This window comes from Sander lucioperca, chromosome 23, assembly GCF_008315115.2.
Source record: "Sander lucioperca isolate FBNREF2018 chromosome 23, SLUC_FBN_1.2, whole genome shotgun sequence".
Classification (NCBI taxonomy): Eukaryota; Metazoa; Chordata; class Actinopteri; order Perciformes; family Percidae; genus Sander; species Sander lucioperca.
Window position 1 is genome coordinate 13963609 of NC_050195.1, and position 72089 is coordinate 14035697.

Here is a 72089-nt window from a genome sequence, read left to right on the forward strand (position 1 = left end):
TAATTAAAACAAAAATAAAAATGATTAAAAACTGAATATCAGTGTATCGCTGTATTTCATTACACATCTTCTAATAGCCTACTCAATACATAAGCTACAATGGTGTATGAAATATTGAATATATTCGTGTCATTGACGCTTTTATTTTGAAAATCCTTTACAATTAGCGCTTCCTGTTACTGTCTGACTTGACCGCGCAGGTCTGAGCTGCAACATCAACAGCAGCCTTGAGCATAGTAGCGCTGCTGCAGCCGGATCTCGCGGACAGAAAGCGGCGGCCGTATTTGTGTCAGCGAGCCGTCAGATAAAGCACCTTTCTGGCTCTCATTTGATTCCTTCTCGCTTTACCTGAAGGGAGGGGACCGCTCGAAAAGGAATACCAAACCCAGGAAGGAGGTGACATGCCCTTTACCGCTTGGTGCAGTCAGTGCGCTGATCGCTGTCAGACGTGGACGAGGTAAAGACCCGGAATGGTGCATTTAAATTGTTCTTTTTAACGCGGAGGAAACCTGTCCCGGTTTTCAATCTGTTTTAGGATTATTTTCCGTGGGGTAATAACGACATTACATGCCCGATCGCAGAGCCGGAGCGACGGGAAAAATGCATTACAGCGGGTGTTTGGCTGCAGGTGGATGGCCAACCTGACGGTCCCATCCGCCGCGTTCCTCCCGTTCAGCCGCCGCCGCCGCCGCGGCAGCAGCAGCAGATCTGGCGTCATCCAGAGCTGTTTAAAGAAACTGAAAACAGAGAGAACTAGATAAAGACAAAAAAACGAGCCATGCTTCCAGGGGTCGGCGTGTTCGGCACCAGCCTGACCACCAGGGTGATCATCCCGCTGTTGAAGAACGAAGGCTTCGCCGTTAAAGCGCTGTGGGGCCGGACACAGGAGGAGGCGGAGGAGCTGGCCAAGGAGATGAACGTACCGTTTTACACCAACCGGATCGACGACGTGCTGCTGCATCAGGATGTGGATCTGGTTTGCATCAACCTGCCGCCGCCTCTGACGCGGCAGATCGCAGTCAAAACGCTGGGTGAGTCCTGCAGCTGCTGGGCGGGCGGGATGGATGGATGCTGCGGCCCTGGTGTGGTGTGGCTGGGGTGGATGGTTCAATGGTGGTTGGCGAGGTGACAAGCAGTACACCGGGCAACTCGCATGTCAACTTTGTGGGTTTATTGTCCTGCAGTGGAGCGGACTAAAAGTCCCCAGTGAGGTTGGAGTTTAGATCATAGGTGCATGGGGCTGGAGGTGAAGGCACATTGATGCCATGAGCAGCATCCCATATGTTTCTTAACATCACCCCTCCTGTACTGATGAAGCTGCCCTCTTGGCTGACTTATGTGAGGCTGCTGCTGTTGGCCTCAGGATTGCAGCTACAGTGCTCTTGAGCAAGGCCCTGCCCTGGACTTAGGGCTGGGCAATATATCGATATTGTATCATAGTGTGATTTGAGACTAGATATCGTCTTAGATTTTGGATATCGTAATTACGATCGTAATAGATACTCCAAAAGTAGGGCCTTGCTTACCCAACGTAATACTGTAAGTGTTGTCTTTTCCTGGTTTTAAATGCTACATGACAGTAAAGTGATGTCATTTTCTGACTGTTCTAGCTTTCTATTATTTGCCTTTACCCACTTATTCATTATGTCCACATTATTGATGACTATTTATCTTAAATCTAATTGTGAGGATATATTGTTAAAGCACCATTTGTCAACCTACAATATCGTCACAATGTAGACATCGAGGTATTTGTTTACCAATATCCTGATATTTGATTTTCTCCATATCGCCCAGCTCTACCTGGACTCGTCTTCAGGTGCAGCAGTGTGTGCAGTAACGCTAACTGTCGAGTAGAGGCAAGAATGTCCCTTCGACTTTATTGTGTGTATTTTTATTGTCATTCTGCGGCTTTTTTTAGATGTTATTGATGCTGTGCTTTGTACACTGGGAAATGGGAAAGTCGGTAAAAGTCGGTCACTGGTGACTATTGTTGGTCTTCTAGCCCACTGATATTTAGGCACCCGCCATCTCCTTCTGTATTGTATGTCTATGTTGTTTTCAAGATTGCCTTGCTGTAATTGCCCACATGGGACAAAATAAAGTTGAAAGTTGAATTTATAATTCCCTCCCTTGAGCACAGAATTTAAATATTGTGACCTTCTCTGACAGGTTAGGCTACAGTTTCTCTCTCAGCACATCAAACATGTCCTGCCTGTGTGATGTTAATGTATTGTATCAAAAGAGGCCTGCTTGTCTTCATTGTATTGCTAAGGAAACAAGCCCACAGCAAAACTGGATGTGGGTTTAGGGGACTCCCCCGTTAAACAAAGCCCTTGGTTAAATGCTAAACTTAACCTGTGTTAGTGAAACTGGCAGACACAGAAGATGCCTGAATGCAAGAAAAGAGAGACGCACAAAGAGTGGTTGTTCTAGTTTAAATCTGGAGCAATGCAGCTTATTTTGGAGATCCCATTCGGGAGCTGTTGAGCTGCTGTGAAAGAACGGAGGCAAGGACTACTGAGCTGTACTCCACACAGGCTTTATTTACCCCACAGTTTGGCAGCAGAGCTCAGCTGGCAGTAAGCTTGAATAGGTCAGGTTTGTGGCTGAAAAACAAATGGGTCTAAAGATACTTAGCATCCAGAGAGTAACTGGGTGAAACACATTGGATCTTAGCTATAAACCAGTTTTCTGGGGGAGGACAGCAGGGCTGCAAGTAGTGATGGTCTTCATTATTGATTCAGCTGAGAATTTTTATATAATATAATATGTACCACTATGTGTATATATACATAAATGTATATAATACATTTATAAAACACAATTTCCCAGAGCCCAAAGTGACATCAACCAACTGTCTAAAAACCAAAATGAGCCATTGTAGTTGTTCTGGAGCTTTCAATCATAACACATGATCTTCATCACTAGATAGAAAAACAAATGGGAATTTGATCTGCAATCTGGGGTTGGGCATGGGAGAGGGAAGAGCTGCGGGAGTCTGAGCTGCAGAGGGACTCTTATGGAATAGGTCTTGTGACTGGACTCGGCTGATGTGTGCTCCTTTTGACCTTAGCTGAATTTCATGGTTGGTCATCCGACTTTTTGATGCGTAGCACGGGATGTTTTTGAATGTCATAAATTGCAAGTTTTCATCTTAATAAGCATGCAGAGTTTGAATTAAAAGGGCCACATCCATCTGCAGGCATAACTAGTAGGGCTGTGCAATTAATCAACATTTTAATCGTGATTATGCTTTCTGTTCCTAACTATCACAAAAACAGAGTAATCGAGAAAAACGATTCGCACATTACATTTTGCAAGTTAACTCTTATTTTGTCTTGTGTTCTGAATGAGAAAAGCAAGTTCCTAGGGAAAAGTATGAAGGGAAATTTCACAGTTCAAAGTGTTTTCACTGTTGATTTGTTCAACTTTTACGCTGGTTTTTAGATTCAATAATTGCAACATCTTTCCAAAAGTCAATGAGTAATCGTGTTAAATAATTGTGATTTCAATATTGACCAAAATATTTGTGATTATGATTTTTCCCATAATAGAGCAGCACTACTAACAAGTTGAATTGGGTGTGTTTCTAAAGGGCTTCCGCATATTGCCGTGGTTGAAAAAGTGTCCATAAAGTAGCCTGTGACTCCCAATGTAAACGTGTAACTTCTGCCTCGGCATCCCAGCATCAAGATAAGGCCTCTGTGGCTCCATTCACTCTGACACTGCTGCTACTGTTTGCTCGTTGGCTTCAGTAAATTCTGTGGAGTGGCAGCGTGAGCTAACAAGAGGGTCAGGCCCTGAAGTACAGTAGATGGTGTTTGTTTATACCATGACCACACTAATGTCAATATATATACACCCGCTAAATCATAGGGACTGACTAGTCCCCCCAGCATTCCTGGATGGGACAAAAACGTGCTCTGGTTTATTGTCATTTCTTTAAACCAATCACAAGATCATGGGTAGTGCTAAGCACGGAGCACGGAGCCACGGTGCCTCTGCTAAATAGTCTCAGGAAGGAACTTGTTTTGGTGGAACATGTGTACGTTCAAAAGTAGTTTTAGTCGTGCAACAGAAAACTCAGATTGGACAGATAGTCTAGCTAGCTGTCTGGATTTACCCTGCAGAGATCTGAGGAGCAGTTAACCATAGTCCTCACAAATCCACCAGAGGTTAGAACGCCAACACAGAGACAGAGGAAGGTGACAGACATCAGGCCAAAAATGAGTGAAATCCAGCGGAATTTCCTTCGGCAACGGAGCAATACCAGAAGTGGAATGTCCAGGATATAGACTAGTCTCCACCTAAGCTGAATGAATGTAACATCAGTCCTGAGAATCAAAACTTACTAAAAGACTTCTCTCAGATCTGATGATTGTAGTCGGTCCCCAGTGGACTTCTTTAGCACATTTTGTCTTTAAACTTGCATGTTTTTTATTCATTATCTTCTCTAGCCTTTCTAATGTTTTAGACACAGATATGATAATAATAATAATGGTCCAAAATAATGTGAAATTGCATATTTCTTCCATTGAAAAAAATGTACATTTTCTTGAGGGAGGAACCCCCCCCCCCCAGTAAGCAACCAAAGTCTTCCACAAACCTAGGGAAAAAACTGGCATGTGTCAATCTTTGTAAAGTCCAAATGTAACCCTGTATGAAAGTTGCACAAGCCAGCTGATCCTGAGCCAGAATCACTAATCATGTCCCAGTGAACTTGACTCAACCTGTACACCAGCCGCCGCAAACCAGTCAATGACCATTCTTTCTCTCCTTCCTCTCAGCTCATTTCCTCATGGCTCCATTGTGCGAGCGCCGCTTGTTCCTTTCCCAACCTCCTCTCCTCCCCAGCCAAGTCTGGTATCCAATCCTATTCATGTTCTGTTGGATTACAAACATAAAAACAGTGTTTGCAAATTCTGTTGAACCTGGTTTCAATTATCATACAAAAAGTCAAAATTGGAGTCCACTGTGTACGTATTGGTGAGGCTACTTTACTGGCCGATATCGTTGTCAGTATTTATATTATAATATGTTGGGTAATCATTTATGATTATTTTTCAATATGGATAGGCCTCGTTTATTTTTGATTGATCTATTAATTATTGTACCTATAAAGTGACAAATGCTGCTCAAGTTGACATCTTTGTCTGACCAACAGAAAACTCAAAAAGAAAAGTTCATTTTCAATGATATCAAACTGAGGAAAGCATCAAATCATCACATTGTAGAAGCTGAAATCAGACAAAGTTTGACATTTCTGCTTAGCCTAATAAATGACCTTAAAGCTTTAGTGCGTAACTTTTTGATATTAATGAACGTCCGTTACATTCAAGCCATTGCCAAATGAGTTGCTACAAAGCTAATTCAGACTATCAGCTCCACACAACTCTCTCTGGATTTCTCAGTATGACTATGTTCAGAAACTGGTGTCGTCCGGCAACTTTCGTGCGCAGAAACTCGAGTGAACATAATTATCTTTTTTTCATTTTTTAATCGTCCGTGTCCTCCTTGGCTACTAGTAACTGTACTAGTAAGTGGAGGAGGGGTGGGGGCTGTGCGCGATCATGGAAGGCTTGTATCATGTGGACGCGCCGACAGTTTTGTTGTCATTACTTTGAATTCCTCATGGGGGAGACAGAAACTATGCACTATAGACCTTTTGCACGTGACGCTCCACTCGCGCGAATTATGAACGCCATGACGGACGGCGGAAGAGCTATGCTGTAGACGGACGGCAAGCTAAACGCGTACGTTTTCGTTCGTGTTTGTGTTCTCACATTCACAAGCATGCAGAGTAATTCTCACCAACACAAGCATGTGTATATATTGCCTTTCTGTTTTAAATGAGTGATAAATAAAATTATCTTCAACCACCTAGCTAGCTGCCGTGCTAACCAGCTGTCCTGCTAACAGGACCAACCCGATGATGACCCACATAACTAGCTAACATCGGTTATTCACTGACCTAGCTACATATCCAAAAAAGAAAGCCGTTCCCTTGATTATTTAACTTAACACACATACAAAAAAATATTGGTTAAATTAAAGATGACATGGCACGGAAACTTGCTTCAAAAAGGCCAAAAAAAACGAGTTAAATGCGGGTCTGTGGAGCTCCTACCCCGGCTAGCTGATGAGCTAGCTTTGGACTGCTAGCTAGCTGCTGCCCATCGCGACCGACCATGTCCTCTAAAAATATGGGCTACGTGTTATATAAATCTTTACTTAAGTAAAGAATAGATGTTAATACAAAATAAACCCTAGATTGATGTCTTATCTTTGCCCTTATGAGGTACCTCCCCCCGCTGTTAGCGTAGCATCGCGTACCTGTAACCCAACCAGCTACAAAGAACTGGTTAGCATCCAGACTTTTAAAAGCTTTGAGATCAGCACCAGTATATGGGGATACCCCATTTACCACATAGTGGTACAGATCATGTGGACTGAAGTCGGGCAGACTCGGTGATTTAATGAGGTCCGTGAAAACAGAGGGAGAAAGAATTAAGGGTCGGTATCCAATACTGCTATCTCCAACTTCTCCAAATACTGCTCTTTGTGAGCACCTACCAGATGCCCTACCTCGACCGATAACGGCAAGACAACTTGTTGTTCAATAGAAGAAGCCATAAGTGTGTTATGTATTTCAAACTGATTGAAACTATGAAACTTTCCACTCGTCTACTACTGTTTAGCCTGTGCTTCCGCCATCCGTCATGGCATCGTGGTCACGTGTTTGCAAAGGGTCTATAGCTTAAACGACTCAGCGATTCAGCGGTATAAAGATGTATGTTTTGATGCGCTTTACTTTGGACCTTGTAAGAATTCAGGAGCACCTGTACATCTCACTTGGGGGTCTGGTGTTAGGCTACAATTATTTATTTACTTTTAAACGTACACCCATTCCACCAAAACGAGTTCCTTCCCGAGGCTATTTTGCAGAGGCACCGTTGTTCCGTCCGGCGCTTAGCACCAAGACGATTGTGATTAGTTTGAAGAAATGCCAATAAACCAGAGCACGTTTTTCTCCCATCCCATAATGCTGTGTGGACTAGCCAGACCTTCCGCCACAGCGCTGTGGAGGAGGTTCTGGCAATGCGAGACTACTTCGAGGCTAACTCTTTTCACTTTACCCGACAATTGGGAAGCAAGACACTTTGCTGGGTCTTGATGAGCTGCAGCATTTATTCATGGACAAACTGAAACCATATAGTACATTTACTACCACAACTTTACCATTAATTTGTTCTCTGCTCCGATCGCAAACACCTATCTGCTCTGATCCACCGTCTTTCTCTAGCTGGCTCGGCCACACACTCACTACGTACGCACTATGCATTGAGCTAGTATTTAAAGGAGCAACGCTGCTCTTACAAAAATCTTATATGAGAACATGTGGATTGCACTTAAACCCAGTCTTGGCCATTTTCACACAGTATTACTGCTAGCCTTAAACTTGGCGTGTTATTTTACAAGTTGTTGTTTTTTTCATCTGCTCTCATTCATATATATGTCACGTTGAGCGTAGAGTGTAAGCCCATAGGGCCAGGTGTTTCCGACCCTGTTGTTGGTTAGATTGTGTAGCAATGAAAAACCAAACAATTATTTTTTTTGCTTTTGCGATTTGACAATCTTGTTCTATTATATTGCAATGTTAGTTTGAATTAGATTAATCTTTCAGCCCTTGCAAAGATGTTTGCTAATATATTTGATATACCAAACATACTGTATATTTGTCATTGTATTTAAATGTGTTCCTTTAAGGGTCCCACTTCTGATAAGATAAATAAACTGTTATAAAGTGAAACAAGCATTGTAAGAAAGCTGAAAACAGGGCTGTTAGTCTGAGCTCATGAATATTTAAATTGTTGATGTTTTGGAGATACATGGTTTTCACACGACAACAACAGTGTTACATATTTTCTACCTTTGAAGAGATACTAACATAGTACTTTTAAGATTTCTGCATACCCTCTCAATTACAGTGTTATAAAAGTCCAATAAAACCATTATATAGAAAGTAGACACATAAGAAATAAAAATCATCCAAATGAGTGTCAGCTGAAATGACCAGTGAAATTATCCCCATAAGACGTCAGTCAAAATTTCAGTATATTGCATCACCACAATGCATGACACGTCCAGGAAAGTTTCACGCCCTGAGAGGCCAGTGAGAATGCAAAACTAACTTCCTCTTCTGTCAGGGTGTGTGAGCTGATAGTAATCTGCCTTTGGCTGGCTTATTGCTTACCCCATGAGCTAAGTTGATAAGTGTGATCAGCCTTCTTCAACAGAGGAATGTGAACTCTGGCTTTGAAAACAGTTTTGTGTTATTTTCTGTCTTAAAGGTCTCATATTATGCTCGTTTTAGGGTTCATAGTTATATTTTGGGTTTCTACTAGAACAAGTTTAAATGCTTTAATGTTAAAAAAAAACAATTTATTTTTCTCATACTGTCTGTGTATTCACCCTCTGTCTGAAACGCTCTGTTTTAGCGCCTATCTTTTTAAGCCCCCCTCCCAAAAAACCCAGTGTCTCTGCACCATCATTGCAGCCGGGGATGACTGTAACGGCACTGTAGCGTCACTTTCCACCTATATATATATATAGTATACTTGTGACATCACAACTGTACGGAAGTCCTGATGGCACAGTTTCTGAATACGGGCTGTGTGCATTTCTCTGTGGATTAAGCATTTTGATACTTTCACAGTATTAATATACAGTAGTACCTCGACCTGATTTATTATTTTAAAAAAAGACATAGGTCGGGCGCCCAGATAGCTCAGTTGATAGAGCGGGCGCCCATATATAGAGGTTTACTCCTCGACGCAGCGGGCCAGGGTTTGACTCCGACCTGCGGCCCTTTCATGTCATTCTCCCTCTCTCTCTCCACTTTCACATCTTCAGCTGTCCTGTCAAATAAAGGCCTAAAATGCCCCAATTTTCTTTTTTTTTCAAAGACATGGAAATCTCACCTTTTACAATATGGCACCTTTAATTTGTCTTTTAGCCCATTTTAATGTTACACTAAATATATATATATCCTGCCTTGAAGTCAATTATATTTATATTTTGCAAGTGAAATGCAAATGTCTCAGGTAATTTGGAATGTCCTTGTATTTGTATTATATCAACAACTCTAACAGAAAAGGTAACCTAAAAATCATTGCCCATAATATTAGTGGATCAAAATGTGTTATTTGGTTTGTCTCTAGACCATATGATGCCCTATCCTTACTAAGCACTTCGAGGCAGTAATGTTGTTGGACACAGAGGGGTGGAATCTGGTCGGCCACCCCTGTTGCCCCCCCCCCTACCAGAGTCAGAAGGGGATATTAGTTGGTATATAAGTATTATGGATGGACTATTGAGCAGGCCTACTGGTTAGAAGCCCATGGGCCCTGGAACAGAACCTCTGAATGAATGACTTTTAACATTTGTTGTTGGAGAGTCAATTAAATGGCTTCAAAGAGCAAGCAGGCAAAACAAGATGCGAAATGACGGAATAGAGACATAAAATGACTAAAAAGAGATGTCAAATGACTAAAGTAAGTTCAGATGGCTAAAAAAGAGTCTAAACCACTAAAACTTGATGCAGAACTGCTAAAAAGAGATGTCGCTTAAACTGACTAAAAGCAGACATGTAGTATGAAATGCCTACTTTAACCATATTGACTTGAGCAATGAGGAAAAGTGGAAAAACACTGATACAACATGCTCCACAGGTTGTTCAGGTTTGATCAGACTAGGCTTGTCCCCTCAATCCAGCAAACCAGTCAGTCTTGTTGGGCCGCATCTCTCCTTCCATATGGATTTCTCACTTTCTTTTCCTCCTTTCTCTTTCTCACTACAATGGCATTCCTGAGGCATCTGATGTCAACTCAGGCTTTCTTGGTGTGTTGGGAAGGCAGGGAACTTCACACTGTGCATGCACACACGCACGCACACACACACACACACACACACACACACACACACACACACACACACACACACACACAAAGACAGACTTGTGTGAGGCTGAAGGATTTCTTGGCCACCAGCTTGTGAAAGTATGATTTCTTAAACCAGAGGATTTTGAAGGATGAAGGATTCTTTGGTCTGTTTTTTTTTTTTCAGATCCATTCGAATACATTAGCATTTCCAATATACTGCAGCCTGAGGAATTCAGACACTGTCTGTGTCAGAGCCTTAAGATACATTTTAGTATGGCCGATTGTAAGTTTCTCAGTAGAATTAGTTATTATCTATATTTAATGTCGCTTGAAGCAGTAGCTCTTTAATGTTTCAGAGCTGTAGTTTATTCATGGGATCAATGCTTGTAAAAATATGAAAAATGGGAAGGCTGGTACCCCAGTTTTTTTTTGTCTTTTAGGTTTAGAGTACAGTTTTTGTTTTAGGCATCATTCTAATGTCTGTTATAAAGGTTCTCAGGTGTTAACATATCCAAAGTATCCTGCTTTAATGCTACAATAAGTGGACAGGACTTTATGAACTCGCAACTAGAACATAAAATAACTCCAGATCCATTATATAGCTTTATACAGAGCTTTCAACCACACCTTCTGGTCTTCCTCAGCAGATGAAGTTTTCTTTGTCTGCTGAGGAAGACCATGAGATATGTCTGAAAGTTCTGGGCTGTAACTAATAGTTCCTTATTGATTAATCAGGGGATTATTTTCTCAATTAACATTTGATGTATTAAATCTTAGAAAATAGTAAAAATATTCAGTTTAGTAGCACATATGACGAAAAAAACAAGCAAATCATCACAATTGAGAAACTATATTAGGGAGTGTAAGTTGATTAAAAGAATTAGTCAGTTGTCAAATTAGTTGCAGATTATTTTCAGTAGATGAACTAATTGACTGATTGTTTCAGCTTTTTATTTTTGTTGACATCACTTTTTAAGATTGTGGTACGTTTTCATCCTGCTGTGTGTGAGTGGGGCAGCAACTTGTGTGCCGGCCAGATGCTGAGAGGCAGTCTGAGAGCTGAACTGAAAACGTTACACAAGCAAGAGTTTCATTTGCACTTTCTGTCCCTTTGTGCAGTTTAGGTTTGACAGTGGGAGGAGGAAGTGGTGGGAGAGGTTCCCCGCAGCACGGTGTGACCTCTGGGGGGGTTCTACAGCGATGAGCAACAGGCATGGAAGTGTATCTTTTTTTAGCAGTTAACGGCACTTCATGACGTTTATGTAAAATCCCCTTCATCACGTTGCTCCGTTATTTATCACATTGGGAAAAGGAACAAATTCTGTCATCACATCAAGTAGAAATGTAACCTCACACACTCACAGGGAAATCCAAACAGCTGCTGAAAGGCCTCCCCAAACCGTTTTAAAGTATATCCAAAATGAATAGTATCTCTCTCTCTCATGTCAGTGATAGAAACTATCAGGTATCAGGTCTGAGCCACTCGCCCCTACCGACCGGACTGTGCTGCTGTCTAAGAATAGCATCTAATACTCATCCCGCTCCAATAATATTTTGAAGCAAAGTAGATGGGCAGTTTGGGTAATTACCCAGCCTCCATTACTCATGCAAGGGCTGGGCATATGGCCATATCTTCTATGCCGATATACAGTACGTCATTTCATATCTCGATGACGATATGTATCACAATATGACATGTCATTTAATAAATAAATAGATCTAGTCTAGATGCAATAACCAACGTGGTAAAGCATGTTTTTGTATACTCCAGTGTGAATTAAATATTTGACAATGAAAGGTAATGAGTATTTTCTCATTTTATTAAGAACTTTAGTGCAAAATGAAAATAACATAAGATCAGAATGTAAAGTGTCATCCAAATGACAAACATTGCCGTATGCCAGTTAGGCCGCTGGTTTTTTCGACATTGCGATAGAAACTATATAGACAATAAATATATACGACAGACATCATTTTGACCAGATACTGTCATATTGCCCAGCCCCACTTCATACATTTTCACATGTACTCTTAAAGCTAACAGCTAAAAAGTCAGATATTTTCCTGAGGAGTCAGTGGAGACCAAAACAGAGCTAAAATCCGTGTGGATATTGGCCTTACACTTGACAACGAGCAGATAGAAACATGACTTTGAATGCTAATGCAGTCTGCTGGATGTGTACATATGCAACTGTTTGCTGACATTTTCACCATAACAAATTTATGAAAGTCCTGCATTGAAAATTTTACTTAAGTAAAAGTATGTTAGTATCATCAGGAAAATGTAATTAAAGTAGTACTCAATGCAGAACAATCCTCCCGTTGTAGAAAGTGTAAAGGATCCAAACAGTTGTGTGTTTAATGGTCTGATCATCTCAGCTGGACTTGTAGCCGTTATATAGCATTTTACCGTCACATGTCCACATTGGGTGGACAGCGAGTGCTTAGCAAATTCTAGGTGTTATAGGTTTCGGTCTTGGATGAATGTATATATTTTTTAAACAGAAAAACAAATGAATACACTGAGAGGAAAGGACTGTGCACCCCAGCAGTGAGCAGGATTGAATGATTCAGTAATCAGTCATTTCATTTCAAACCTTTATTTAAAACTCGGGGCCCATTGAGGGAGACCTTCATTTTTAACGGGGCCGAGTGCACAGCATGCATTTCAGCAAGTAGACAATAACATTTAAAATAACACCGATAAAAAATGTAAACATTCAGGTAAAGCAGACACAATAAGTAGGCCTGTAACAATTATTATATAATTGTCAATTGTTTTACATAATCGCCATTTTGTTTTTATTGGTATCCAGAGCATTACAGAAAAACAATAACCATTAAAACCACCTTGCATCCTTCCCAACACCACTACCCTCTCAAAAGCAAGGCAGCAAATACACAAGTCAGGGATGTATTCACAAAGACACACAGAGACAAGCAATAGAATCCACATTAGTACGATCACAAAAGATCTGGCCAACCTCCAGGTTATTACCCGTCACATTTCTCATGGATTTCACATACAAAAAAGAAAGCAAACAAACAAACAAAACGCTTGACTGTCTTTTGATAACTTGTGCATAATCTTCAATAAAAGGGCTGTCTATTACCACAAACAGAACTATATGCATTATAGAACTGGGAGGAATGTGTGTACTTGAATTAAATGCATATAGTATACATTATATAAAGTCTACTCTTCTGGGAGCAATATATACGGTCCACTTAAACCATAAGCTGGCAAAATCTTCTTGCCGAAGTTTGAGATAATATGTCAATCTCTCCATTTTGTATATGTCATAAACTATGTCTATCCAGTCATCGATCAAAGGAGCCTGTTGCTTCAGCCATTTACGGGTTATGGCCTTTCTCCTTGCAGCTAGTAAGATTGACATAAGCTTCTTGTCTTTAGCATTTATCACTTTTGGAAAGTTACCCAGGTATAGAATGTTGAATCTGAAGGGAATAGTAATTCGGAGAACCTCCAGTAAAACATGGTGGTCACTTGTCCAGTAAGGGAGCCATTTCTTTGTTTAACCGTAATTAATTGCTAACATTAACTAAGGTCTTAAAGTGCTCATATTATGCTTTTTGGCTTTTTCCCTTTCCTTTATTGTGTTATATATCTTTTGTTGTGCATGTTATAGGTTTACAAAGTGAAAAAGCCCAAAGTCCACCCCAAAGGGACTTACCATCTCCAACAGAAAACACTGTTCACAAACTGCTCCAAACAGCTCTATTGTAGTCCAGCCTTTACTTCAGAGACAAACGTGGTCACTTTGGAACACACCTTATAATGCTCGCCTAGCTGCTAGCATGACACGCTCTCATACGCTGCTTCTGATTGGCTAGTAGTCCTTACCTAGGTACTGTCAGGGCACGCCCTCATACTCTGCTTCTGACTGGCTAGTAGTCCTTACCTAGGTACTGTCAGGGCACGCCCTCATACTCTGCTTCTGACTGGCTAGTAGTCCTTACCTAGCTACTGTCAGGTCACGCCCTCATACTCTGCTTCTGACTGGCTAGTAGTCCTTACCTAGCTACTGAGCATGTGCGACTCCCAACAAAGATGGAACAGAAGTGAGATGTCTCACTCTGTAGCTAAAACAGAGAACTCAACACACAGGGTGAAAAGAGGAGCTGCAGCAATGAGCAGTACAACAAAAATATGGTGTTTTTTGAAAATTAAACCATGTAAACCTATTCTGATATAACCTCTAAATACAATTATGAACCTGAAAATGAACATAATATGAACACTTTAAGGCCTATGAATAAAGATGCGTTGTTTACTTCATAGGCTGTGTATTTGTGTTACTACATTATCTTGGTCACATGACCTATATATACTGATATATAACAAAAGAAGTATCCTGGAATTCATTCAAAACTTAATTTGTTTAAAAAAGTAATACATTAATAAATGTAAATTTAATAATTGAAAGAGACAGTTTCATATTGTTAATCGCAATTATTTCTGAGAAAATTAATTGTACAGCAAAATTTTGAATCGTTACAGCTCTAACAATAAGATACATAGAAGTCATTTATCAAAGCCTTAAATTGACTGATAGATGGGGGGAGACCAATTTGTAGTTGCTTTGTGCGGTATTCCCGATTGTGGAGCAGCACAAATAGTATGTGTTTATACCAAGTATTAGGGATTTATTCAGGTGTCTCATCATCCAGATGAGAGCTAGTCTGAGTGAGAGTAAGCAGCATATGACGTCTGCATGGGTTTTGTTATCGACATGCACTGAATGGCAGCGATGGTTGATCCACACTCTGATGAGCACTCAGACACCTGCTCTGACGGGCCACCCAAAGGCAAAGAGCTATTTATAACCTGACTGCAAAGGGCACGCAGGCGTTGTCATAAATACATGTTCCAACCACCGATGCTCTTATGCAACTGCACTTCTGACCGGTGATGAGCTCTCTGACAGCCCACTCAACTTTTTTTAAAAGGGCTAGTAGACCCAAAATGTGCAGACTGACAAATTAAAGGGACATTCCCCGTTTTTTCTCCTCACTCTCTGGGTAACAAAATATAGAATATAATGCTCCAGCTGTTTTTTTTTACATATATTTGTGGAGACAGCGTCTAAGCTTGAAGCCTCTGGGTGGCCGTTTGTCATGACAGCAGATATTCAGTCTTTCTTGACTTGCAGCATGCTAAATCAGGCTCTTTTTCTGCCATTTCTAACTTACGGAAAAGCAATTATTTTTCCCACCTATCAAGCACAGACGCCTTAGAATCTACTGACAATTAAGTCAATTAAGTCATTCATCCAACTTAATGTAACCAGGCTTGAAAAGACTTTCTAGACCAGACAGAAAGGCTGCATCAATTCCATTTTCTTTAGTGTGACTTCCCTTGTAATCATCACACTGATTGATTAGGGTCTTTGGGTCGAGCTGTGTTTCCAAGCAGGTTTGGAGAAAAAAATCAACAGCGCCCTAAGACGGAGTCAGCCAAGAGAACGTCACCGATAGAGCGGTACGCTGCCATTCCCAGGCCTTTTTTCTATGTGTCGCCGCTTGTTTTTTTTACCACCAGTTTCCCACTGGTTCACGTTCATGTTCTCCTGGACGTCCATTAGTATGCTAATGACAGTGTGTGTTGTGTGTGTGTGTTGTGTGTGTGTGTGTGTGTGTGTGTGTGTGTGTGTGAATCAGCGTGCAAGAGAGATGGAAGGGCCGAAGAGACGACGAGGAGAAGCGAGAAAGAAGAGATGCAAGTTCCTGTGAAATTAGCTTTGTGTGTCAGATGAATGGCTGAATGGAGGAGGCTCTTTCAGCCCGCCGCCACGCTGCGCTGACAAGTGAGCATTCCTGAAGAAAACAGGGGAAAGTAGAAGACCTCCCCATCCCGCCCCTTCAAAGTGATGCTTTTCTTCTGCATGAACCCATAAGGAACTGCTGTGTGGCGGTGAACTTGGGATGCAGACTTTGGATGAGGAATCACATTGTATTATTAAATCCAAGGGCAAGCGAGAGGGCAAACTTTTGATGTGGAATTATTTCCAATAAATAAAAAGGATAGAATCGGACGCAGGCTTTCAATAATGAATGATTCTGCATTATTACACTGGAGTCTTTATGAGATTTTTTTTTCTTTGTTATTAAATTTGAGCAGAGGAAAGACTGCTTGGGGTCCTTAAGGCTTTTTTTCTTTGCAACTTTTCTTTATATTCAAAGTGGACAGTGGAGAGCTGACAGGAAATGAGGGGAGAGAGAGAAAGGATATCATGTAACAAAAGACCTGAACAAAAGACTTGAACTGGGGACGTTGGGATTTCATGGACAGTGTCTTAAACCTCTAGGCCATCAGGGTTCTCTGCGGAGGGCTTGACATAATAATTCATTTTCAGTCTAATCTAATTTTGTCCATGACGTCTGAACATGAACCCTAACCCACTTAGATTGCAGTTATCACCAGGGTCAATATGGTGGAAATCCGTTTCAGAATAATAATTAGAAAATGAAAAACCAACATACTGTGACTTGTCACAGGTGATGGTCTACCACAAGCCACAACAGCTTCAGTGCTACTGGTCATAGTTTGCTTTCACACCTGCCTCGTTTGGTCCGTTTTAAACGACCCCTGGAGCGTTTGGTCAGATAGTCCGGTTGGTTTGGGCCGGTGTGACAGCTCATCCGAAGTCTTGTGCCGATCAAACAAACAAACTCTGATCCACTTAAAAACGGGGGTCTCGGTTCGCTTCCAAGTGAGCTAGAGTTTGGTTCACTTCAGGTGAGAACGCGATCCAACCCAGATACAGGAAGTGAACCAAAAACAGAGCATTTACTAGCCTGCAGTTTCAACCTTTCACACCATTTACAGACTTATATATTAGGGGTGGGAATCACCAGAGGCTTCACAATACGATATTATTGCGATTTTAAACATATTGCAATATTCTGCGATATATTGCAATTTATTACCTTTTTTCCAACATTTTTTTTCCCAATTTTAAATGATGTCCCCAAAAGGAAACTTTGTCAACATCTGTTTTATCTAAAAAGATACATTTCTCTGTTTTGTTCATCTCACTTCAATTATATTGCTGCAAAATGGGATTGTCAAGCAGACAAACTGACCAACACATATATAATGAAAGATTGATACTTGGCGTCTGTGTATCGACACGGTATTGCCACGGAACATATCGCGATACTATGCTGTATCGATTTTTTCCCCCACCCCTATTACATATGATTTAAGGTATGATAACTTTCAGATCCATAAACTGTTCTGAGCACACATCGCTTGTCATCTGTATGACATCATCATCTCTTTCTCTCCTTCACTCGCTGTCTGTCAGCTGCTCACATTGTTTGCCTTCTTCTACAATATTAGAGACACTAAAGCAGAACCATAAAACCCAAGATGTTATAAATTTGGTGTTGCTCCATTATTTCTGAGGTCAGAACAGTGTTTACAGTGTTTGGTGCACTTAAAAAAGTGCAGTATGAAAGCAAAGCAAACCAAATGAAAAATGCAACAATTTTGCAACTTCACCCTCGAATCACCACCGAACTATATGTGTGAAAGCACCCATAGATTCAAGCCTGTGAAACCCTACTACAGCGATGAACAGCATTGTTCCTAAAGATATTCCATCATTATGTGTTGGGTAACACTGAAATCAGACTGTGACACAACTGCTGTTTTATTCTGTGTAGTGTGAACGAGAAGCGATGCAGCAGCTGGAAAACCTCACAATGTCCCGATGAACTAGCACGTCAGATTGTTTTTGCCTTACTCTTCCTAGTTTGATATTCCGGGACGTTGACCCATTATACAAAGGAGCACATTGGGCTCTTCTGTGCACAACTGTTAACTAGCAAAGCATTTTTTCTTTCAGTGACGCTGTAACCAGGACTGTCACCCTCAGGTCAGGACCATTATACTGAGTTTAAAGGGTAACTACGTTTTTTTTCAACCTAGACCCTATTTTCCTATGTTTTTGTGTGCAAGTGACTGATGGGAAAACCTTGAAATTAGTCCAGTATTTAGCGAGAACGCTGTGACCAGCAGCCGTGTTCACTTAAAGTGCTGTTTTTGCCACACATAAGTGTCTGACAACATTATGGAAAGGATCCCAACAGAGATAGACCTTTTTTTAAAGAGTAAAACCCTCTTTGTTTAACCAGAAACTGCTTCGAGATCGCTATCGCTAAACCCACCAGACCCTATTTAAATAAACGATACTTTTAGCGTGTATAGAACCACCATATTTTCACATGTAAATCAGTAAACTATGTGTTTATTTCAACCAAACCAGAGTGAGGATTGTTGGAAAAGTGGAAATACGAACTAAAACGGCTTTTTATAGCTTTATTTTGTGTCTGAATTTCAAGGAAGTTTCTGTTTAAAAAAAGGATCTTACTCTTTAACAGAAAGGTCGACCTCCTTAGAAATCCTTTCCATAATGTTGTCAGACACTTATAAAACAAAACAAGCACTTTTGTGGACGTAAATTGAAGGTGCACAATTGCACATTGACGTTAAATTGTTTCCCTGTTTTATACATATAAAGTAATTTTCAATTATCGCTAAGCCAAATGATAAACACTTATCTTTATATTTTAAGGATGAATTATTGCTCATAATAAAGACAAATGTCGAAGTCTAATACTTTGTGGTAGTAGTAGTTTTTGTTTTGGTCAGTTTGTTGCTTCATCAGTGTAACTACAACTACTATTATATCATGTTTTTACATGCAAGTTACAGGCTTAATAATTGGCAACATTAAAATACTTCACATATGAGACTTTTCAAACACACCCATTTACTCTGTGTGTGTGTGTGTGTGTGTCTGTGTCTGTGTCTGTGTGTGTGTGTGTGTGTGTGTGTGTGTGTGTGTGTGTGTGTGTAGCTGGCTGAGCTAACTGTGACATGCCAAAACAAAGATACCTGCATAATCATCTGTGGTATTGCGAAATCGGTTGTGAAATATTTCCATCTTGCACGAACACATTGAGGTAGTGTGTGTCTACCAGCATGAACTGTATTGTCCTCCTCTTCCACACACTTCTGATCATTTTCTATAATGTGTTACTGACTGGTGCACTGTGTCATGAACTTTATCTGGCTCTTTATTTTCGGTCCTGGGCTTATCCTGTGTATTCCCAAGGTGAAGCTCTTCCATTATAGGAGTTCTCAGATGTCCTTTATGTGCCAGTGTTCAGGCATAGGCCTGTCTGTGTTTCGTAATTAGCCATCTGGGACTGAGGACAAGAGGCAGCTACAGATCTGAGAGCAGGGCGGCGACGCTACTGTCTGTCAGGACCTCCGATCCAGTGGTCTTGTTCTTCTCCTGGCACTGACACTGTTACTACAGTGTGTTTTGGGCTTAATTCTTCAGATATTTGTGCTTCGTAGGATAGAATGAAAAACAAAAACATGTATCATAGGATGCGAGAATGAATTAAGCAGTCATAGTTTTGAACTGCAGATTATAAGGTCATACAACCTCAGACAAACGGCAGCAACAGGAAGTGATATTTTGGTATCCTCACCGCAGTGAAGTTTGTCTGGCTTCCTGTTGCGAGTGCTATAGGTGGAAACAGTGTGTTTGTGTGACATTAAGGATTCTTTTCAATCTGTTCCTGCTAACAAAACGTAATGTTTCAGCATTATTTTTGCTCTCCGAGTTGGAATATAATCCGCCAAATCAGAGATGGAAGGATGTAAAGATGGAGTGAGCAGTGAAGAGAGACACCCACCCTCCTCTCTACTGTAGCTCTCCATTTCTAAAATATACTCTTGGTTTCAGGTTCATGTTACTGAATGGTTCATATCTCTGTCCATCCTTCTTATTTTTGCCACAATGAGCATTCAGCTTGTTCTCATGCATGACTCAGTCATTCTGTAGCATTGGGCTAAGTATATTCCTGCTGTTTTCCACTGACTCAGCTGTCGGTTAGTCAGTCACAGGGATAGCCAATCACAAACAGCAACATGTGCATCTCCCAGTAGAAATGAATGATACCGATGTATCGGAGAGAAGAAGATAAATTATTTTCTGCAGGTGCATGAAGCAGCTAGTTAAATTATAATCTTTAGTGAATAAATGAAAAGTTCAAAATATTGAGAAATACGTGCATTTATTTTCTTTCAGAAAATGCGATTAGATGATCAACATTAATCTCATGTCTATGAGATTAGGCTGAGAGAGTGACCCCTCTCACATTACACAGTCATTTAATCCATTGGTAATATAAAAACATTGTTTAGTGCAGTTTAAGAATGGAGCTGGAGTCCGGACTTCGATTAGCTTAGCTTGGCATAAAAACTGGAGGCAGGAGGAGACAAATTAAAAGGCCTGAAGTGAAAACAGACAAACACATGAACATGTTGTATCGTGTTTGATTAATCCATACAACAACATTGTGAAAATAAATAAAAAAAGAATCGAAATTTGTGTCTTAGAGGGCGTTATGTGCTGGAACTATTTATTGATGACAGGCGGGTGAAGTGACTATGTGCGCAGCCATCAGACCCTTTCACACATGCATTGCAGCCCTGACATATCTCTGCACGATGGCTCAGTGGTTAGCACTTCTGCCTCACGGCAAGTTGGCACTGTTGAGTTCGATCCCCAGTCTGGGCAAAGTTTGTTCTTTTCGTGTGGAGTTTGCATGTTCTCCCCAGTGTTTGCTTGGGTTTCCTCCGGGCGCGCCGGTTTCCTCCCACCATAAGGACATGCATGCTAGGTAACTAGGACTTCAGTTGAAAATTAGCTGTCTGGCTAACACTGGCACATTTACAGAAATGTTGAATAATGGGCATTGTCCTAATAAAAAAAAAAAAAAATAAATAAAAAAAATAAAACCCGTACCGGACATTAAACAGACTTTAACCTACCAGCTCTCTAGTACAAAGTATGTGTAATGTCCAATTGAGCCCATGTGTGAATAGAGCAGTTCATCCTGCACACCACCACTCTCCTAAACCAAATGTACAACCATAATGTATAACCAAACAAGTATTTCTACTAAGTTAGAATGCGTCTGAAACGGACAATCTTCTTCGTGTGCTACATGTTTGAAAGGGCAACTTTGGACAATGTCCGACCTGATTCGTCGGACATTGTCTGTAGTTCATATGAGAAAACGGCTACAGTGACGTTGCAAGGTGTGGTACCATCATGCATGTACAGGCGGAGAGCCAAAAGCTGCGTTCACTGTATCTGGCAACCCACGGATACCTATGCACAACTCTTAATAAAGTCATTCTTAGTACAGGGCAGATGGATAAATTGTTGTTAGCCAAGAAATAGTTTCGGTTTCAACTTAAAACCACTTCTTTTTTTACATCTCTGTTGGAGTACATACGAAACACACAAAGTACAATGTGTTAGTAAGTGAGCTTTAGAGGAGTTAGCAATTTTTGAACTTTGGACAGGGCCAGGCTAGCTGTTTCCCCCTGCTTCCAGTCTTTATGCTAGCTAGGCTAACAACGTCCTTACTCCAGCTCCGTACTGAAAACACATGCAATTGATATACATTTTCTCATCTAACACTGGTGAAAAAAACCAAATGTTTCCCAAAATGTTAAACTATTCTTTTAACAGAGACAGTACTGTAGGTCAGTACACCTGCATCTGCCTGGTCTGTCTAGTCTCAATACAAAACTGCAGCAGAGAGCAGGAACTTTCATTTTAGCGACAGATGTGCTTAGTTTAGGAGGACTGAAATAAGAGCATGCAAACATGTACTTCAAGGAAATAAAATATAGAACCTGAGGACAACATAGTGCATATCTGACATGACTCCTCATAAATAAACAGTGCAGAAATTATAATCAGAAGCCTAGAAATGAAACAGAGGTCAGTCCTCGGTCACATGATAACTAGCGGTGAGATTAGAACATGGAAAGATGCAAAAAGATTTTGCATACAGTTAAAGACAAGGTTTACTGTATCTACTCAGCTATTCAAATCACACAGGCAGCTACAACCCTCGTGGATTTTATTCTTAGAATGACTATGTGTCATATGTCAGTGATGGCTACACACCACAGCCAGGGGCCATTCCAGGCGGGGCTATTTTTTCAGAATACAGCATAGAAAATCTGCTTAGAAATATAGGAAATATTGGATAGGATATAACAACACAATGCAATTTTGCTAAATAAAACATCACATTCATTATTAATTTCACTTGTTTTTATGTTCAGCAAGTTGACCACAGCACATCTGGATCTCTGAGGATGCTTTGAAGGGTTCACAATAAAGCAGGTCGGACTGCACCTCACAATCCTTTTCTCTTGCTGTATTTGGTTGTTTGTTTGCTGCACAGTCATTGTACAAGTGCTTTGCATTTTTTTCACCTTGTTTATCTCACACCCCAGAAGAGCCACACATAAACAAATCATTGTATTGGTGGCCTGTCTGCTGTTCGCCAGCCAAAGTGAGTTATATCCTCCAAAGCAGCCAGGAGACAGGCTGCCAAATCCAATTGTGGCAGAAACAAATGGCCAAAAAAAGCTATGAAAGGCAGTATTTCAATCGTCACTCAAAGGGCAGGAACGTGTCAATAGGTAACGGAGGTCATCTCGGTTGATTTATGTAACATCATTGTTGATCTCAGTCCCATGTTAGTGATGCAGAGCCTCGGACTGCAGGCCCTTCACACTGTTATGTGTCATATCTCAGTAGTCACATTGGAATTGGGCAGCATTCCCGGCTAAGATTGTTTATACAGACAGGAAACACTGTTTCCCCTTATGATAGCAGTGACTCCATATAAAATATTTGACAGTTTACGTGATATTCCTGTCACAGTGATGTGTGTGAAATTATGTAAAACTGACTAGGAGCTCTTTGTAAATTCAAACCTAACATAAGTGTTTATGGAGTGGAGATTTACACATTACTGAATTAAAACAGATTGCACCACACAAACTAGTTTAAAACTGAATGGAGTTTTAATGAACTGTATTAGCTGATTCTTTGTATGGACATTCGTTTCGGTACATCTGTCAGAATGCATTTGACAGGACCCCCAGTAGTAGTTCACTGCACTTTATTGCGTTGGGTTAAAAGCACAGTGATGTACAGGGCATTTATTCACTTAAGACAAAATCTGTGAACCTGTGGGAAATGAAAGCACAGACTTTAGGGCATATAATACAATCCAAAAGTTAGTAGGCTCCACAGTCTTGGATTCACCCAGGATAAAAATTATACATAATCATCAACTGAACAAATTAAATAATACATTACACAATTTTAAAATGCTTAATAATAATGTAAACCAGGAAGATTTTTATATTTGATGGAAATAACAAAATACCTGAAGTTGCTATGCATTTTGCTAATGACAGATAAGCATAATTGGATATTTCCCACTCCTTCTAAACGGCATTTATTAAAGCGTAACTCTCACCAAAATGCAACCTAGGGTCTTTTTGTGAATGTACCCGAGTCAAACTTTCGTTTAAAAGCATATTTAGGACAGAATCTCCACTTTTAAGATTTACCGTATTTCCGTTTTTTGGTCAAATGGTCTTTTGAATGGGAGTGCTAGGGGCACTTTTATGCTAGCCTCAAAATAGCTATTTTTAAACCACTAAGAAGGCTCGACACAACATGAGACACCTTAACAAAAGCATTGACAACATTGGTTGTGTACCCAGAGTTTACTAAAAAGTGAGTTTTAACAACTCACTGTAGCTGTTGTTCTTCCGGTCTCCGTCTATCGAGCCAGTCAAAAATAGTCGAGGGAGGAGAGTAAAGATGGAAAGCTCCTAAAGCTTAGTTCCATATAAATGCACAGATAATTCCTTGTTTTGTCATTAGTGAAAAACAATATTGACCTTGTAGTTGAAAAAGGAGCCTCATATAAGAATGACATTTCCTCCTATGGAGTCCGTTCATTCGCATTCGGAGATCGCCTGTTTTTGACTGGGAAAATGGCGGATAGCGTAAACAACAACTGCTAACGTGAGTTGTTAAAACCTTTCTTTTTAGTAAACTCTGTGAACACAACCAATGTTGTCAATGCTTTGGTTAAGGTGTAGAGCCCCTGGTGATACTTGGAGCAAAGTCTCATGTTGTGTCGAGCCTTCTTAGTGGTTTAAAAATAGCTATTTTGAGGATAGCATAAAAGTGACTCTAGCACTCCCATTCAAAAGACCATTTGACCGAAAAACGGAAATACGGTAAATCTTAAAAGTGGAGATTCCGTCCTAAATATGCTTTTAAACTAAAGTTTGACTCGGGTACATTCACAAAAAGACCCTAGGTTGCATCAATCAGTCAGCTACAGCAGGGGTTCTCAACCTTTTGCAAGCTGGGCCCCCCAAAAGCTGGTTCATTGCAGTTGCCCCCCCCTTCCCGGCGTCACCCCCACTACACCACCTTGCATATAGATAGATAGATAGATAGCCCTAGGCTAGGCTATTATTTTTAGGCCCACACTATTATTATTATTATTATTATTATTATTATTATGGTAGTAGCCTATTATTACTAGCTATGTTTAATTGCAGTAGCACCAGACTTCTATGTGACTTGCGGCATTATTATTATTATTATTATTATTATTATTATTATTATTATTATTATCAGTAGTGGTAGGTAGGCCTATTATCATTACTAGGCTATTGTTATAATTGGCAGTAGCACCAGACTTCTAATGTGAGCTTGCAGGCATTATTATTATTATTATTATTATTATTATTATTATTATTATTATTATGAGTAGTAGTAGGCCTATTATCATTACTAGGCTATTGCTATATAATTATATAAGGTTACATGCTTTATTGCTGTTATTATTATTATTATTATTATTATTATTATCATCAGTAGGCCTATTATCATTACTAGGCTATTGCTATAATTGGGAATTGGGAAAGCTTTTTTGCAGCTGGTGGTGCGTTGGTTGCCTTGTTGGTCCTCACTAGAAATCTCTCCATTTTGTTTGGTTTTGAAATAATTTGGATGTGGATTAGTTGTGTTTTCAATAAAGTTGAGGCTATGATGTAACGATGTGTGCGTGTGTGCAGCCTGGACACGGAGTGGTGTGTGTCTCCTCTCTGCTCTGACTGGAGGCTGGGACTGCTGCGTGAGGCTACTGAGACTGACCGCCTGTGAGGGCTTTTGGACAGGTGAGGGGCTCACGGCAGCACCCGCTGCTCGTTGAGCACATAACTGCAGAGTGATATATGCTTTCGAGTCTCCAAACACCACAAAAGTCTCCAATAACACCAGTAAAAGCCTGATGTTTATACTTGTGAGGTGGTGTGTGCGTCAAGCCGGCATGTGTGTGTGGGGAGTGTGTGGTAGAGGGAGAAGTGAGAGAGTGACGGTGATAAGCTTTAGAGCGAGTACTGACTCTAGAGTCATAGTGAGAGAAACAAAGTGTCTCCCCTGTTCTTTCTGACCACGGTGGGAGATCTGGAGCAGGAGAAGTTAATTATCTCCTTGAGTTCATGTTGTTTATGGAGAAGGAGAACCAGGAAATGAGTCGGGGAGGAAATGCAACGCTACCCAGCCACGACCAAGCGACGTGTAGTTACATTACATTACGTGATTTTTTTTTTTTTTCTTCTGATTTTTTTTTTTCCCATCCTGTAGCCTACCACTGAGCTACAGTATATATACCTTATACAGTATGTGTATGTGTCTGTACATGATATATATGTTCATGTTGCTTTCTTTATGCTTGCGCTACAGATGTTTTCTAGCTGGCGCTACAGATGTTTCCTAGCAACCAATTAGCACATTACTAAAGTCTTAACTAGCTAAGACATTTTTTAGGTTTTAAATGATGTACCCAGTCCAGCAGTGTTCAGTACGTGGGCTTTCCTCCTCCATACTGATATTTATCATCAACTATTCTGTCCTCCTATTCCCTCAATCTTCTCCTTTCCCTCTGCTCCTCTTTTTCTTCTCTTGACCTCGGTGGCAGACAGAGAGCACAAGGTGTCATCACCATGACAACAATCCAGATTCAACCAAGCATCAGTGAGCTTTCTCTCCTCCCCCCCCCTCCCTCTCTTTTTACTGAATTAAAAAGGGAAGTTCATCTGTCAGCGCCCCTTTTCAGCGCTGCACTGACAGCGCAGTGGAGCGCTATCGATGCCTCACTGGCACACAGCTGTTCAGGAGGAGCATCTTCGCCCCGTGGCGAATGTGATTCATTGAAGATGTCTCTATCCATTAGTTTGTGCCTGAAGTCACTCAGCTGCCCGTGCGCCTCAGGACAGTAATGGTTATTAATGAGAGCTTGCTGCTTTTTATTACAATGTCAGCTCATGCTACAAGTGTGTTTTCTCCCCCGTTCATGCCAGAGTTGGTTCTTGAGGATCTGCTCAACATCCTAAATCAAAATGTGGAATTCCTCTTTGTTCTTCTAGTGCTCTCTGTCAGCACATAGTATGGAGCAGTGTTGTAGTACTCGAGATCGGTCTTCTTTTTGAAGGTCTCGGGTCTCGTCTCGGAATCGAGCGCATTTTTGTCTCGGTCTTAATAAGGAGGACTCTGGATTTTATTTCAAGACCAGTCATGATCACAACTGCCTTTTGATTATTTTATCAAGGCATTTCTAATGATACACTGTAGAAAGACAAGGCCAGTAGCTTCTGTTTGGCTAATTATGGCAATAAAAGAGGTGAATGAAGAAGAATCTTATTTTGTTTTCTGTGGGTTTTTTTTATGGGAATGTGGATCTTTCAGATCAATTTGAGGACTGCCTATGGTTAGCATTTTCCACATGTTATGGTGTCATGCAGTGTGGGACTGGCACTGGTCTGCTCTTGGTCTCGACTCAGTCTCAACTAGGGCTGAAACGATTCCTCGAGTCACTGAAATACCGGTAATTCGATTACTAAAAGTCCATGATGCAAAATTCTTTGCCTCAAAGCTTCATTTAATCAATGTAACTAACGTTGTAGGGCTCACTGTGTTTCCACACAAATGATTCTTACTTTTAACGTCTGCTGTTCTCGTCCACCGCGCTGTTTTACACAACTACAGCATGCTACTCTGCAAATAGCGATGTTTTACAAACAAGCTAAACCGAAAGCTGTCGGTTTGTAGTCTAACTGTTTATTAGTTTGCTACGAATCTTGAAATTTGGTGAAAAAGATTTACATTTGGGACACCAAAAATGTACGTTTGCCAACAGAATAAGGGGCTTGGTGGCCCATGGGGCCAGTGCTTAAAAATATTAGCATCTATCCCTGTTATGGTATGCAAATGTTCCTTTTTCTAAAAAAAGGAAAACTCTCTTTTGTATATTTGCTATTGCTGTTTACTATAAAGCAAATATATTAATCGATGGAATAATCGGTAGAATACTCAATTACTAAAATAATCGATAGCTGCAGCCCTAGTCTCAACCCCTCAAATCTTGGTCTTGTCTCGGTCTAAATACACTCTGGTCTTGGTGATGACATAGTCTCGGGTTAGGTGGTCTTGACTACAACACTGGTATGGAGGTAATAAGCTTAAGAGGCAACTGAATAACGATCCCGTGCAGTGAGTCATGTGCTCAATGTGTAGATGTGTATTAGTGCTCACAGCTGCGTGTATGGAAAAAAAGAGCATAACTTTTAAGTGGCCAGTAACTGTTAACTCTCTGCTGCTCGTTAGCATTCAGAGCTTGGTCCCACCTCCTTCTTTCAGTCCTCAGCAGCCTCGCCGGACACAAAGATGCCCTTCATGGCCCCCGACAGAAGCCAACCAGAAACGAGGGGTCGAGCTCACCTCGTGTTTGTCAGAGCCTGACTTTTCCCACTGAGATCAACTGAAACAGCCCACTTTTCCTTTATTGCTTCTGGATTCAGATCCATAGAGAAGTACGATGCAGGCACAAAATACTCTACCATTATAAAGAGGGCTTTTCACACAGGAAGCGATTGTCGCGCCTCGTAATTCGTTTTCAGCGGGCAGTTTGACAGGCAACGCGACAAGCAGGTGTAATCCCGGTGAAACTGTTGCATTTGTGCTCATCACACGCACACGCCCGCCTGCTGCAAGAGTTGAATGGAGCTCAACAGTGACTGCCCACTTTTTTAACGGCTCTGGTTCCGGCTCTGGAAGTGTTTTTCCCCCGTTCAGTTGTTTCATTGACGTTTCAAAAAATGCTTATATATAGAGTTCTAAGTCCTGAACCAAGCCAACCAGCTACGAGATAAATCGTGACCATAACACATTTGATTCGGCGCAAAAAAAACATTTTGAAAATGTCAAAAAAGGCAAAGGTACAAGACTGTACAGAAACTATCAGAGACTTAAATGGCAGAAGCTCGCTCTAGCCGTTCGCGGTTTTGCGGATACTGTAAACGTTTCTATGGTAACAGCGAGATGGAGCAATCAGAGATGTTGCTGTTATGCTTAGGATTGTGGGTAGTGTAGTTTTTCTCCATAAGATCGCAGATAAAACATGTTTTTCTTAAAACAAGGTTGAGTGGGCAGTTCAGTGGGCTGGGGATCTCATCGCTGCTTTTTGGAGATGATGTGGTCCTGATGGCATCATCGGCCTGTGACCTTCAGCACTCACTGGATCGGTTCGCAGGCGAGTGTGAAGCGGCTGGGATGAGGATCAGCACCTCTAAATCTGAGGCCATGGTTCTCCGCAGGAAACCGATGGAGTGCCTTCTCCAGGTAGGGAATGAGTCCTTACCCCAAGTGAAGGAGTTCAAGTACCTTGGAGTCTTGTTCGCGAGTGAGGGGACAATGGAGCGGGAGATTGGTCGGAGAATCGGCGCAGCGGGTGCGGTATTACATTCAATTTATCGCACCGTTGTGACGAAAAGAGAGCTGAGCCAGAAGGCAAAGCTCTCAATCTACCGGTCAGTTTTCGTTCCTACCCTCACCTGTGGTCATGAAGGCTGGGTCATGACCGAAAGAACGAGATCCAGGGTACAAGTGGCCGAAATGGGTTTCCTCAGGAGAGTGGCTGGTGTCTCCCTTAGAGATAGGGTGAGAAGCTCAGTCATCCGTGAGGAGCTCGGAGTAGAGTCGCTGCTCCTTCGCGTCGAAAGGAGCCAGTTGAGGTGGTTTGGGCATCTGGTAAGGATGCCCCCTGGGCGCCTCCCTAGGGAGGTGTTCCACGCACGTCTAGCTGGGAGGAGGCCTCGGGGAAGACCCAGGACTAGGTGGAGGGATTATATCTCCAACCTGGCCTGGGAACGCCTCGGGATCCCCCAGTCGGAGCTGGTTAATGTGGCTCGGGAAAGGGAAGTTTGGGGTCCCCTGCTGGAGCTGCTACCCCCGCGACCCGACACCGGATAAGCGGACTAAGATGATGGATGGATGGAGGTTGATTTCATACAGACTTCTAGCTTCTTCAGGAGCAGAAATTTTCGTTTCCCAATCAAGTCGCTCGTGGTCTGTCTACCTCAGATGGTTTAGACATTATGGCTGATAATCTCAATCCTTATGGTGAAAATCAATGGCATTTTTACTTCCGGAACACGCTGTTGAGCTCTAAGGTGTAGAACTTTTCCCTACGAGAGTGACACGCCATGCAAATCAGTGAACAGGAGACTGATTCTTGCAGTTTGTGAGTTCACTAAAATATAAAACTGTTTCTAAACAGTTACCAGGACAGAGACAGCAGGCTTTTGCTTGTCAGAGACAACTTCTGGTAATGTCACTTTGATTAATGTCAAGTTGTCATAACCAAGACAACCCAAACAATGTCAACTTGTCATGACAAAAACCGAATGACACTTAATGACAGAAGTCATAAACGTTTATGACTTGTTTATAACGTTTATGACACGTTCATGACAGTGTCATGTCATAGTTATGACAGTGGCATGTCACGATTATGTCGATACCTTCAAGTAAAGTGTTACCATTTAGGTATCCTGGCCCTGTTTTGTTCAAGTACAGACATTCAGTGCAAAACCAACTGACTGAAGACAGCAACGGTGCCCATGGCAGTCAGATTGCACAACTCAGCACTAAATGCAGTGTGATCATAAACATACGTGTGTATATATGTTATTTATTTACTAAGTTATATTTAGTATTTTTATCTTTTTATTGTTTATCTACATACAGTAGGGCCAGACTTCCTATATTTTAAACCAATGTAAATTCAGCTTTTTATTCAGTTGTTTGACTGTGAGCATGATTTTCAATAAACTAAACTAAACTAAAAGTAACTGGAAAACATAAATGAATAATATGTGCATAGCCAACTCAGTCTTATATCTTTGTTATTCTAGTTAGTCTTGATATTGTTTATGGTCAAGAAGGACTTACCAACGTCTTTTACCCTTTGTCTCTCTTGCATCCCTGGGGGCAATGCATCACATGTCAGGTTAGTTTTAGAGTTTCAGACATTGCAAGGCTTCCTACACTTTAGCTATGCACTTTTCTTTAAATATGTTGATATGATATTGATACTCCTCGGTGCAAAATTCAATCATTTATTATTTACGACCTCCCCTCACTGCCACTATTAATATACCTTACTGTGGCCAAACTCTGTCACCAGAACATTAGGAGCAGTCGGGGCACAGTTTCTATGGGACAAAGAATCACTTACCTATATAATATTGATGAGAGCTGGCAGTCTCAGTAGGTGTTTACTGCAGCTTTCCTCAGATGTGAGCAGTCTTGTTGTGAACTGCTCACACATTTCCCGGCTCTATCACAGTAAATAGTTTGTTTTTTTTGTCGTCATCGCAGCATCAACTGCCGCAATATACACTTCGTGAAAGAAAATATCAGGAGAAAGCTGCACATTAAAATTGAACTGTCATTCTTTTTTAGTGGTGCCTTTTATATTCAATTAAATGTTCAATTTGTTTAATAAAAGAATGTTAGAAATGATTTCCTTTTATCAGTTTTAAATTCAACAAGCAATTTGTTGTATTTTAGCAGAATACTGAAAGCAGCAGAAATGCAGAACAGAGTAGAATTTAATATCTGTTTATTTAAGTAATATTGTTATCATAATGTTCAACAACGTTATCGCATATCGGATATTATATACTGGTAAGTGAAGCAAATACACCAGCCAATTTCCATATTTTACCAGCATTTGGCTGGTGGATGGTGCTAATTTTGAACCCTGCTGCATATACACATGTTCACTTTTTAACCTGCCGCAACCAATCGGTATGTAAACAAGCTGAACTGCTCCTTGAATCATCTTCATTTGGCAATTACAGAAACAAAAACAAGACCTGTTTCTGGACCGTCTTTCTGCTTGACCTGTACCTGACGAAGGCAAATAAAGGCTGTTCTGGTAGTAAAATGCAAATGGCACAGGGAGGTCTGAGATGGGTCTTTGTGTAGAGGCAGACAGCTCTCTTTGGCAGCCATGTTTTCTTTCTCTCAGTTGTGTGTGTTAAAGCTATGAGGGGAAGTGTGCAGATTAGGATGCTGTGTGTGTGCGTGTGTGTGTGTGTGTGTGTGTGTGTGTGTGTGTGTGAGATTAGAAAGGAGGGGTAGCAGTTCAGCTCAGCAGTTAATTAGACCCCGGAGGAGCTGATCCCACACAGACACACTCACATTTGCCTTTGAATGAGGTGTGTTTAAAAAGCAGCAGAATGTCAGTTTTTAGAATATTAAGTGTTTTTGTTGCTTTGAACGCTATTGTATTGGTCTCCATTTTTAGTGCAGGATGCAGTGTTTCAAATGCTGATAAACGGTCAACGGTAATGTTTCAGCCTAACTGTTAACATAACAGACATAAAACGTCACAATCTGGTTGGCTTACCACTTTGGTTACATGATTTTGTCAGCCAAACCCAAATCCAAATCCATTTATATTGCTAGATAGCACTAAAAGTAAAATAGCTTTTATGTAATTTGGATGAACTGACCCTTAAAATATACCATGTTTTCATTATCATAGTCTACACAATATTACAATAAACCCTATACTGTAGCCTGTCAGTAGCACTGTTACTAATGTTAGAAGGTTCAGTGGGTCAAAGCTACTTCAGAAGGTTGTTACTGAATCATACCTAAAATGATTATTCCCTAAAATCCATCAATAGTTTGTGGTGAAAGTGGATCTGGTAAAAAGTCACACATGAGTGTTTTGACAGCTTCTCTAGCCTCCGCTCAGCTAAGGCCACGTCCACACGTACCAAAACGATCTTTTTTTTACCCGTCTTCCCTGGATTCGTTTCGAGATTTTTTTCGTCCATACGGGGCCAGATCCAAATGACTCAACGCGCTACTTCATATTCCAGGCCTGTAGGCGGTGCTGTTTCTGCTACAGAAATTCACCAAAACACGGAGAAGAAGAGTTCCCATCATAACATGACTAGCTAGACTGACGTTCTCTTAATACAACCTTGGACTATAATAACTTGACTATAATAAAGGCCTCCGCAAGGAAACGTGTCTTTGTTTACATTATATAATGTGCTGTTGGATTGCTTTTTATTTTGCAATTCTGTCTGCCATCGGTCATGATTGCAGCGCGCTAGCTGGCTGCTAACTAGCTAACATCGGCAGTCAAACAAACATCAATGATCCAATGTTTGGATGTTTTCTTTTTGATAATCTACACAGTTTTCTTGCAGTAGTTTTCTACAATAAGCCGTGGTAAAAGTTACTATAATCCGTTCAAGGAGCTAGTTATCTAGCTTCCACTTTATTAACAGCTAGCTAACCATAGCAGCTAACGTTAACGTCTACTTTAGCGATGTTTAACCTTAGCTACATAACGTTAGCAATATATCTTGTGTAGAATCCAGGACAGGCAGAGAAGAGGGAAGTGTCAGGGAGCAGAGACAAACTATTTAGCTAGATGAAGTGAGCTGGTTTGACCATTGAGATGGGATAAGATCGCTAGCTTCACCGCAGTCGTGTATGGCCGTGTGGGACTGCGGGTGAGAGGTCGAGGGGTGTGGCGATGACATCATCGATATGATAAAAAGCCGGCTTCACCATCCAGACGGAGCCAAAAGAGAACCGTTTTCGAATTTTTTCACCCTGGGACCCGGTTTCAAAAAAGTGCGTTTTCAGGCAGTGTGTTTACTGAATTCGTGTGGACGATCGGCCCAAACGATGCTAAAAATGTGCGTTTGCACCAAAAAACGTTTCCGTGTGGATGGCCCCTAACTGTCAGCGTGTCTGTGCTGACACAGCTTTCTCAGTGCGCAATCAACATTAACATGTGCTTTTAGTGCATGCATTAGGAATCACGTGGCCAAAAGCCACTCTTTTAGATACTATTCATTTCCATAGTAGCCAGGGAGCCACTCTGGTGAAGGGGTTAATTGCAGCACTTTAACACATTTAGGAATGCTAAAATCTTTCCAACTCAATGGCATTAGCTGAAGGGGAAAGCCAGCTGAGTGAGACTAATGGTTATCATCATTCATAGTTCTGCTGTGCACTAATGGACCTGAAGCTGCAACACATGCAATACAGACCTTGAATGCAATCTGCAGTTGTTTTATTATTCCTATCAGTGTGTTAGATGTAGTCCATTTGGTTGCTTTTCTTCCGAAGCCTAAAGACTGTGTTGCACGATTACTGCTTTATGTGAACAAAAGGAAACTCACAATACCACCAAAACTCATCTGTCTCATAGCTTTCAAGTAGGGCTGAACTATTGGAGGAAAACATCTAACTGCGATTGTTCTGACAAATATTGTGATTGTGAGTTAAATGGCAAGCATTTTCTGTAAATTTCATTAGAGGCCTGTTTGTGTAGCTGACATTGTATTAGGGCATGATATGTTTGTACCAAGCATCATCACCAATTTCTCTTGTGTCTACATGAAAAAAATCCAGTTGCTTGTTGTGGTCCTCTCAGGGTTTTGTTTAACTGGTCAGTCAGTGATATACATCCAGCAAGAGACTATACGCTGATGAGAATGTATAGTTCAACATGTCTCTCTGTTCCACTCCATCCTCCCTTTGTAATTGTTTTAAGTTCAATTTAATTTGGTATAATCAGCAGAAAGATGAGCTGGCTTGTCTCTCCATGTGTCCTCTGTACTGAGGCCAGTGCATACAATGCTTTTTTACATTGTTACAACCAATGTTTTCTACTCTAACAAGTACGAGACATCATAAACTTGACATTATATCAAAACCATTAGCAATACCATACCGTATTATAACTATGATGATATAAGCTATTCCAATCCTAAATTCTAATGATTTTTTTCTTAGTATACGGTAGACACTCTATTTGTCCAGTCTTGAGAGTATTTGAGCTTCTAGTTTTATCAAGCAGACCACACAGAGCAAGCCCATTCTACAAGGATAAGTCAGTAGACTGTCTTTGAGCATTTGTGAATACCTTGTTTGATTACACCCTTACTGCGTGTGTGTGTGTGTTATGTGGGTCCATGTGATTTCCAGAGCTTTTACACCTCCACAGGATTAATAGACAAAGCTAATTAATTTTCCAGTGCTTCAGTGGTGGAGGCTGCTTTGTGATTCCTTGCTTCCTTTTGTCTGATTGCAGAGCTGCCACACACAGTATTTTACACTTGTTTAATCGTGCACACATTTCAACACACACGCGCACACACACACACACACACACACACACACACACACACACACACACACACTTGGCAAATGTGTTAGCAACAGCAAGCAGTTAGTTGCCCATTAACACATGCAGCATTTGCAGAGCAACATTAGCCTTCATATGATAAATATTGCCCAATATTTTCTCTGCTTTTAGCTCTGCTTTGGTCTCCACTAACTCTTGGAAAAATATCTGACTCTTTAGCTGCTAAATGCTCCACTTTGTTCAATAGATAGTAGCTTACTGTGTCTGTCTGCTGTTTGCTGCTGGGCAGGTGGTGTACAGTACAGTGAGCCGAAAGAACTGCTGCTTGTTGCTGCTGAAAAGAGAGTTGATGAGAGCAGTGAGAGACCAAAAAAATTGAAAGTTGCACACTGATAAACCAAATCAATTAGCTAAAAGAAGCTAAATGCTGCGGAGAGCTCGGGGGAACTTTAGATCCAGGTGATAAGTCTATGTGGCTTTGTCACATTACTTTTGATCCAATAGCCTATCGATCAGTGCAGCTTTAAAGTTACAATCTCGAAGATCTCCATTTCATTCTCTTTGGTGGCATATATGTATTTTTGGATCTCACTTTCACTAGTTTTTGAAGTTTCATTGTCCGCCATCATCGCTCTTTTCTTTGTTTGTTCCAGCATATTGACTGTTTACTCGCTATGCTAAAAAAACAAACAAACAGTATGTCGTTTCACACACAAGTGAGTTGAAGAGCTGCCCCTACCCTCTCCGCTTGGGTTTTTTCCCTCTTGCAAACAAGAGTACCGCTTTCATCAGTGGGCCATAGGCTCGATCACTTTTGTGTTACCTCATTCGGCAATAGATAGTCAATTAACAGACATTTAATTGAATGAAAATCTTCAAGATTATTACTTTAAAGTAAATCTGTGGAAACTGCTTTTTTTTTTCTAACTATGTAAGTCCAAAAACTTTATTGTATTATGTGAAACACTGAAAAACATGCAAAACACTACTTTCTTAGCTGGAACCAGAAAACAAACTGTACAAACTTGATTCATTTTCTGTTAACCAACTAATCGATAAATCAACTTGTCAGTTCAGTTCTCGATTCAACAATACTCTCTGATACTTTAGAACAGGGGTCTTCATCGTTTTTTAAGCCAAGGACCCCTTAACTAAGAGAGAGACGGAGTAGGGACCCCTTACTACATATATTGTATAAAATGAAGTTGCATATTAAACTGGGCCTACAATAACGTGTAGGGTGGCCTAAAACCTTTATACATACCTTTTTTTTTTGCATAGAATACTAAGCTATTAAAATAGCCTAATAATTGTTGGCATGATTTTAGAAATCATGTTTTGATGTTAAAATGTGGCACAATGAATCCTTAGGATGAACTGTGTCTGTGGATGGTGACCTTAGTGACTACCTTACCTATAGGCCAGTAAGCAATGGGGATTTAAATTTGCTAATAATATGTTGGATTCATGTTAAGACTTTTTACATTTTTGAAAAAACTGTTTAGACCTACAAATAATTTTGACTGCATTGACTCTGAGGACCCCCTAAGGGTCCCGGACCCCCCGTTGAAGATCCTTGCTTTAGATGTAAAGATGCTGATGTGAGCATAAAAAAAACATAAAAGAGGGGTTTAGTAAATCCATAGACTCCCTGACATCCCTGAGTGAACCTGACCACAACATGATACTATTCAGTACTGCATGTAAATCATGAATGATGTGTTGACAGTGTCTCTCAGCCTCAACACTTGAAATGATTTTCATCAGTATGTAGGAATCTAAAAAGCTCCTCCCTGACTCAGCTCCTCCTCCTGACCCTCGGCCTACAGGAGCATGTGCACGGCACAGCGTGGCAGATGGCTATCACTCCCAACCGGTTTCCCTTGCTTTTCTATTTCTGGCGTCTTTATGCGGAGAGTCTATTGTGTAGGCTGTCATGATGCAGCATCCTTGTTAATCCACCTGGTTTTCCTCTGTGGTGGTTTCCAGCTGTTGCCACTGGGCTGCTTTAAAGTTGAGATGGATTTTTACTTAATTTTAGCACGGAAGCACATTGTCTTGTATGCAGCTGTGAACATTGGTGATTTGTTTCCCAATGAAAAAAGAAGGGGAAAAGGGTTTGCCTCTATTATTGTTAAAACATTTATTTGTGTTTCTTTTAGGCCCTCAGAAACAGTCAGAGAAACTGTTTCAAGTGTCATGTCACAGTGTACCGTGTCACAGTCGCCATGGCATGTTTCTATCTTGCCGTGAGAAAATGTACAACAATAAACAAGAAGTAATTGCATGCTACGCAAGTCAGCTATGCTGTCAAGAACAAATGTGTCAGCCGCGCCCTCACTCCCACCCACCCTGACCTTCCTGCACTCCCAGCCTTTCCTTCCTCAGCATCACTGCTCCTGCACACGATCACTGGAGGTGTGAACGCACAAAATGTCATGCAATGATGACGTTCCCTCTGCCACACACACACACCTAAAGCCCTACCTTGCTCCATTCGAGGCCTTGCCTTGTGTGTGTGTGTGTGTGTTGCAGTGAATATTGGTGTTCAGTAGAATACGGCGGAGTCCAGATGATGTGTGTGGCGGCGAGCCGAGAGGAGCGTTGGACTTGGCCTTCACTCGTAACGATGCAGCTGCGCTCTCTCTCTCTCTCTCTCTCTCTCTCTCTCTCGTCTTTGTCTCTGCATGTCTCTCGCTGTCCCTGTCTCTGTTCCTTTCTCTGTAACTGTGCATTTTTCCTAAAAGAAGTGTAACCAGTTTTTCCTGCTGCTGTCTTAACAAGATGGGAAAAATGTTTAAAAATAGACATGCGTGCCTCTTAAACGCCCTAAAGAATTGGTTCATAGACATGTTGTCCATTTCTGTTCAGTTCGCATTAACTAATTATCAGTAATAATATGCTTTAATCAAAGGCGCTCAGTATAGCTTTTTCAAAGACCAATATCAGTGGTGGAATGTAACTAAGTACATTTGTACTTAAATACAAATGTTGAGGTACTTCTACTTTACTTGAGTCTTTTCTTTTCATGCCACTTTCTACTTCTACTCCGCTACATTTCAGAGAGAAATATTGTACTTTTTACTCCACTACATTCATCTGTTACAGCTTTAGTTACTAGTTACTTTACACATTAAGATTCCTGCACACAAAACACATGTAGTTTATAACATCTGATGTTTTATTCTAAAGTAAACTAGTCAACAATATAACGGCTACAAGTCCAGCTGAGATGATTAGACCATTAAACACACAACTGGTTGATCCTTTACACTTTCTACAATGGGAGGAGAGTTCTGCACTGAGTACTTTTACTTTTAATACTTTAAGTACATTTTCCTGATGATACTTTATCAAACTGGACCTACAATAACATATTGGGTGCCGTACAATACTAAGCTATTAAAATAATCATTATTTACATATTCATTTATCATTATGTTTTAATGTCAAACATACATTTGGAAGGCACAGTGAATCCATCCATAAATGTACCTGTATCTGTGGATTGCTACCATAGTGGCTACCTTACAGGCCAGTAAGTGTATCCAGAGACGGTTGTAGTTTCCTGTATCTGTGTCACGTGGGCTCCGCCATCGCCACGCCTCTTTAGAAGACTAGTGGCAGGTCCTGAGTGTATTGAATCCAATGGGATATGTGAACGTGAACACAGATTATGAGCGATTCTTTCGCCCCATAGTCACCAAAGTAAATATTGGAGCCATTCTTCACAAGCCACATATCTCCAGAACAGTCTGACACTAACATGGCCTTTTTCAGATGGACACATGAGTTTGAGACCTGTTTCTGTCTCAGGACCAAACTCTCGCGAGATCTGGCCACACAGAGAAGCTAACGTTAGCTAACGTTAGCTAACGTTCGTGAATGCCCATAACAAAACTAATTTCCGTGATGCTAAAAATTATGGGTGAGGGAAAAATCGATACAGCATAGTATTGTGATATTTTCCGTGGCAATACTGTATCGATACACAGACACCAAGTATCAATCTAGTATTATATATGTGTTGGTCAGTTTGTCTGCTTGACAATCCCATTTTGCAGCAATAAAATATAAGTGAGATGAACTAACAGAGAAATTAATCTTTTAGATAAAACAGATGTTGACAGATTTTCCTTTTGGGGACATAATTTGAAATTGGGAAATATTTGAAGTTGGAAAAAAGGTAATAAATTGCAATATATCGCAGAATATTGCAATATGTTTAAAATCACAACAATATCGTATTGTGACATAAGTATTGTGATGATTTTGTATAGTGATGATATCGCATCGTGAGGCATCTGGTGATTCCCACCACTACTAAATATGTCTTTCAGCTGTGTCAATATCTAACGTTAGCAAAAGAACATATTAATAAATTATTAAAATATAACTTTTCATCCATCCACACTACGTTCACTACACGTTCAAACGAGGCCATGCCCCTTTAGGAGACAGGAAGTGTGTACAGTTTCATACCATTGGGGCTGCTTGAAATGCGAATGCGAAATAATCTTTAGTATAGAGGATCTTTGATGTATCATGTTGTTGAGGTTGTTTTATTTATCTTTGCTAATATAATAATGGATTTGTTTTATTATTTTCAGACATATTTTAATTTTTTGGGGGAAAAAACGTTAAAAAAAAGCATAATATCTCTGCTTCAGTGAGGAGTTTATAGTGACCTTTTAGTACCAAACCATGCTTCATTTTTTAAGTTGATCCGATTTTCTCCATATTACCTTTTTTCAACCTATACTTTTACTGTACTATCTATAGGCTAGCTGTTGTCTCTCTTTCTCTCCGTCTTTAAACTCTCTTGGTTAGATATGTCCTGCACATGAATTATTGATGTTGAGGGACTGAGCTGCTGTGCTGTGAGGTTTTTCTGCTCCATTACTGCTCTCCCACTGGGCCAAGAGCTTTACCTGTTAGCGGACCTCCACTTGGCCCCGGCTATCACAGAGTTGCTGTAGCTATTTCACTAGTCTATATCCACGACGTTCCACTTTCGGAATTGTTCAGGTGCGGCCGCATATTCCGTCGGATATCCAGTTTTTTCGCCCGGATGTTCGTTACCTTCTGCGTTCTTTGTGTTGTAATTTTAAACTCTGGTGGATTTCTGAGGACTATGGTTAACTGCTCCTCAGATCTCTGCAGGGTAAATCCAGACAGCCAGCTAGACTATCTGTCCAATCTGAGTTTTCTGTTGCACGACTAAAACTACTTTTGAACGTACACGTTCCACCAAAACAAGTTCCTTCCAGAGGCTATTTAGCAGAGGCACCGGGGCTCCGTCTGGAGCTTAGCGCCGCCCAAGACGATTCTGACTGGTTTAAAGAAATGCCAATAAACCCGAGCACATTTTTCTCCCATCCCGGAATGCTGTGTGGACTAGCCAGACCTAGAGGAAGGTCTGGCAAAGCGAGGCTACGTTTTCACTAACTACAGCCCCAAGTGTTTGCCAGTACAGCTACTATAGCTGTTATCACTGGTCTAAATAACATGAGCTTTACTATCAGTGTTTCTGAAAAAAAACTGTATATCTTGATAAAGGCAAAGAAGTTACTTGTACCAACATCTGCTACCATCTACAGTTCGACCATCTGACAAGCATGTTGGTTGAAGTATACTGATGCCTTTAGGGTTAACCCAAACACCCCCCTAAGGAAACTAATTTTTGCGACACATATCTACAATCTACAAATCTACAACATTCTTTCACTCACTCCCTAAAGCTCATGACCATAGGTGTGACCAAAAGTGATTTAAGATCTTCGTCTTCCTTTTTTACCGTGACAGTCTGGTACGTTGTCCACATTACTGCCGCCGCTGCAGCAGTCCACCTGTGGATCCTGTGTTCCATCTTACCCTCAATCGTTAACCAAACTAAACTAACTCAGTCCTGGTGTCAGACTTGGAGGTCCTGACTCGCATCCTAGCTATAGTGATGTTGACATGGAGCCAGTGTCACTCTCCTGCCTCTTAACATACAACATCCTGTATTTCTTTCATCAGTTCTTCATTTGCTGTGTGTTTGTGTGGAGAGGGAAACGTTATGGGAGCATTACTTAACACAGTGCTTCTTAAACCTTTTCAGACCAAGGGCCACGTACCGATTAAAAGAAACTCATGGACCACCTAACTGCCAAAATATCCCCAGAAACAATAGTATAACATCCGGTAACAGTATATTACAAATGACGGTCGGCTTCATTGCTGAAGTCCAACAACGCAGCCATACAGCCAAATCAAATAGTAATGTTTAAATATACATATGAAAATATATATGAAAATAACACATCTATGCTCCTCACTGTTTGGCTTTGGAATTGCTCGCACACAGTTTGAGAAACACTGTTTTGAATTTTAAATTTAAAACGTGACATTTTACCAAATCTACTCGCGGACCACCAGGAGTCACTCGGTCCACGGGCCACTCTTTGAGAAATACTGACTTAACACACATACATCTATTTATGTCATCCTGTCTCTCAAAGCGTTTTCCATGGGAATTGTTAGAGTGACAGATGCTCTTTCTCCCTTTCAGATTCTCATTCCCTTGTCTCTCTGTTCCCGCTCCTCTAATTCCCCTTTTTTTTTGTTTCACTCTCATCTCTCTGTTCTCTACTCCTCCTCTCTACCAAATGTTTAGACCAATGAAATTGTATTCCCCAACTGTCATTTTACTGCAGTAGCTGCTGGGATTTTACCTCGTGCTCAGGTGCATTTATTATCTGTTGGACACATGCACACACGATGCATCATCTGACTGTCTAAGGGAGGCTGTGGCTGAGTAGCTGATGACTCAACAGTGTGACCTGTTTAAGCCAGCCTCAACCTTTCAGAGCGGTGTACGTGACTGAGCTGAAGCTCATTGATGATCTGAAGAGGAGCTGTTTTTATCTCTATGAAGGTCCAGTACAGCCATGAGTTGGAATGACACTGCATAAAAGGCCTTGAATTGGCTATAGCTTAAATCAGTGATCATCAAATGGCGGCCCGGGGCCCACATACGGCCCGCCAAAGCGTCCAGCCCGGCCTGCAGAATAATAATGACTTTAGAAAAATAATGTTAAACAGGAAGAAAATGCATAAACACTTTTCGCTACAGGCTCTTTGAGAGTGACATTCTTTGAGCGTTTTCCACCTCCACTGCAATGACGTTTCCGTAATCACCAATTTTGGCCATTACTCCTCAGTGAACTGCCTTCTTGGCGGAGACCTGAGAGCATTTTTTAGTTAAGTAGCCTATCTAGTTTACTTATTATTATGGATTTCCCATGTTTTCAGGAGTCTGTTCACACTCATACATGTAAATAAAAATAACATTAATTTAGTAAAAAAAAGTGAAAATATCAAACAGGTGGGGGAAATTGAGCCACGTTTGATTCACAGAGCTATACCACAATTTATGCAGCAGTCAATATTCTCTGCCGGGTCATATTTGACCCGTAACACCACATATGTTACTTTTTTTTTTTGAGACATCAAGAATAAAAAAAAAACATCTTTTGTTGTGTTAGAATAGCTGGACCTATAGGATCTCATGAAGCCTTGTTCCAATCAAAAAAAGTAAATGGTACTTTTTACATGTCTGAACTTGAAAACAGGTCAAATTTGACCATAACACAATAAAAGAGTTAATAGGTATACTTACATTTTGTTTTCTTAATTTGAAAGTCTGGCCCCCACAGTGTCTGCTTAGAAAACAGACCCCTGGCCTAAATGATTTCACTCGTGGACCTTCCTGAAACCATCACCTTATCGTGGTGGAGAGGTTTGTGTGTCCCTATGAACCTGAGGGCTGTGTTGTCTGGAGCTTTGTGCTCCTGGTAGGGTCTCCCAAGGCAAAGTGGTCTCAGGTGAGGGGCCAGACAAAGAATGGTTCAAAAACCCTATGAGTGACCGCGGAAGAGATGGAGTGACCCTGCCCGGAGGAAGCCCGAGGCCCCCGTCTGGAGCCAGGCCCAGATGGAGGGCTCGTCAGCGAGCGTCTGATGGCCGGGTTTGCCACAGAGCCCGGCCGGGCACAGCCCGAAAAAGCTACGTGGCATCCATCTCTCCATCCCATGGGCCCACCACCTGTGGGAGGAACCGCTGGGGTCGGGTGCGCTGCCACATGGGTGGCAGTGAAGGTCAGGGGCCTCGACGGACCAGACCCGGGCAGCAGACGCTGGCTCTGGGGACGTGGAACGTCACCTCTCTGTGGGGGAAGGAGCCGGAACTGGTGCGGGAGGTGGAGCGCTACCGGTTAGATCTGGTGGGGCTTACCTCTACGCACAGTTTCGGTTCTGGAACCATACTCCTGGATAGGGGTTGGACTCTTTTCTTCTCCGGAGTTGCCCAGGGTGTGAGGCGCCGGGCGGGTGTGGGGATACTCACAAGCCCCCGGCTGAGCGCCGCTATGTTGGAGTTTACCCCGGTGGACGAGAGGGTCGCCTCCCTACGCCTGCGGGTTGTGGGGGGGAAAACTCTGACTGTTGTTTGTGCATATGCACCAAACAAGAGTTCGGAGTATTCGGCCTTCTTGGAAACCTTGAGTGGAGTCCTGTATGGGGCTCCAGTGGGGGACTCCATAGTTCTGCTGGGGGACTTCAACGCGCACGTGGGCAATGATGGAGACACATGGAGAGGCGTGATTGGGAGGAACGGCCTCCCTGATCTAAACCAGAGTGGTTGTTTGTTGTTGGACTTCTGTGCTAGTCATGGATTGTCTATAACGAACACCATGTTCGAACATAGGGATGCTCGTAAGTGTACTTGGTACCAGAGCACCCTAGGCCAAAGGTCAATGATCGATTTTATAATCGTTTCATCTGATCTGAGGCCGTATGTTTTGGACACTCGGGTGAAGAGAGGGGCAGAGCTGTCAACCGATCACCATCTGGTGGTGAGTTGGGTCAGGGGGTGGGGGAAGACTCTGGACAGACCTGGTAAGCCCAAACGGGTAGTGCGGGTAAATTGGGAACCTCTGGAGGAGGCCCCTGTCCGACAGACTTTCAACTCACACCTCCGGCGGAGCTTTTCGTGCATCCCTGTGGAGGCTGGGGGCATTGAACCCGAGTGGACAATGTTCAAAGTTTCCATTGCTGAAGCTGCGGCGAGGAGCTGTGGTCTTAGGGTCTTAGGTGCCTCAAGGGGCGGTAACCCACGAACACCGTGGTGGACACCGGTGGTCAGGGAAGCCATCCGACTGAAGAAGGAGTCTTTCCGGGATATGTTATCCCAGAGGACTCCGGAGGCAGTGGCAAGGTACCGAAGGGCCCGAAGGGCCCGAAGGGCTGCAGCCTCTGCTGTGAAAGAGGCAAAGCAGCGGGTGTGGGAAAAGTTCGGAGAAGACATGGAGAAGGACTTTCGGTCGGCACCAAGGTGCTTCTGGAAAACCGTTCGCCACCTCAGGAGGGGGAAGCGGGGAACCATCCAAGCTGTGTACAGTAAGGATGGGACGCTGTTGACCTCAACTGAGGAGGTAATAGGGCGGTGGAAGGAGCACTTTGAGGAACTCCTAAATCCGACTAATGCGCCCTCTATGGTAGAGGCAGAGCTGGAGGATGATGGGGGATTGTCGTCAATTTCCCTGGTGGAAGTTGCTGAGGTAGTTAAACAACTCCACAGTGGCAAAGCCCCAGGGATTGATGAGATCCGTCCAGAAATGCTTAAAGCTCTGGGTGTGGAGGGGTTGTCTTGGTTGACACGCCTCTTCAACATTGCGTGGAAGTCTGGGTCGGTGCCTAAGGAGTGGCAGACCGGGGTGGTGGTTCCCCTTTTCAAAAAGGGGGACCAGAGGGTGTGTGCCAATTATAGGGGTATCACACTTCTCAGCCTCCCTGATAAAGTCTTCTCCAAGGTGCTGGAAAGGAGGGTTCGGTCGATAGTCGAACCTCAGGTTGAAGAGGAACAATGCGGATTCTGTCCTGGTCGTGGAACAACGGACCAGATCTTTACTCTCGCAAGGATCCTGGAGGGAGCCTGGGAGTATGCCCAACCGGTCTACATGTGCTTTGTGGATCTGGAGAAGGCCTATGACCGGGTCCCCCGGGAGATACTGTGGGAGGTGCTGCGGGAGTATGGGGTGAGGAGGTCCCTTCTCAGGGCCATCCAATCTCTGTACAACCAAAGCGAGACCTGTGTCCGGGTTCTCGGCAGTAAGTCGGACTCGTTTCAGGTGAGAGTTGCCTTCCGCCAGGGCTGCGCTTTGTCACCAATCCTGTTTGTAGTATTTATGGACAGGATATCGAGGCGTAGTCGGGGTGGAGAGGGGTTGCAGTTCGGTGGGCTGGGGATCTCATCGCTGCTTTTTGCAGATGATGTGGTCCTGATGGCATCATCGGCCTGTGACCTTCAGCACTCACTGGATCGGTTCGCAGCCGAGTGTGAAGCGGCTGGGATGAGGATCAGCACCTCTAAATCTGAGGCCATGGTTCTCAGCAGGAAACCGATGGAGTGCCTTCTCCAGGTAGGGAATGAGTCCTTACCCCAAGTGAAGGAGTTCAAGTACCTTGGAGTCTTGTTCGCGAGTGAGGGAACAATGGAGCGGGAGATTGGTCGGAGAATCGGCGCAGCGGGTGCGGTATTACATTCAATTTATCGCACCGTTGTGACGAAAAGAGAGCTGAGCCAGAAGGCAAAGCTCTCGATCTACCGGTCAGTTTTCGTTCCTACCCTCACCATCACCGTCATGAAGGCTGGGTCATGACCGAAAGAACGAGATCCAGGGTACAAGCGGCCGAAATGGGTTTCCTCAGGAGGGTGGCTGGTGTCTCCCTTAGAGATAGGGTGAGAAGCTCAGTCATCCGTGAGGAGCTCGGAGTAGAGCCGCTGCTCCTTCGCGTCGAAAGGAGCCAGTTGAGGTGGTTCGGGCATCTGGTAAGGATGCCCCCTGGGCGCCTCCCTAGGGAGGTGTTCCAGGCACGTCCAGCTGGGAGGAGGCCTCGGGGAAGACCCAGGACTAGGTGGAGGGATTATATCTCTAACCTGGCCTGGGAACGCCTCGGGATCCCCCAGTCGGAGCTGGTTAATGTGGCTCGGGAAACGGAAGTTTGGGGTCCCCTGCTGGAGCTGCTACCCCCGCGACCCGAGACCGGATAAGCCCCCCAACCGCGCGCGCTCCTCAGAACTGGGTCACAGGGATTAATTTCCTGGCTAATTGCAGATTAGCATGGGAAGTTTCACTTCCAAAACAGCCCCTCCACCCACAAGCCTCAGCCAGGACTGGAAGTGAAGCAGCATGCTGCTTTTCACACTGCAGAGTCACGAGGATTGTGTGTGTAGAGTGATGCCCCTTTTAATGTGTGTACATTAGGGACCCTATCTTGCATCCAGCACAATTGACTTTGTACACCGACGCATCATTCCTATTTTGCACCCGACGCACAGCAGACTTTTCCCTCCACAGACTCACGTCGGTAAATTAGGGAATGAACTTGCGCTCCCGGGGGCGGTTCAGCAGAAAGAGGAGCCGTGTTTTCCAGTGCAAACGTTCCCTGGTGCTATTTTGCAGTTTCAGAAAACAATTCCGCCACAGACCAGGAAAAACCTAGTCTAAAGTCAGTGGTGCGTTATTCAGATGCTATTTTAAGGGCGCATGCTTGGCCGTAATGTAGAGTGTGCACACCGCGCATACACTTTGCTTCTCTCATCTCACGGACCCAGCAGTTCCCATTTTTGCAAACCATACATAAATACAAGGAAAAATATGACCTTGTTTTACACAACATTTCCATGAATCATGGATGTGTTGATGACATAAATCAGGAAATATTAGAGGACTTAAGGAGATGTGATGTTGAGCTGCATGTGCTGATGTCACTTAACCCAAATGCCCCAGCAGCAGCACGGGAGAGGAGAGACAGAAGAGCTGCATCATCTATAGTGAGGTCATCTCGGTCTAATGTTAGACTACATTGCAAAAATATCACCATGCATTCATAACCTCGTGATTCAGTGAGATTGAGCCCAAAACATCAGAAAGTATGTTTTTGTGACATTTCTTTATTTACATTTTGTCAAAAAGAAAAATCAACAGCAAACGTCGGTCTCCTCAGCTGTGAACCGCTCCTGGCGTGCGCCCATGGATGTATTAAGAGTGTGCGCCTAGCAAATCCGCCATTATAATAGCAATCCGCCATGGAACAAGTGCGCCTGCTTTTAAAGGGAACGCTCTGATTGGTTTATTGCACGTTACGCCCAAACCACACCTATGAGTAAGCTACTTCAGACCAACCCGTTTTAGATTTGCGTCGGGCGCAAGAGTCTTTTATCCCGCTGGTATAATAGCAACAGCGCCCGAGATCCGCCCACAAAGCTACTTGCGTTTGGCGTTTGATACTTGCGTTTCAGATCGTTAAAATAGGGCCCAAACAGTGTGAATCTTCACTGGTCTCACAATTCGATTACGATTATCAAGATATAAGATGTTGATTATGCAAATGCATGTCTGGTTAACCTCCCCACCTTTGATAATGAGCAGTCAGTAGCTGCTTTCCAAAGCTTTTCAATTCAAAGGGGCCAGATGTTCGTACATTTACGAATGTAGTGTTATCAGCGCCATGGCCAACCTGCAGAAAGTGCACGCTGTGATACTTCAGCTCACGACGTATTTACCAAACCTGCAGTTCATCGGGTAATCAGCGCCTTTCTACGCCCACGCGCCGTAAATTGCGCTGTAGCAAAGCGTTAAGTACTGGTTCTATGATACGGCTGAGTGCAGACTGCCATTTTCCCACTGCTGATGCTATGACTGTTTGGAATGATCCTGATGCCAATATTTGTAATGTAGCGAGGAGTTTAACAACTGCTAGAATGGAACGTGAACGCTGAGTCGGAGATTCAATGTCATCTTTGATTTCTTCCAGTAACTGTAATATTGCATGGCTGCTTAATCTGTACCGCTTAATGATTTCATGTTCACTCAACTGAAAAAGTGTGATCCTTGTTGCAAAAATCCTTTCAGCTCGTCTCCTTGGCCTATGTCTTTGTCTTGCTCGTATTACTGCGGCCATTTCACCAAGAGGCATATGCCAGGAAACCCGCTTCCTGGTTTACACCTGCTTTTAAAATAGAGGCGCTTTCACGGCCGTTTTTTGTACATACCACGGAACACATAATTAGGCACACTTTACGCTTCCCCTCCCATCTCTTTATGGGAAACTCCCACTTTCCCCTTGACTCTCCCGTGAATGCATGCATGACACGGAAAAGCGCAATTTGCCATTTTCAGTTCCCACGACAGGCAGTCTGCGCTTTTACCTCAGTGCGGCCTGTTTGTACATACCTCGCCATGCTTATACGCTCACGTTGTGAAACAAATGCACATGAAGTAGGCGCAAAAGCGTTAGTACATCTGGCCCTGATTGTCTGCAGTGGACAGACTCAAACAGTACTAGGCTAATGTTAGCTTATGTTAGCATGGTGTAGATGTTGCTGTAAAATGGCCATTACTGAGTCAGTATGCTGACTTTACAACTTTTCTCTCCTTGTGCTCCTATTACATTACATTTTTGCATTTTCCTGTCCCATAAATGTCACTGGGGGCCACAGTGGCTGCTCACTTCAGGTACTCATGAAATTGTTTTTTGGAGAAAAGGCTGTATTGTTAACCAACACATATTTGCGTATTGCATATTATACTCCTTCCTTTTGAAGATTCTAAGAATTGCTAAAATTGGTAAGCGTTGATGGGCATTTTTCTGTATATTCTGACAATCTAGAGCTTGAATGATTCATCCGTTAATTCAAAGAATAAATCGACAGATGAATCATTAATAAAAAGGATTGCTAGTTGCAGACCTAATCCTAAGGAACAGACTGTGCTCCTGTGAAATTGGAGGGTCAAGTTCAATTCCAGTTAATGATGCATTCTGTATGCCGTTCACTGGCTCCCGTCTGTCTCCTTCCAGTCGACTGTCCAGTAAAAAGGAATAATAGAAAAGACGATATGTTTCTGTCTGTCTCTCTCTCTTCACGCTACTGTCCATCCTCTTTTCGTTCTTGTGCTTGGGTGTTGCTGCCACCAGTGGACCTTTTAATGGGCTGGAAGTGATTTTAATTTGGTTTCATACACTGTCTACGGGCTCTTTATCTCTTCCCTTCTCCCTCTCTTCTGCACCTTCTGTGTTCGTCTTTTCATCTTCCTTCAGACCTCCGGTAATACCAGGGAAGCCTGTCTAAGCTCCCCGAGCTGTGTAGTCTCACCATATACCGCACAGTTATGACTGCAATATCTTGCATGCCTGCCAGCATTAAATCCCCCCTATATTGTATTCAGGGATCCAGATTTTGCGAAATTTAGCATTCTGGCTATTGTTTTATGGTTCTGGATTTTGATTGTAAAAATAGGTTTGAATGTTATTATTCTGGTTATTTTAGCAGGAATGCAGCAACATCAATAAGGAGTCTCCCTCATATGTTATTACTCTTCATCTGAAAAGGTTTTAGCAGAGCATGTTCCCTGTAAGCATTAGCCTGTGGACAATACTATATACAGTGCATATATGTTGGGTCTTTTTGCAAGAACTCTCCTTTGTCATCAAGTTCCCATGACTCAGAGGTGAAAGCCCAGAAAGTTTCAGAATTCTTGAGTCAGCTTTTCTGGGAGTTGCCACATTTTGCAGCAATCTATTGTTTCTTCAGGGGATGTTTTTATGCTCAGGAGGATATTATGTCTGCTAGTGTAGCGAAGGCTGGCCACATTACTTCTCTCTCTCTTCCTTTCTTCTTGAATACCTACTCATTCATCTCAACATAGAAAGTATCGAGGAAAACAGTACTGTCAAAACAATGAAATTCTACAGCAAAACAGAAAAGATCACTTGGCTCAAATCCAACTCTCTCTCTCTCTCCTCTCTTTTGTAAGGTATTGGAAAGAACGTCATCTGCGACCGGACAGCAACGCCTCTGGATGCCTTCCGAATGATGTCAGCGGCCCAGTACTACCCCAAGTTGCTGAGCATTATGGGAAATGTGTTACGTTTCTTGCCTGCCTTCGTGCGAATGAAGGAGTTGGTAGAGGAGGGGTACATCGGGAAGCTTCTGGTCTGTGAGGCCCAGGTATGACAAAAACTCTGAATGCTTCTTTTTTCAGTTCTAATAATGACAACAATGTTTCTTTTAGCAGTTTCTTTCTCTTGAGGTTAGTTTGTGTTAGAGCAGCGTCCACAGAGCTGACAAGGAATCGGTGTCTTGCTCAAAGTCACTTTAGCAGCGTGGGTTTTTTTGACATGAGATTTGATCTCAACTGTTTCATTTTTTTGTTCTTAATTGTCTCGATTAGTGATAGACCGATTATCGGCCCTGGCTGATTATCGGGCCGTTTTTTGGCAGTTTGCAGATGATCTTTATCAGCGTTTTATTTGACCGATAAAGTTAATTAAAAAGTAGGGATCGACCGATACTGTTCTTTTCAAGGCCACTGATTATTAGTAGTTAATGAAACTGATAACAGATATTTGGAAGCGATATGCATTTACAGTAAAAATGAAAATCTTTAAGTCCAAATTAGGATTTTGGAATGTTACATGCTCCAACACAAAACTTTGTTTAAATGCTTTAAGCAATTATTTAATAAATGAGAAACTTTCACCATAATCCCCAGTAACAGAGAGTCAGATAGTGGTGTGTGTGTGTGTGTGTGTGTGTGTGTGGACGACGACATGTCCCAGAGAGCGACAGAGTGGGTACACATCTGTTAATAACCTCTAGGTTCCTTTTGCGCCGGAATTGTCCTTTAAGTCAGACTCAGTGGTGAGATAAACTGAAGCAGAGGGACAGACACAGAGCTGTAGCAGAGCCAAAGTACAACACTTTTTAATTAATTCACGTTATCAGTTATCAGGCAAATAAAATGCTGATACAGATCATCTGCAAACTGACAAAAAACAGCCCGATAATCAGCCAGGGCCGATAATCGGTCTATCCCTATTAAAAAGTGTTGTACTTTGGCTCTGCTACAGCTCTGTGTCTGTCCCTCTGCTTCGGTTTATCCACAACACTATCTGACTCTCTGTTACTGGGGATTATGGTGAAAATGTATCATTTATTAAATAATTGCTTAAAGCATTTAAACAAAGTTTTGTGTTGGAGTATGTAACATTCCAAAATCAAGATTTTGACTTAAAGATTTTCATTTTTACTGTAAATGCATATTGTTTCCAAATATCAGTTATCGGCTTCATTAACTACTAATGATCGGTATCGGTATGGGCCTTTAAAAAACAATATCGGTCGATCCCTGGTCTTGATCACATTCAAGTGAAATAAGACCTAATACTGAATGACATTTTAAGTTTTAAGTTTAAGTTCTCCTCTTTGCCCTAAAGGTCCACAGCGGTAGTCTCTTGGGGAAAAAATACAACTGGAGCTGCGATGACCTGATGGGAGGCGGTGGTCTGCATTCGGTGGGCAGTTACATCATCGACTTGCTCACGTTTCTGACCGGTCAGCGTGCATTAAAAGTGCATGGCTTCCTCAAGACCTTTGTCAAACAAACGGATCACATTCGAGGCATCCGTCAGATCACCAGTGATGACTTCTGCACGTTCCAGATGGCACTGGAGGGCGGCGCCTGCTGCACCGTCACGCTCAACTTCAACGTTCCCGGAGAGTTTCGGCAGGAGGTGATCGTTGTGGGGACCGTCGGGAGGTTAACAGTCATAGGGACCGACCTGTACGGACAGAAGAACAACGGGGGCGGAGGACCTGAACTCCTGCTCAAAGACACCACACCTCTTGAGAAGAGTTCCTTACCGGAGAAGGCTTTCAGTGACATTCCATCCCCGTATCTCACAGGAACGATCCGCATGATCCAGGCTGTGCGGCAGGCCTTTCAGGACCAGGACGACAGGCGGACGTGGGACGGGAGGCCTCTGACAATGGCTGCTACCTTTGAGGATTGTCTCTATGCTCTTTGCGTTGTGGATACCATCAAGAAATCCAACCAGAGCGGAGAGTGGCAGAACATTGTGGTGATGACCGAGGAACCGGAGATCAGCCCAGCCTATTTGATCAGCGAGGCCATGCGGCGGAGTAGGATGTCACTCTACTGTTAGCATCAGCTGATGTGCTGACCCTTTAAAAAATGGCTTTACTGGAGGTGGCACCGGAAAAGGCCTGGGTGTTGTTAAAACGTTATTCATACAGCTTCTGGGTTCAGCTCTTTAATTCAGTACCTGTTTATTTAAATACTGTCAAATCTATATTGCTACTGTTACAGAAAGAGAGGCTACACCACTATAATACAGAGAGTTATAGTTTCCTGAAACCCTGCCTCAGGAGTAGAGAAAAAGCAATGTGACCAATAATCAAACCTTTATTTATAAGGAAGCCTTTTCTGTTTTTACCCTTTTGACAGAAGACTGTCCGGGGAGATGCACTTGTAAATCAAACCGATTCATACAACAGAAAGATATAGTTCTACAGTGGAGGCAGATCAGGGAATAAAAACTAATGCTACTGTGTTCGGCTTGACCATAAGGGTATTGCGCCTCTCATCTCTGCTTCTGCTTCTCTTCTATTTGACTGGGTCTGGAAGACAACACCTTACACTGTGGGTCCAAACGAGGACAGCCAAGGAAGAACGATAGTCCTCTCAGTTGAAACTGTGCCGCTGTATTGTTGCTGTAGTCCGAAGTACTTGCTAGTTTTACCAAGTGAATGTTTAAAACAAATCAGTATGCTTGATAGCTTCAGTCTCTGTCTGCTCTGTATGCTTCCTCTGTGTGTTTGAGAAACAAGAGAGAAAAGAAATCAATAGTTTGGCTGGTGGGGTTTTCAGAAGGGTTTACCTTCTGGTTTATGTATGCAATATATCCAGGCTGTAGTCTGCAGCAGAAACACTTTAATCTTCCAGCTTGGAGTTAAGGGTTAAAATACACTATGGTATGCCTTTATGCAATTACAGTAGCCTGTGTATCCGTTTGCGAGTCCTGTATAAGTGGCCAGTGCAGTGATACTTTGATGTTCTTCTTATTTTTTTCACGAGTGCAGCGTCCGTTTGAAGCGGGCCGATTGCTTGGCCCCCAGAAGTCCTGCTTGCAGCTATCTCAAAAACTACTCATCCAATCACCTTCACACTCGACACTGTGCTTCCTTGGATCCTCAGCAATACACCTGCCAAGTGTTAAGTTGATTGGATGAACAGTTTTTGAGGTAAATGGACAGTCATATATGCATACATACACAGATAGAGATTCATTCATTTATAGTTAGTTAGATGTTGCTGCTACAGCCCACCTATTGGCCAAATGGCACCAGATTTGTCATGGCCATTCAGATATCATATCTACACACATCCACCAAATGTGGTGGCAATAGCACAAAGCGTTCAGGAGATATGACATTTTCTTTTAATGTAAGCCCTGCCCACTGCATTTGATTAAATGTTGAGGGCCTGCTATAGCAAAACTGTATGGAATATCAGAAACCCAAACAAGTAACTTTTTTTGACTTGGTCCAGAGATGTTCTGTAGCACATTTGGTGATGATTGCTAAAACTTTGTAGGAGGAGTAGAGAAAAAAACAGATTTGGACACAATTCAAAATGGCGGAAAATCCTACAGAATCCAGGGAAAGAATAACTTTGCTTCTGAGACTTCAGTTCAAATGTTACAGGCCAAAACCTAAAGTTCGTTGTTATAGCATTTCCAAATTGCACCACATTCGACACTGCACTCCATTGGGTCCCCAGCATTACACGAGCCAAGTGTGTATTAGACCGGATGAACGGTCCTCGAGATATTCACAACACACTCACACACTCACAGAGATTCCTCGCTTTATAGTTAGATGCTTTTTCCATTGTCATGAAACATGGCCATGGAATATACGGAATTCTGTGTGGTGTGCTTATATCTGTACTGAGCCTTAATTGTGAATACTAATACAGTCTTGCACTAAGTTGCGAGTAAATACCGAGCAATGTGGGGTTTTTAATCCGAATATTGAAATGCAATGGGTCACACTTGCATCAAGCTACCGCGATTTAGCATTTAGCATGCTTTATAAAGCTTCTTTAACGTGAAATGTAGATTTGTCAGTATGCATCACATGCAAGTTCAATTTGGACCCACGCCTACAGTAAGACTGGAAACTTGCAGCCAATTAACTGTGCAGCACAGTGGAGTAGATGAGCATTTCTTTCAATTTCCGTTAGAGGTGTTAAATGTTAAGGCGGCTATTTTTTTAAGGCATAATTTACATGCACTGTTATGAGTGCAGCCGGCCTTCAGAACTTCTGTGCAACAGGATCCAATTAGAGGAATATAAGAAAAGAGAGCCAATTAAGAAGAAGATGAGCAAGAGTGAGAACAAAAGAAGGGATTTGACACAAGCATCACAGTTTTTAAATCAAATCGTGATACCAATTGAAAGGGATGTTTAGTGTGATTTTATGACGCATACAAAATCACACCTGACTCTCAACAGTGTTTGGATCAACACATTCTCACTCCCCCGCGTCAAAAAGCGACCCTTGGTCAGGTGCCTTTGGTGTTTGTGATTGATGCAAAAAGTCTCCTTTAACGTCATATTTAGACGTGCTTGGTCGGGACTCTCAGCATCACTATTTGACGCTCTGGGTCGGGACTCTTGGCATTACTTTTTTTTTTTTGATTATTTTTTGGGGCATTTTCAGCCTTTATTTTGACAGGACAGCTGAAGACATGAAAGGGGAGAGAGAGGGGGGAATGACATGCAGCAAAGGGCCGCAGGTCGGAGTCGAACCCGGGCCCGCTGCGTCGAGGAGTAAACCTCTATATATGGGCGCCCACTCTACCAACTGAGCTATCCGGGGACCCCTTGGCGTCACTTTTTGACGCTCTGGGTCGGGACTATTGGCTTCAGTATTGGAAGCTCTCGGGACTCGCGTCTAGCCCTCTGATGTCATATTTTGACGCTCTGGGTCAGGACGTAGGTTTAGCTGACATGCGGCACGAGAACGGGACAGTTAGGTTTAGGAAAAGATGGAGGGTGGGGTAACAAAAAGTACGTTGCAGTGACACGCGAAACAAGAAATGGACATGAACCCCGGTCTCCTGGATGAAAGTCCTGTGTTGCATCAACCCAACCTGCCTCCTTACGCGGATTTTAGATCGTTCATACTACTCGCTACCGTTGTCTCTTAATACTCTGTTATCTTACAGCACTGCGGCCAAGCTGCTGCTCTGCCCGGTGCGTCCGTACAGATTTTTGCGTCGGTATCTGACGCTGAGAGCCACTGACCAAGCGTCAGTATTTTATGAGTTGGGAGTTATCAATCAGTCGCAGAAAATACATCTACTTGTTGTGTTTTACTGTCAGTCACATGAAAAAGCTAAAACAAACCGTCAGAGAGTATTTGCAAATACAGTCTGACTTAACGTTTGGTATCAGTGAATACAGGTGACAGAACAGCACCGACCTACAAGCCAAAAGATTGATTTTTTTGATGCATCTCTGTTCCCCTGTGTAGTTTGAAGTTCTTAAACTGTGTTGAAATACTATCTATGTAACGACTACTGAAAATGTAAATATGAAAATATTATAAAACAACAATATGGGTTTGTCTAAAGAAAAAGTACTGTATGTATTTTATTTGTAAAAAAAAAAAACAACCAAGAAACTGGACATGTTTCGATGAGTGTTAAAGGTATTTATTCTTTGTTTTTGCTGTTGGAAGTTTTGTGGACTGACCTGCAGTGATATTTGGGAGATGAACAGTAGACTGAGGCCTTGGAGCATTCACCTTCTTATCCCTATCTGTAAATTATTGACCATAACACTCTTCTTTTAACACTGTTATGAAAAAGCTTTATGTTTGCTCTTATGATGCATTATAAATCATCCCGGTCACAATCCAACAGAGCTACGATGTAGCTGTTTCAGCTCATATCTAACAGTAATGTCTGAGCTCTTTTAATGTTTAGTGTTTAGTGTATTTAATGTGTCACACCATGGTTTACTAAGGTCAGGACACTGCTGGGGTGCGATCAGCACACAAAAAACCTACCGAAGTTACAGATTTTACAAAACAAAAACCATCTCTGCTAACTAGTCTGTGTGAAAAAGCTCCCAGTTCAACACTGATAAGCTATCACTCTTTAAGATAACTCAAGTTTTATTATTGTGTACCAATGCCTTATCAAATCTGCATATAGACTTTCCCCCCTTTGTCTGATAAGAGTTTTCAAAATATTCATGATTTAAACAGACACTGGAATTCCCTATTCTTGTTTAATCATAGTTTTTCTCTCTGTTCAGCATGATCAAGCTGTATATTTATGATTGATGAGACCTGAATTAATGCCAAGATTTAAACCTGAACTCAGGTTAAGCAACCTCAGTAGGAACTAAGTAGACATTGGATAGGCCAACACAGTATGGGGGAAAAGAAAGGGAAAGAATTGATCCAGGATCCAAATCACAGTGCTACGGAAGAGGATTAGGGCCAGATGTGAAAATGTTTTTTCAGTTCTGAGATTGAAGTCAGAATTCTGAGAATAAAGTCAGAATTCTACAGAATTCTGCATATTTAAACAGTTGTTTATTATTTACATTATTGACGTTACAGAACTCCTTGGTTTCTGTCCGTTTGTCTGTTATGAACGTTGTCGTTACTACCGCATGGCATTGTGGGATAGTTATGCCGGCGTAGTGTCCAGTATTGCATACTGTAATATTTTACCGGAAATAGTATGCAATTCAGGTATTATTGGTTTTAATACTTAGGTTTCGGACACACTAAAAAAATCCCACATACTGTTTTAGCTACTAAATAGCTTGTTAGTGTGGAATTTCGGACGCAGCCTGACAGTAATCTCAGAATCTTTTTCCTCAGAATTCTGAGATTAAAGTCAGAATTCTGACTTTGTGTAAAAATGTTCACATGTGACCCTAATCCTCTTCCGAACAGTACCTACGTTTGACTGTCACAACACTGTTTTCTCTCCTTCATCAGGCCTGTAAACACTTTATTACTGTCTGATGTACAGCTCTGTGCTGGAATAGCCTTGGCTTATGTCTGAGTGATGAATGCAAATGACCTCCCACTGGCTAACTGATACTGTAGATATGGACAGGGAATCTTAAGGCCAGAGACAGCAGTTGGAAAGCAGATCAAGTCTTTGCCCTGAATCCCCCTAAAAACCATTTAGAATGGTTTAGTTCTCTGGTCTAATACCTTGCCTTCTACAGAAGAAAGGTCACATCATTTATATGTACAGGGTTACACAAAGCAAATTAATTAATTAGTTAATTGTTTGTTTATGTTTGCTATAGGTATTGTACAGGTATAGGTTTTGTAATTTGGTACTTATTACAGTTAAAATAGTTATTCAAAAAGTTTGGGGACTGTTATTTTATTAAGGTTCAACTAGCTGGGTGGAGTTTATTATTACTGGAGCTGCAGACTTTCATCCAGCCCCCACTGAAACCCTCCAGGAGTTAAACGCAAAGATTTAAGGATCCTAAACTCAAATTCAAATATTTTTTTGCCCCTATTTCTTCCCGTTTGTCCCCTAATCCATCATCTGTTTTTGGCCCATGGTTTCATTACCCAGGCCTGCATGTGTGTGTGAGGATCCTCTCACAATAGACCCAGTATGCTTATGTTTGAATCAGCTTGGTCTCATGCTAAGATTCAATTAACTATATTTAGCTTCCCAGTGGAGAAAATGTGTTCAAGAACCAACACTGACTCATAACATTGGCTTAAGCAGACCTCCTTGAGTCCTTTTTAAGGGTCTGAAACATGGATTTACTCTGTTTGTGTAGTTATGCTGTCCACACAGAACCATCCTCCTCCAGGGAGATGCAAACAGCTCAACAGCAGACACATCCGCAGCCAGCTGCCCATGCTCTGTGCTAAATGTGTGTTGGCATCTGCTTCAAATCAACAACATCACAAGACCAGAGGGTTTTTCATTTTAAGCAGATATTTGGCAAAACATTGAAAAATAAGGGCAGGAGTTAAATTTAAAGGGCTGGGACGATATGCTTTTGTCCCGATTCGATTCTTACACGATACATGGGTGCCGATTGGATTTGTATTGCAATTTTCATTTATTGTGATTCTAGAAATATCGCGATTCGATAGTATTGAGTATTGGGATTTTCTATTCCTTCTTTAACAAAAACAAAAGTTGAATAATACACTTCCGGAGACAATATATCATGAGGCATTTCTAAAAACTAATTGTGTTCTAAAAAGAATGCAACATCTCATGTCAGTCACACATTTATTAATTAATATGTAAAGAAGAACATAACATGGATGTTCTGCATTTTCTGCTGTTTTGTTGGAAACAGATATGATGTAGTCACCGTCGGCGTTACCGTATAGACAGAAAATATTAAGGTCCGTACATACATACATAGATACATATTAATTTAGCCTTTTTATTGATGTTATTACAATGCTGACAATGATAGTGATGCAATATTCTCACGTCACAACCTCAATACTAAACCTTAACTGCATACTAGTGAAGCACCTGCAAAGGCTTTTTAGCGACATCAACCCAAACTATGCATAGATTCACACTCATCTTAGCATGGAGCGGCAGTCTGAAACAGATGAGGCAATATCTGGGTTCTGAAGCACTGAATCTTTAATGAGTGGAATTGTAATGAGATGATACAGTACAGTACAGTACAGTATGAGGATTCCATAAGTTCAAAAAAATAATTTCTTCTGTTTACTTTGAAATGTCCAATCACTGAATATTTCATTTATGTCTACTGAAAAGGTGTTCCATGTCATCGCTCATGTTCATGCGTCAAATTGATGTTGAGGTGACATTATACTGTATCACCAGTGCAAAAGAGAACTGTGGACAGTGGAGCTCATGTTTCCCATAATACAAATGTTGTGCTGTGATTTATTTATTTTTTGCCACGGACTTTATCATTGAGCTTTCTGCTTGTGGCCTGTTAAGGATGAACCGACTGCAGAAAAAAAAGACATTGCAGAAAGAAATAGCACAGGATGTGCCCCAGTTCCAACTTTGCACTTTGACTGCATTGTCAGTCGTGACTATGAATTGCTTGTTCTTGCTTTGCCGGCATTCACTAACAGTTGAGGAAAGGCTTTCCCCTGGTGAAGGGAGGTGGGACGGGCTTGAAATTGTTCATTTTGGAGACGAACAACCTCAAAGAGGCGCTTCTTCTGCCCTTGGAGACCGTTACTTAGCAACGGGAAGCCACGTTGCCAAAACTAGGTCCTTTTCTCGTTCACTTTCACTCACACAGTCACACACTTACCCTCACTCCCTCTCTCTATGTCTACACACCTCTTTCACACATTCTTCCTCCGTCTCTGCCCATATTTCTCTCACTGACCTGTCAAAGGGTGAAGGCTTTTACAATCGCTGAGAAAGGTAGCAGCTTTTGAGCTGCTGCTCGTTGATCTGTCCTTTCACATTTCTCACAGTGCAACTCTTTTTCTTCTTCTTTCTCTCCCCGTTTTTTTTCTATTGTGAGTCAGGTTGAATCCTGGAGGACAAGCTCACTGGTGCTTCTTCAGACCCCCCCTTTTCGCTGCTCTTCTCTTCAGTGGCGGTTCTAGACCATTTCAAATGGAGGGGCCCGGCTGGGGCTACATGCGATTTTAGGGGTACCAAATATATTAAGAACAAGTGTTACATACCACCAACCCTCCATAGGTTTGGTTCTGCAAAAGACTAACGATACACATACGATAGGGACTTAACACACATGCATGGTGGCAGTAGAGAGTAGTCAACCACCCCATCTCTCCCCCCCCCCCCCCGAAGCGCTTTGAGTGTCTATGATAAAGCGCTATATAAATGTAATGGATTATTATTATAACAATAAACACAAGAATACTCATTCAGTTGTAACCTACATTATATTTATCCCCTCTTTGAGGATAAAGGTGGGGTTAAAAATGTAGAAAATATTTGTCAAATTTAGGGGGGCCAGAGGGGGGGTCATGGCTTAAAGGAGGCACAGGCCACCTTTGCCCGCCCCACCCTTCCTCCCCAGAACTGCCCCTGCTTCTCTCCTCTTCTCCTCTCTACTCTTCTCATCTGTTCTCTCATCTTCTCTCCTCTTCTCCTCTCTTCTCTTCTCATCTGTTCTCTCATCTTCTTTCACCTTCTCTTCTCTTCTCTTCTCTACTTATGCTTTAGTAGCCAGGACAGGAGTAACCAAGGCAACCCCTTTGTAACAAAAACTAATAACAGACAGATACAGGTTGTGAATGTCTTTCCTCAGCTGGTTTATGAATGCTGACCCCTGCAGTGTCTTGCTGTACCTGTAACTTGTTCAAAGAAAAACAAATATCCATCTTGATGCTGTATTGTGACTATATCTGATATTTATTGTTATGTATGTATATTGTGAACGCATGGACCTCTGTACATAATGTAATTTGAGCTCTGAAATGCATATTGATGGGTCTTAATCTAGAGAATGTATTTAGGAATAATTTATATTTTCTATCCGTTAAGGACAATATGCCATTTTTAGGAGGTCTGTGTGTGTCACATGAAGTAAAAGCCCCTCAGAGTTTTCTGCGTTTTTTCTTTTTTTTTTAATTGACTGTGTGACTCTGACTTTAGTGTTTTACTCTCTCATCTCCCTGCACCAGTGCTCTGCATTGACTGTGTGTGTGTGTGTGTGTGTGTGTGTGTGTGTGTGTGTGTGTGCGCGCGCGCAACATGGTTTACGGCTTCAGCACTTGTCTAATGCTGCAGTTTCTATGGAATAAAAAAATATGTACATCCATAATGACTCTAATTTCATTTTGTTATTTAATATCTTTTAATTACAGGATTGATGTCATAACTAAACCAAGTTTCTCATCCTCGCTGCATGCATGTGGTTTTGATGAAAGATATGTATATGATACATTAATGATATAATAATAATAATAGATCTTTATTGTCATTACATACATACACAACAGAACTTAGTGGGAGCAATCCAGTTTGCAGCATTAAAATAAATGCACCCAAATGAATACAATATAAAATATATGCACACATCTCACACCCACACACATTACTCCTCCTATTACTTTTTTAGATTTTTTTGTTTCATGCTACTAAAGGAATACTTATTTCATGGGAGTATATCCAGTAGTCATTCAGCTTCTCCTTGGATGCACACAGCATTTGGAAAGCTTCTGCTGACCCCTGCTGGCTGATGTACATGCTGCACATGCTATCATTCTGCTGCATAGTGTTGCCCTGAGGAAACAGAAAGTCACACACCATCCCATTTACAAATATTACATTTTTTGCACATTGTGTTTTTCTGATTTTTTGCCTCCTGTTGTATAATGCATGTGTAACCTCAACACTGTGTAATGCACAATCATGTCATACATACATTTTTTTTTCAGGACAAACTGGGCTATCAGAATCTACATGCTGCAGTGATGTCACATGAATGTATAAATAGTTATACAACCATAAATACAAAAGAAAAACAAAAAACGGAAATTGAACCTCACAAAATATGTATTCAAACAGCCGAATGAATGGCTCTTTGCAGGGCCTTGCGGTCCTGTGTAGTGAGGTTTCCGTAGGTAAAGAACATAAAGAACAATATAGTTCTTTGCTGTCTGCCTATAGAGTGTCAGCACCTTTAGATGTATTTTCTGCAATGGAATACCTTTTGTTGATTGCAACATTTAAAATAGTATTGTAACAAGGAAGTGTGCAGTAGCTATTGCTTCGAAATAAAAGTTGAATATGTTGTTTGCATGATTTAATTGTGTAAAAAGAGATAAGAAACTTTATTTATTCATACAATTTATTTAATTTTTTTAAATAATGATTTAACTCATTAATCCTGGGTACTATTAAGCACCCGATGATTGTTTGGTTGTCTTATCTTTGGTTCAAAGTCTTAGGATGTTGCTCTTGAAACTTGGGAAACTGTCACCACAGCCAACAATGATGTTACTGTGTACTGACACATTGTGGAGTACACTTCTACATCACTGCATCAAAGGTGAGAAGTTAGACCACTAAAGGACAGCAAAGACAGGATTTTCATTATTAATAATAATACATTCATATAGAACCCAAAGTGCTTCACAGAGAAAAAACAACCATACCGTACTTCCGTCCCTCACAATAGAAAAAGAAAAAGATAACATGCTTCAACAACTCCAAATGATGCAGCAACGTTAAAGGCTGAAGTGAAGCAGCACAGTAAAAACACAGACACACTTTTATTAAAGGCCAAGAGCCTCACGACAGGTCAGTGTCGAGTTAGTCTCGCTTTGCCAGACCTTCCTCCACCGAGAGTGTCGAGTGTACATCCCTGTCGACAATTGCATCCACAAGGAAAATATATGATTTTTAATGCACAGTAGGCTACTGTTTCAAAACGACATAGCCTAATCTTTGTCAGGTTCATCAATGATGATAAATTATCTGAAGTCTATAATTGTTTTAAACGTTTGGACTCGGACCACGTGGTGACGCGATTCTCGGCAGGGATGCAAAACTCTGCACAACAACTGTCTTACTTTACGCAGCTTAAGAAGTTTTGATGCGCTGTAGGGTGGGTTAGATGGGTAGATCATGGAAGAGACATGGTCAAGTGAAAAACTTACCTTAGAAAAACAACTTTCGCCGATATATTCCAATGCGCCTGGGTCGGAGACCTGGTAGAGCGCGCCCGCAGATAGAGGTTTACTCCTCGACGCAGCAGCCGCAGGTTCGACTCCGACCTGCGGCCCTGTCATTCCCCCTCTCTCCCCCCTTTCAAGTTTTCAGCTGTCGTGTGAAAATAAAGGCCTAAAATGCCCAAAAAATAATATATAAAAAAAAACAAAAAACGATCAAACAGGATGCTAATACGCTCGAAACAAAAATCACAGCCATTTGCGATTTTAGACCATTTTCAAGCCCCCCTAAAAAGCAGGAGAGCAGGAGTACGGTTGTGAAGTTTAACGTTGGTAGTCCCCAGAGAAGAAGTTGGTAATTTCATGGTGCAGATTAGAACCCAAATTGAAATGTAAGCAACTAAAATTGCTGAATGTTAGAACATTGTGTCAAATATTACTGTGACTTATAAAGTGTCAGGTTCAGTTCCATCATAGTGTTAATAGTGTCAAAAAACGTTAGCTGACGTTGTTGTTCAGTAGCTAGCTCAGAGATTATCAGATAATGAAATTACTGATTTAGCAGGGGTTTTTTTTGCATGGCACTGTATCCGTGTCACATTCTCATTAGGGGCTGAGCCCCCCGTAGCGGTCTGATCCTAGAATCGCCCCTGATCACATGCAGCTCAAGCTTGTTGCGCACAAGGTGTTTAAACTGTACCCCTGTACCTGGTCATCCCTACTGCCAGGTTGGTGCACTAACCATTTCAGTGGAAATTAATCTTTTGCCTGTAAATAATGTGACGTTAATCCAACACAGTTACCTACCTAGTCAGCGGACTAGGCTACCTTCTCTGTGGGGGCGCGGCATCCTCTCTGGCTCCCTGTGTTTGTTTCTGTATCTGTCAGAGAGAGTGTACCGGGAGGACGGAGGCTTTGGGTCACGGAGCACTCCCCCATCCACAGCGGCAGAGATGGCGGACCCCGCAGCCCAGACCACCATCAAGGTTGTGTGCCGTTTCAGGCCGCTGAACAAATCGGAGGTGGCTCGGGGGGACAAGTACATCCCGACATTTCAGGGGGATGACTGTGTGCAGATTGCGGTGAGTGTTTTTCTCTATTTCGCAGCTCTGGGATCAGAAGATAAACTTAACTCAGCCCTCCACTTCTTCCATTTTTCATTTCGGCTAGTGAAAGTCAGAACATTTTCAATACAAATATGTTTAAGTGTCCTTAACCATAGGCTTCTAATTATAATGCAGATGTTGTCTTTAGTTCTGGTTTTAAAATGACTCTGTCGGTGTCATAAATCGCTTTAAAATGAAGTTAAACCTCTAAGCCCTCGTTGCAAACATGGACCAAACTTAATTCAAAATTCTAGCAATTTAGTCTGACTTTGGTAATCAACAATACTCCAAATACATAACACTCCACTTCAAATACATTAACACTTTCTGAATTATTTAGAATAAGTTTAGCTTCTTTGCCTTGCTTGTTACAATGTTTGCATGAAATACATCCACTGCTTTAGTAGTGTGGCTTTAGTGAGTGTAACGTTAGCTCTGTTCCAGTGGATTCATTTTTCCCGAAAGTTGGCAGCAGTATGGTGTCGATTTAAAGACGTCTCAGTCAATTTGTCAACGTCAGACTTTTCTCAACTTGAACCAGTCTTGACTGTAATCAGTGAAGCTAAAATGTGTCTAAATTTAATCAGTTTCACCTGTACTTCATCAGCTCCACCTGCGCCTAATTGGCCTCAACAGGACACTACTTTGAGGTTAATGCTAACCGTAGCATGCTAATGTCTTGGCAGAGTCATAATACTGCTAGCGTGATATGTCAGCTAAAAAATCTGACTAGACACAGCTTAGGTTGGATTTTGAGCTGAGCATTAAAAAGTAAAGCTTATAGTCTGATTAAAGTGGTCCTTTGGAGGTGATTCTGACAAGATGAATTTAAAAAGTTCCAAAATGGCCACTGTACAGCCCTGTGACTAAAAGACATGAATGTGTGAAAAAGCTTGCTAGTGAGGCCAGACACTAGTAACAAATTAAAGGCAAAACTTGAATAAATGTGTAGAGAAACATAACAAATGCAGTTTTCCATACAGGGCACAATGTGAATGGTTCAATGAGTATGAATAATGAGAATCATATGCTATGGCTTTCACAGTGAACACCTACAGTATGGGAGATCTTTGCACTATATATCACTAATATATATATATAATGACTATAACTGCGAGAACAGTCTGGAAAGATCTGAAAATGACATCACTATACTGTAACGCAGCCTTTAAAAACCAGGAAAAGACAACACTTATGTCATATCACGATATTACGATATCCAAAATCTAAGACGATATCTAGACACATATCACGATAAAGATTTATATTAATATATAGCCCAGCCCTGTTTTGCACTCTCCATTACTGTCATCAAAATATCTAATGAGTGAATATATTTTTTAGAAGAATGGTGCTAATACCTCCACTACACTTGCACAATCTATGACACTGATACGACACTGTATCTGCTCTGAAGGCTCGTGATGGAACAACACCTTACTAACATACTTTATGTTGTTGTTTTTTTCTTCTTTCATTTGTCACCCTGAAGTTTAATCTCTGTATGAATTTAGGCTCAGCTTTTATAGGACATATGGTAGGGGTTGCATTAGCCTTTTGTTTCAGCCTGATGTTCATAACCATTGCACATTTTTTTTTTTAAAGATGAATGGTTGCTTTGTTCAGAGGTAATTGACTCCCAGTCATAGGCCAACAGATAACCAGTTATGTCATGTGGAAAAGTGTTGTTGTACTGTTGTACTGCTATTTTCAGTGCAGATCTTACCTAAGGCAGCATTAGGCCAGGCCTCAGATATGTGTTGTTTTTTTCCCCTCCACTCTTTAGTAGGGGTGCAAGATATATCGACTCAATATCGTTATCTCTATCACGTTGCACAATATTATATCGAAAGTGTATATTATATTATTTAATATTTAGTTTATTTTGTGGAGCGCTGCGTCCCGTCCGTTGGCTGTGTGGCTTAGTTGTGTTTGATTTAGAGCCCTCTTGAATTGGCCAGTTACCGTGCCACTTGCACGTTACTGCACGTCAACGCACGGGTCCACTATGTGACAAACCCTATGGAGCGTACCATGTGACGTGTGTGCATATTTCAACAGTGTGACAGTGTAAGTGAAGAAATAGATAGAGACAACTAAACAGAACGAATCAGAGAAGAGAAAGAAAAGTTGTGTCCTCCTGAAAAGAGAGAGAGAGAAAACTCCAGGGAAGTCCAGCTTGTCACTTCCCCACTAGTGGATTCGTGACACTGTTCTGTAGACATGGACCTTATTTATATATTTATACTGTTCTACCAGTAGAACATGTCCTGTTCTGTAGACATGGACCTTATTTATATATTTATACTGTCCAACCAGTAGAACATGTCCTGTTTGTCACACTTTGTGATAGAACCCAGATGCAGACTGCAGACAGTTTGAAGTTTAACACAGTTTATTGATGATTTAGGCAAAGTAACAGGATGGACTGGTGGAATAAACCTCTCAGGCGACAGAGCAGTATGTGGACTCGGGCAGGGAGACGAAGCTTGCAGGACTGGTGACGGCAGGTGGAGAGTGGCGTCAGCAGGCAGGTTGAGAGACTGAAGAGCAGAGTGGTTCTCCTTCGAAACACAAAGAACAGCATACAGGTTACAGGCAAAACTACAGGTAACAAAAAGTACCGCGACAGATACAAAAACTGGACGTTCACCTACGTGACTAGACTTAACTATCCGGCGCTGAGCAGAGAGCAGCCACAGCTTAAGAAGCTGCGCTGATGAGCCACGGAAAACAGGTGGTTGATTCTCGATTGCCTGCAGCTGCGAGTCATCCCGGGAGTGGCCAGTCACACCCACTGCACTGAGAGAGGAGAAAGAGCAAGCAGAGGAGAGGGAGAGGAAAAGAGAGAGAGAGAAAACTCCAGGGAAGTCCAGCTTGTCACTTCCCCACTAGTGGATTCGTGACACTGTTCTGTAGACATGGACCTTATTTATATATTTATACTGTCCAACCAGTAGAACATGTCCTGTTCTGTAGACATGGACCTTATTTATATATTTATACTGTCCAACCAGTAGAACATGTCCTGTTCTGTAGACATGGTCCTTATTTATATATTTATACTGTCCAACCAGTAGAACATGTCCTGTTCTGTAGACATGGTCCTTATTTATATATTCATATTGGACCAGTCCAATATGACCAGTCAGTTGTCAGTTGAAATAAACCTTGTGTTGTAAGAAAACTTGTTTAATTTGTTATGAATCTATGTTGATGCGTTTTCCCGTAACTTTTGTAATTTTACATATGTTTAAAATATCGAATATTAATTAATATCAATATCTCAATATTCATAATCGATATCGCAATATCACATTTTGTCAATATCGTGCAACCCTACTATTTAGTTCATATAACACATGAACATCTTTGCCAAAAGATTCAGAATATGATCCAGATTTTTGACAGTAGCATTCCTAACTGCCAATAAGAAAACGGTATGCTTGTTGCTGATTAGCCAGAAATAATTAAATGTAATGTAAATGTAGTTAATTAGTAATTAATGAAATGTAACTCAACGTTCACTTACTAGCTTTGTCCAGAGCTCAGCAGAAGGATTTTACTCAGTTGTCATGGAGATAGCTCAGTTGTCATCACACGCCTTTTTCCAAGGTCAAGAAATAAATTTCACATTCAAGAGATTCATTATTTCATATTATTAACTATAATCTTAAAAAAAAACTTAGTTTATGAAATATGTGTGCATTGATCATGTGGCATGCCAAAGGAATCAGGTATTGACTCAGTCAGACAAAATAAAAATTATTAGTATAACAACATTGACCACGATTATCTGTCTGTTATCTGTTAAATCTCAGTCAGCCTATAAAATTTATATTTTTTTATACCAATTATTAGGATTTATTGTGTATTGCACATGATCAGATACTGACCCTGATGGACAAATTTTGGAGATGAAGGAAAATGTGTGTGCTTGTATATGTGGTTCCCCATAATGTGATATGCTGTAATATTTCTATTTTATTTTATTTTTATTTCACCTTTATTTTTATAGGCAAGTCATTAAGGACCGGCCCTTATTTACAACGGTGGCCTGACAAGTGGCAAAGCCACTTAGGGAAAGGGAAGGAGGGCTAGAAAATAAATACATTAGAAATACATACAGTTTAGAAATGACATAAAATACAATTTGAAATACTCCACAGACAACAGTAAACACTTATAACGAGTGCCCAGGTACAATACAACATATTTAGCTGGAAAAATGATTATGTAGAGAAGTAACTGCATATGTCTGTGAACAAGGATGATATGATGTTTTTTTAAAGATTTTTTGGGGGTGTTTTTGGGCCTTTATTGATAGGACAGCTGATGAAATGAAAGGGGAGAGAGAGGGGGAATGACATGCAGCAAAGGGCCGCAATATGACGGTTTTGAAGGATGAAATGGAAATTAATTTGTCCAGTTTGAGAATCTTTTGCAGAGCGTTCCAGTCGCGAGCGGCAGCAGATTGAAAAGATGCGAGACCAGGGGCAGAGTTGGTTTTGGACCAATTAATGCTTAATTGAAGATGAAGTGAAGACCAGGTATTGTATGTGACAGACTTTGGCTGCAGCAGGTGACCTAAGTAAGGAGGTGATCGGCCAAGAAGGGTCTTGTAAATGAAAGTGAACCAGTGAATCTTACGGCGAGTGTGAAGGGAGGGCCTGTTGACAGATGAATACAGGGTGCAGTGGTGTGTATTGATACATACATTCCCGGTTTTTCAACTCAGTGCCATGAAAAAGCTTGATGACTTGGCTGTACAGGGACAGACTGAAGAATTCATCTCAACATTGTGCCTGTGTGGCTGGCAGCAGGGACTGCAGGTTGTAGCAGAGCCTAGAAGCAGATTCTACAGGAAACTGAAGCCTGATTAAGTCACTTCCTCTATTTGAGAAAAGTACACGTAAAGTACCTGCTGCTACATCAAGCTGTGTTTGGTGAAATCTGTGTGAAACAGTAGTGATTACAGTTTTTAAATTCAACTGCTGAGCTGTACTTGGCAGTCATTCTAGCATTAGGCTACTGTAATGATGACTCATTTATTAAAGATGGGCCTGACAATCACAGATTCTATTTCTGTGTCATTAGTCTATATCCACGACGTTCTACTTCCGGGAATGCTACGGTGCCTGCATAAATTCTGCCGGATCATGCTCTTTTCGCCCGGATGTCCGTCCCCTTCCTCTTTCTTTGTGTTGGCGTTCTAACCTCTGGTGGATTTCTGAGGACTATGGTTAACTGCTCCTCAGATCTCTGCAGGGTAAATCCAGACAGCTAGCTAGACTATCTGTCCAATCTGAGTTTTCTGTTGCACGACTGAAACTACTTTTGAACGTAGACATGTCCCACCAAAACAAGTTCCTTCCTGAGACTATTTAGCAGAGGCACCGTGGCTCTGTCCGGCTCTTAGGACCGCCCATGACGATTGTGATTGGTTTAAAGAAATGCCAATAAACCAGAGCATGTTTGTCTCCTGTCCCAGAATGCTGTGTGGACTAGTCAGACCCCTGCAGCCCTGTGAAGGAAGGTCTGGCAAAGCGAGACTAATATTACCTTAACACTATCTGCCACCCACCTCTTTTATTCTGAAGCTCATATCCATATTGGTCCATATTGGAAGTCTTATTGTTTCTTGTATGAATGCATGCTGACTAGAGCTGTAACAATTTTTCTGCACAATTAATTGTCCCAGAAATAATTGTGATTAACAATATAATTGTCTCTTTCAGTCAAATTTAAAAATATTTATGGATTTATTACTTTTGCAAACAAATCAAAGTTTTGAATGAATTCCAGGTAACATCTTTTGATATATCACTGTCAAGTGACCCAGATAATGTAATAACACAAATGCACAGCCTATGAAGTAAACCTCGCCTCTTTTTTTTATCATAAACACATTGTATTTTTTTTCTTAAATGAACATAAAGTTGACAATAGAACATTTATCTTCACACTCCTCCAAATATTTTCCCTTTACAGTGTTTTTGATAATCACACCTGCCTAGGTAAATTGCTAACATGCAGTGGACTTATGTGGAGTAATGTCGGCCTATCGCCGCATAGCAATATGGAAATTCATGTTGGCATGTGTGATACTGGTGCTCATCACTGCACCCCCCCCACCCCCCCTCCTCTTCACAGGGTAAACCGTACCACTTTGACCGTGTCTTCCAGTCCAATACAACTCAGGTGCAGTTCTACAACGCTGTGGCTCAGCAGATTGTCAGAGGTAAGATGTATAGCAGAATGCAGATGTAGTCTCAGAGGCAGTAACACACTAAAACCCTGGCAATACAAGCCCGAACCTCAATTCTGAACGTGTTATTTCCTTGTCTGGATGTGTACAGATGTGCTAGGGGGCTACAATGGGACAATATTTGCCTATGGGCAGACATCCTCTGGTAAAACACACACAATGGAGGTAACATTTTAACTGTTGCTTTTACCACTGAGCAAAAATACTAAAAATAGTGACTGAAAAGCCTAAAGATCAGTGCTGTGCTGTCTTGTTCACACTTTTTTTATATATATATATATATATATATATATATATATAATCGTGTACTAAAGGGAGATCTCCACGACCCAGAGATGATGGGAATCATTCCCAGAATTGTTCAAGACATCTTCAACTACATTTATTCCATGGATGAGAACCTGGAGTTTCACATCAAAGTATGTTCCTCTCCATCAGGTGCTCGGGGGCTTTTAAACATCAAGCAGGGTTTCCGCGGGTTTTAAAATGTCTAAAATTTCAAAATTTAAATTTTAGGCCTTAAAAAGTATTTCCCTACGTCCATGCAACGCTACCTCTAATGCAAATGTTTTTCTTGTAGTTCTTTCTTTGGCTAGTCCAAATATGATTTGGCTGTATTAAGACTACAAATGAGACCAACATGCTACTTATATTGCAGCCAGTCAGCTTTTATGTTATTGGTGCAAGTCTCTTTTAGACTGTACCACAGACATAAATCAGTTTTTATTTTTCAGCTATGGGGAAGTGCAAGTTTAGAGATACTTGGCTTGAATAAAACTGAATTTAGGGCTTAGTTGATGTCTTAAATTTCATTCCTAATGGTCTTAAAAAGTACACGCCATAACGTTGGTCTCACTGGAAGCTTTGCTTTGCAGGTTTCATATTTTGAAATCTATTTGGACAAAATCAAGGACTGCTTGGATGGTATGTTTCAAGTCTCTCGTGGCTTCTTATCATTATCATTCCGGCCCTGATGCAAACAACGTGATCGACCTGATGTGTCCTTTCCTTCTCCTCCACAGTGTCAAAGATCAACCTGTCTGTACACGAAGATAAAAACAGGGTGCCCTATGTCAAGGTGAGCCACATGGCCATTTATTTCTGTGTTGAGAAATGTTATTTGAGGTTGCAACATTGATTGTTTCGGATGCAGTCACACAGTCACAAGTTTGTCCCAGCCAGTTGTAATGCATTAGCTACGAATGACATAAGAGGATATTGTCAAGTGTATTTTAACTGTGAGGTGCCCACACTTGAAAAGGACCAGACTTGGGATTTCACTCAGAAGAATATTTATTTTGATCAGTTGAAGTAGCAACGTAATAGGATCAGGATTCGAAGTAACAGGTGAAAAACGTTTTAAAGAGAAAAAAACAAAAGAAAACACAAAAAGCATTTTAAATAAACAGGTATATTCCCAACACAGGAAAGGTCAAATGCATTTTTTTCCTACAGGCAACACAGCTGGGTTTTTTTACCCTGCATTTTACTAGATTTTCCATATAAACTATACCAATCTAAGCATTTGATCTTATCAGTTTAACACCTCATTAAACCATGCAGTAATAATTTCTTTCAAACTTTACCTGTAACATTTAACACATTTACCACATTAAATACAAAACAGACAAAGGATCCAAACGAAAATCTATATGAAACAAGAGTCCACGTGAGCTTAGCGATCATCATAATCAGAAAGTCCCAATTCCTCACAGTGAATGCATTTGTGCCTCTGCTGAACTCTTTGTCCGTCGCACTCCAGTCAAATGACTAATGCTCGTATTTGAAACACTGATTTAACTGGGCGTGAGCTTCTAATCTCCCCAATTCAGTTCACCTGGTTGAGCCGGCACCAGAGTGCGCACACAGTCACGTGCGGGCTAGCATGCAGAGCGCGCGCAGGGGAGGCGGCATGCAGGAGAAAGAAATGACGGATACACGGAAGAAGACAGCCACACCTCCACCGGGTTAGCGCGACAGATATGATGTAGAAAACAATGGCACATCTGTGATCTGCACGATAAGAAGAGGGTATATGGCAGCCTTTCTCTAGTCTATATCCTCGACGTTCCACTTCCGGGATTGCTCCGATTCCGAAATTCCGCCGGATGCATGTCTTTTTGCCAATGTTCGTTTCCTTCCGCTTTCTCTGTGTTGGAAAACTCTGGTGGATTTGTGAGGACTATGGTTAACTGCTCCTCAGATCTCTGCAGGGTAAATCCAGACAGCTAGCTAGACTATCTGTCCAATCTGAGTTTTCTGTTGCACGACTAAAACAACCTTTGAACGTACACATGTTCCACCAAAACAAGTTCCTTCCTGAGACTATTTTGCAGTGACTCTGTGCGGAGCCTAGTGCGGCCCAAGACGATTGTGATTGGTTTAAAGAAATGCCAATAAACCAGAGCACGTTGTTGTCCTATCCCGGAATGCTGTGTGGACTAGCCAGACCCTGTCTGGCAAAGCGAGACTAGCCTTTCTCAAACTATGGACGCCGGGCCGCGGAGCAATGCCTACTGGGCCGCGGGACCCTAACCAAAAAAATAACATAGGCTACATAACCGGGCATGGGCTGCTGTGGGACTGCTTTATTAGAGTAAGTGGGCCCCAGAGGATAAGGGCCACACATTACTGGGCCTTGGCACAAAAAAGTTTGAGAGAGGCTGGTATATGTTACATAACCTGCGCAATACAAACTTTTACAATAATTG

General features: G+C 41.7%; 2 protein-coding genes across 5 annotated transcripts in view; both read left to right on the forward strand.

Moving 5' to 3' along the window:
* The first annotated feature begins 209 nt into the window (after nucleotides 1-209).
* On the forward strand, nucleotides 210-53141 carry si:ch211-276f18.2 (glucose-fructose oxidoreductase domain-containing protein 1). 3 transcript variants are annotated; one of them, XM_031298272.2, is made up of 4 exons: nucleotides 210-673; nucleotides 704-1031; nucleotides 49285-49478; nucleotides 50747-53141. In XM_031298272.2, the coding sequence occupies exons 2-4, from the start codon at nucleotides 779-781 to the stop codon at nucleotides 51473-51475; spliced, it is 1176 nt and encodes a 391-aa protein (XP_031154132.1). In that variant the 5' UTR covers nucleotides 210-673; nucleotides 704-778; the 3' UTR covers nucleotides 51476-53141. The 3 variants fall into 3 exon arrangements, with proteins under 3 accessions (XP_031154132.1, XP_035854198.1, XP_031154133.1); XM_035998305.1 differs by having other exon boundaries at nucleotides 210-671; nucleotides 714-1031; XM_031298273.2 differs by having other exon boundaries at nucleotides 210-1031.
* A 9500-nt stretch (nucleotides 53142-62641) lies between these two features.
* Nucleotides 62642-72089, forward strand: part of LOC116048939 (kinesin-1 heavy chain) — a 41927-nt gene continuing 32479 nt past the window's right edge. For both annotated transcript variants that reach the window (XM_031298262.2, XM_031298263.2), the window contains exons 1-6: nucleotides 62642-63086; nucleotides 69264-69351; nucleotides 69470-69543; nucleotides 69693-69797; nucleotides 70254-70302; nucleotides 70401-70456. In XM_031298262.2, coding sequence (XP_031154122.1) covers nucleotides 62958-63086; nucleotides 69264-69351; nucleotides 69470-69543; nucleotides 69693-69797; nucleotides 70254-70302; nucleotides 70401-70456 — 501 coding nt within the window. In that variant the 5' untranslated portion in view covers nucleotides 62642-62957. The remainder of the gene's footprint in view (nucleotides 63087-69263; nucleotides 69352-69469; nucleotides 69544-69692; nucleotides 69798-70253; nucleotides 70303-70400; nucleotides 70457-72089) is intronic.

What these genes read in the sequence shown, in the direction of transcription:
- si:ch211-276f18.2 (XM_031298273.2), top strand. Translation starts at nt 779, where the DNA reads ATGCTTCCAGGGGTCGGCGTGTTCGGCACCAGCCTGACCACCAGGGTG. An exon ending in GATCGCAGTCAAAACGCTGG is followed by an intron (nt 1,032 to 49,284) that starts GTGAGTCCTGCA and finishes CTCTTTTGTAAG; the next exon opens with GTATTGGAAAGAACGTCATC. An exon ending in TTCTGGTCTGTGAGGCCCAG is followed by an intron (nt 49,479 to 50,746) that starts GTATGACAAAAA and finishes TTTGCCCTAAAG; the next exon opens with GTCCACAGCGGTAGTCTCTT.